This window comes from Hyaena hyaena, unplaced genomic scaffold, assembly GCF_003009895.1.
Source record: "Hyaena hyaena isolate Hyena2069 unplaced genomic scaffold, ASM300989v1 scaffold_497, whole genome shotgun sequence".
Lineage (NCBI taxonomy): Eukaryota > Metazoa > Chordata > Mammalia > Carnivora > Hyaenidae > Hyaena > Hyaena hyaena.
The window spans coordinates 13748-83222 of NW_024081130.1; the positions used below are offsets into that span (position 1 = coordinate 13748).

Consider the following 69475-nt stretch of genomic DNA (forward strand, 5'->3'; position numbering starts at 1 on the left):
TCCCCACCATTCCCCTGGGGGTCCTCTGGATCAGCCTGCCTCCAAGCCCCCTCTGCTGATCCTGTCGCCCACCCCATACCTTGTTTGCATTGGCATTGTCCTTCTTGCCACGGTCACCTATGGCTGCAATGCTGGCAAAGTACTGGATGACACGTTTTGTGTTCACAGTCTTCCCTGCACCGGATTCTCCACTGGAGGCAAGAGGGACCCATCAGAACCCAAGATTCCCCCTGTGCTCCATTGTATCCCTTCAGCATTGTATCCTCAATGCATCCTCCCTCAGAATTCCGGCCCTCTAACCTCCTCCACTGGGGCCCAGGGTCCTGCAGAATTTGTGTATCATTGTAGGTCACTCCAGCACCCCTCTGAAAGCCCAGGTCCCCACACAATTACAACCTTGAAATTTTCCTCCCCTCTACACCCCCAGGAATCAGCCTGGGTCCTCCCCATGTCCCTATGTGGGTAGATAGCATTTGCTTACGTGATGAGGATGGACTGGTTCTCCCGATCTGGAAGAGAAAAGAGGAAAGGCAGCAGAGTCAGGTCCATGGGTATGGGGCTGAGGGAGAGCAGGTCAGGGCTGCTAGACTCACCTGTCAGCATGTACTGATAGGCATTGTCAGAGATGGAGAAGATGTGGGGTGGTGCCTCGCTTCTCTTCTTGCCCCGGTAGGCAGCCACCACCTCCGCATTGTACACAGGCAGCCACTTGTAGGGATTGACGGTGACACAGAAGAGGCCGGAGTAGGTCTGGAGCAGGAGAGAGGTCAGGAATGAGGGGCTCAAGTGGGAAGCCTGGGGCAGATGGCGACAGGTTGGGGAGTCTCTTGGTCATCCCAGATAGTTCCTCTCTTCCTGCAGCTGACCCGGGGTAGGAAAGGGGCAGAGGGGAGCTGGGCCCCTTGGGCAAGTTCTGACCCCTATCCTTGAGAGAGTTGCCCTGGCCTCCTTTGGCCTCCATCCAGGGCTGGCTTCCTGTCACATGCACTCACATAGATCATCCAGGCTGCATAGCGCTCCTTGAGGTTGAAGAGCACAGCGGGCTCATGCAGGAAGGTCAGCATGGCCATGTCCTCGATCTTGTCAAACTTAGGTGGGTTCTGCTGCAATACCTGGTCCTCCTTCACAGTCACTGTCTGGAGAGGGTGCATGAACAGGGATGACCACACTCTATCAGGACCCTTGACAGGCGGTACTCGCCAGCCTCACCCACTTACCTCCTTCCAGGACATGGGCCACAACCTGGCCTCCATCCCCCAGCTGTTCTCTGACCAGTGCCCAAGCCCTAACCCATAGCTCCCCCACAACTCTTTCCCCACATAACTTACTGCTCACTCTCCCTCCCATCCTAGGTACTGTCCTAGAGTCCCTGTGTCTTCCCAGTACCCCAGAGTTTGTGCCCCTGAGCGGCACCTTTCCATCCCTGCTTCAACCATCTAGGGGCAAACTTGGTGGGGCTGGCAGCTCTCCTGTCTGTGCACACACCTTAACCTGACTCCTGGGGGCAGTGCTTGAGGGTGTCAGTTGCTCAGGTAAACCTTGCCCTGCTGGAAAACATCTCACCCACTTTCCCTACACCCCTCATGGGTCACTGTCAGTATGGTTTGATTGGCACCAGTTTGCCTGCCCTAATGTCATTAGATCCTGCAGGTAGGCATTCTAGAATTGTTTTTTTTTGTTTTTGTTTTTGTTTTTTTTACAGTGGAGGAAGCTGTGAATAGAATAATTAAATCATTTCCTGTCAGGGTGGATAGCCAGTGGCAAGGCTGGGATCAGAGTCAAAGTCCCCTGCAATTTGTGGGCTGTCATTGCACACCTCTTTGGGACACAACATTTAGTCGGCATGTCTGAAGGCAAACGGTTCTGAGCTGCTACTGATAACCCGTGGTAATTCTCACAGCTGGCCTGAGGAAGCAAGGACTGTGGACATCTGAGTGCTAGTCACCAGCTCTGGGACTGAGTGTTTAGCTCTAAAGTTCACACTTTTTCAATGAACCATGGGAATCTACCCCCAAAACCAAGAGCACACTGTACATACTGTATGTTAGCCAATTTGACAATAAATTATAGTTAAATAATAAACAAACACAAACAAACATTTTTTTTTTAAAAAAAAGAGTTCCTGCTTTTTGTGTTCATCTGGGCCTAAGAGTTTGCTCTTGGTTTGGGTGAGGTTGTAGTTTGGGGGAGCTGGTCCATGGGGGAAACTAAGGCATAGAGGGGAGGGATACACATTCAAGAGGGAGCTTTACTTGATGCTGTGCTTGTGTCTTCTTTATCTACAGGACCCCTCTAAGGCGGAAATCAGCAGAGGTCTTCCCACCCCCGCCCCAGCATCTTCTCTGGCAAAGAGTGTGCGTCTCTGGGGTGCTGCCCTATTACACCTGCTCAGGCCCATCTGAGAGAGGCCAGATTTCTCACTCAAATGTTGAGCTCCTTTAGGGGGCCTGTCCTACTCCCTTGCTGGCTTTGGCTCTTCTCCAGAGCCCCTCAGCTCCCACTGCAAGTGGCCTCATCCCTCATCCCTCACCCCCAGCCAAACCTTTTCTCCTTTTCCCTGGTACTCTGCCCCACACACCTTGCCATTCTCTGTCTCAGCAGTGACCTTGCCTCCTTCCCGGGACACGATCTTGGCCTTCACAAACTCCTCCTTGTCATCAGGCACGAAGCACTCAGTGCGGATGTCGAAGGGCCGGGTCTGGGCCTCCAGACGCTCCTTCTCTGATTTGCGGAGGTACTGGGCTGCCGCCCCAAAATCAGCCATCTGGGCATCAGTCATTTTGGCTCTCCTCTGTGCCTGAGACCAGAGGGCCTAAGCCTCAGTGGGTGGCACTGCCCTCCGTACCTCCACTCCCTGCCACACCTCCTCATCACCTGGGTCTCTTGCTCTCTGACGTGACGCTAGAGGACAACCTCTAAGGAGTTTGCTAAGGGGAGGTGCTGAGTTGTTGGTGGAAGGACAAGGGGCCCTGGTCTAGCAACTTGGCTCCCAAGAGAAAACTGAGAGGTTCTCACCTGGTTATCTCTTCACGGAGAATCCTGAAGACTCTGAACCATGGGTGGAGCCACAGAGGCACAGCCAGGCAGAGGGAAGACCAGACAAAGAAAATGAAGAATAACAGAGGCAGGCCAACAGGGGGAAGTGAGCCAGGAGGCTCAACCCAAAGAGCCAGAGAGCAGGACAGACCAAAGTGGGGAGTTAAGAAAATAGAATAGGCAGCGAGGCAGGAAAGAAAGGACACAGTGTTAGTGAAAGTGCCATGGGTGGAGGAAGAATCAGAGTTGGAAACAAAGAGAGATAAGGAGATGAGAACACACAGCCAGGAAGGAAAGACAAGGGGGACAGACAAAGAAGGACCATATTGACAAGTATTGACAAAGACCAAGAAACAAAATAAAACGAGACAAAGAGCAGAAAGCCATCCAAAAGGGATCAGGATGGAGACAGAGCACGGAAGACACAGAAAGTAGGAGATAACAGAAACAGGGAAAGAAATGCAGATCAGAGGAGAAAAGAGGTTTTGGGCTTTTCCCTTGGAGCCTCCCCTCTGTCCGTGGGAACTCCCCAGGGTTGGAGGGAGACAGTTCTAGAAGAACCCTTCGGCCTCTGACCAACCTGCACCCCACTCCCCGAGGAGGAGTCGTCCCTCAAAGTGGGGGTTCTGGGGGCTGACCACGAAGTCCCCAAAGAGCCTCTTACCTGGTTCAGAGGAGTGTCTGTCTGTCCTCAGGAGCCATCTCCTTTATATCCCACTGCCCCCACCCCTTGCCTAAATTTGGAGTCTTTCCGGAGGGACCCTCCCTCCCACCTCTCTCGCCTTCCAGCTCCTCCTCTCTTGATCCCTTGGCTCTGGAGGTGACAGGAGGACAGCAGCGCTTCCAGATTTGCCCATGAAAGGTCTGTCGCCCTAGCCCCTCTGGCTCCAGGGCCTTTTTTTAGTCCTTGGACACATTCCTTCCCTCCAAAGACCTGATGGGCAGATAGCAGGAAGACAGGACCTTCTCAACACAACCGCCCCTGCCCGCCAGGCCCTTACCTTGGTTATTTTTAACCTGAAGGGTGAGTTGAGCATACTGGGCAAGAGTCACCTTCTCCTGCAGCCTGGATGCTTGTCCCCTGCCCCCCATCCAGGGGCTCCCCTCCCTCCTACCCATTTCCACCCTGGCTTGTCCTCACACAGCCCCAAGCTGGGAGCATCTCCCCACCCCCTACAACCTGCAGTCCCACAGTGCTAGGGGCTGGGATCTGGAGCCATGATGCCCAAGAAAAGGAATCTCCTACCCAGCTCCATGACTCAGTTTCCTTTTATCAGGAAACAAATGTCTGTGCTGCCCTCTCTCTGCACAAATGCAGTACTTGGTTTCCTTCTGTTCCTCAGGTCTCCAGGCAGGTGTCCTCCTGGGGACTTGAGGCTGTACTGCTTTGGGGACCCATATAGAGCAGCCCGGCCCCTCCCCTGATGCTTCTGATATGGTGGCCACCTTCTATCCTTTCAAAAGAGAAGGAATTCTCCCACACCACCAAAGCAGATTTGCACTCAGGTCTGCAGTCCAGTACTCTCACACATCGACCTGACCACCACATACCCATGTGCATTCTTAGTCACACACATGCAGATTTTTTCACACTTTACACTCTCATGCTTGCAGATTTTCCTACTTGCTGTTACGCACACTAATACACACATTTGCGTGCCCACATTCACACGCTGAAGTTTTACCCTCCACTACCACCCTCTGGTCCTGGTGTGGGGCAGGGAGAGGGTGGGGAGAGGCAGGAGGCATTAATCCCGGGGCCTGAGGGAGGAGGGGTGGGGGTGGGGGGGCTGCTCCCTTCCGCCTCTCTGGGCTGCCAGAGGGTGCAGGTGCTGCTGAGGCTGGCTGGGGCCTGGCAGGCCCAAGGATTTACACCAGCTGGGCCCCAGGCTCTACATTCCAGGGGGTGGGGGTGAGGGGCTCTGCAGTCTGTCCCCCTCTCCCCAGGAAGAACTCTGGCGTCCCCTCCCAACCATCCTGGGGCTCATACTCACAGTGCTCTTCTTTGTGGGTGTCCCAAGTGCCTCAGACCCTCCAGGCCCCCCACCCTGGCCTCCAGTGATGACCCCTCTCAGAGGCAGTAGGTGTCGGGTCTTTAGCAGGCCATGCCTGTTATGATTAAGTGGACATTGTGTTCAGGAAACAAAGCCAGACTTCCTCTACTCTGGCTTTCCCCCACACCCTCACATGCAGGAACACTCTCCTAGCTCCCCCTCCCACCCCATCCACTGTCACCTCTCAATATAGCTCTAGAGTGTGGAGGTGGGTAGGACAGATGAGGGTCAGTTTCTCCGGGTAGGAGAAATTTCCATTAAATATATAACTTCGCCTGCAAGGTCCACAACTCCCTAGGACCCTCCACTGCTCCATTATTAGATTCAGGAATTCACATCCATCTCCATAGGACTTGTACCCTATACCTAGTGTTCTTGGGGGTGACCTGAGTCAACTCCACATCCATATCTCTTGCAGGTACATACACCAAAATGTCACCCCAAAGGATGCAGGCCACTTTTCCCCACCTCTAGGTCACTTGAGGCCTTAGTGTCAAACTGGGGGGTTAGCCCAGTGCGTCACTCCCTGGTTCCCATTACCCAGGGGATGTGATAAGGGACTAAGAACACCAGGTCAGGCTGGGTCAGGTCCAGCTGACAAAGACTAAGCTTTGTCCTCAGGGAACCCCGTGTCCTGAGCAGACCAGACTCAGTAGAGGTGGAGTGGTGGGTGAGGGGTAGGCTAGCAGTGCCTACTGTCTCCAATGGAAGGAGGAAGAGGGAAGGGGTTAAGTTGATTCCAGGGCTCTGCCCCCCTGTCTGGTCCATTTGCCCTCCTTCTTCCTTCCGGATAGGTCCCTACCTAGCCCCAGGCCCTTAAATACATCCCTGTGTTCCACCCTCCCTCGTCTGCCTCCTACAAAGCTCCTCATTGTGCTGGAAGTCCTGGAGTATAAGGACATGGGGTGGAATCTCTCGCCACAGGTGAGGGACACCAGGTCACCTCCCGGTGCCTGGCTCTTTGGATCTCTGACCTCCCTTTCCCCCTGCTTGGTTTCCTATCTCAAAGTTGGGCCTGGCCTCCAATTCTCCCTGGTGCTAGGTTTCTGCCCATCTTGGAGTCTGACGTCCCTACATCTCCAAGAGTCTCTGCTTTCTCTCAGCCCAACCTCCACTCACCCTCTGCCTGTCTCTTCTCTGCCTCCATGTCTCACTCCAGGGTCTTTGTCCACCCCTCTCTAATGTCACTATTTCTGGCCTTGCTGATTTGCCTCACATCTGAAGGTGACACAAATTTCTTCCCTTGCCCGGTGTCATGCCCCTCAGCTCTTGCAGCATCTGTCTTCAAGGCCCACCCTGCCCTTCTGCTCTCCCTCCCATCAGCCCCTTCCTCCTCTTCCTCCTCCTCCTGTTGGCTGCCAGGCTCTCCTGCTGCCCGCTGCATGGTCTCCACTGTGTTCCCAGCCTCTCTTCTTTGGGAGCTTATGTTCTCAGGGTGTCCCTGCATCTCCCTTTTCTCTGCTGATCTCCTCATTGCTCCCCAAGTGGTCCTAGGGCGAGTGAATGGAGGGGGCCACAAAGGAGAAGCGTGGGAACCCATGGAGACCTCCTCGCTACTTGTATTTTTTCTTGGTCCTCCGCCCCCTCAGTTTCTTGAGTTCTTCCCTTCTCTCTGTTGCCACCCTCCTCAGTTCCTTCCTTTTTGCTTCCCTATCCCCTTTCTCCCCACTTCCCTGTCCTCCTATTCTCTGATTCTTCCTGGGGTAGGCCTTCTTTCTGGCTGCTCGGAGTAGGGGTGACCAAGAGCCTGGATGGGGTGGCTGTGTGGTAGGGTGCTGGAGATTCAGTCCAAGGCTAGCCAGGTCTTCTGAGGCTCCCAGTGGGTAGCTGACTGCCCCATTCCTTGCAAGCTGCTGTGGCCCACAGGGCCAGGCTTTCTCTAAGCAGCCCAGGTGTTGCAGTGACTCCAGGTGGCTGGGCTTATTTAGTTGGGGGGAGGACTGCTCCTTTTTCCACTTAGCCCTCCAGCCACCCACCCTCCCCTCCCCAGAGTCCTGCTCACTTGGGACTCTCCTCTCCACAGTTCCTTATCTGACTGCCTCCCTTCTAGATGGCTGGCCATAAATGGGCCAAAGATCCCCCATCTTCCAGCAAGCAAAGTGAAGAGGGTCTTGGGAAAGGAAGTTACAGCAGGAAGAAGTGAAGGAGAAAAAAAAGAGTCCCACGGAGAGAAGGAGATATGAGGAGGGTAAGAGAAGGAGAGGAGAGTGGGCTGAGGATACAGTTCTGGCTGAGGATACAGGAGGGGGGCCTGGCCTTGGGTTGCTTAGAGACAGTGGTGGCTGTGTCTGCAAGGATGATGGGCTACAGAAATGAGTTTTTGTGCCCTCTCAGAGACCTGCTCTAGACTGGAACTTGGGGGTCATTACCCCATACCTCAGAGGGTACCCCTACATACTAAACCTCCTCTTGCTGTCAGTGGTGGTGGGGTAGTGTCCATCAGAGCTGGGATATAGATCCATAGCAGATGGGTTCTGCATGCTCTAGGCAAGACTTAAAGGTTTTCCTTTATTTCCCTTAATGCTGAGGGTCTCTGGTCCAGAGAGAGGGCTAGGAAGAGAGGTGTCACCTGCTGAGGAGGAGGTGAAAGGGAGCGTCTGGGCCAATGCTGCACTGAGGATGCTCAGAGTCTTGCAGCTCTCCAGGAAGGCCTCCTTGGGCTGTCTATGAAGCCGCCCCTCCTCTCCTGGATTCCGCCCCCCCCCCCCCCCCCCCCCGCACTCCAGGTCCCACCCCCTGTTCTTGTCCCCATGGCTGGCAGGCAGTGAAGAAGAGTCTGAAGACAGGATATTGGCTTCAAAGAAAATAGCTTTATTCTGCTTCATCCAAAGGGGCTGCTATATAGGCTCCAGAACTGGGGGCTTCGTCAGCACCCTTGAGACTGGGCAGATCAAGAAGACGTGGAAAAGCTATTCTTCATTCAAGCCCTTGTGAAAGGAAACAAAGTCCAAATTAGCTCTGGGGAGGTGGGGGGTTGAGCAGGGATAGGCATAGAAAACAAAGGGGAGATGGGCACCTGATGGGGTGGGGGACTGCTCTGGGCCTGAGAGAGGCCCCCATGGTGGTGAAGGATGTATCCTAAGGGTTGGTGTGGAGGGGCGAGGGCTGGAGGGCAGGGCTCTGAGGTCAGCCAGAGGGAAGAAGCCTGGGTGAGGACAAGGAGGTCCTCTGGGATATCCATTTTAGGGCTGAGTTACAAGGCTGTAGGCTCAAACTAGGTGGAAAACAAGAGGAGACGAGGGGTTGGGGGCGGAATTGAGACATAGACATAGTGGGTGTATACAAATTGGCGTCTTCCAGGGTTGCTGACCACCTTAGGGCTGGGATTCACAAAATCATTGAAAATTGGAGCTGGAAGAATCTTAGAAATCACAGAGGATGGCATTATCTCACCTCCCTCATGGTTCAGTTGTGGGGGATGAATGAAGAGGAGGCATCCCTGGTGTGAGGGGGCCCTGTCTGGAGGGCACTGATGTTGGCGGGTGTGCTGACATGGGGTAACTAGTGGGGCCCAGAGGAGGGACCCACCTTGGTGCCAATGTCACGGCTCTTGGCCCGCAGCTTGTTGACCTGGGACTCGGCGATGTCTGCCCGTTCCTCTGCCTCATCCAGCTCGTGCTGCACCTTGCGGAACTTGGACAGGTTGGTGTTGGCCTGTTCCTCCTGTGGGAGTTTTGGGGCAGGGGAGGATGAGGTGAGAGGCGGCCAGAGGTTCTTTCAGCTACCCAGCCTGGAGGACCGGCTCCCCAGTGTCCCTCCTCCAGGCCTAGTACCCAGCAGGGCCACTCACCGCCTCCTCGGCCTGGCGCTTGTAGGCCTTGACCTTCAGCTGCAGCTTGTCCACCAAGTCCTGTAGCCGCAGGAGGTTCTTCCTGTCCTCCTCCGTCTGGGGATCGGGATGGTTAGGAGTAAGGACAGCACAGTCATTAGAGGCAGCACACCCCTCCCCCGCTGTGATCTTTACCCGGAATGTAACATCCTTGCCCAATTTTACATTCTGATCCTCAACAAACACTTGCACCCTCCTTATAATTTTTTACTGTATAAATTATTAATATATTTTTAATGGTTTGTACCAGGAAAGAGTCTAGGGAGCTGATGGGACTCCTGAAATTGTTCACAAAATCATGTGTGTGCACTGTTCTGAGGAGCAGGCTGTTAGGGGTCCTGGGGTCCCACGGAAAACAAACCGTCCTGCCCTAGAACCCAGCACGCACTGGCAGTAGCTCTGGGACTGCAGGCATGATGGGATTTCCTGGGCTGTAGGGAAATAACAGACTCGATCCAAGTTAAGGACGTGTATGTATAGAGAGATGGTAACTTTTTGGATTAGAACAGAAACAAAATCTAATGAGGAGTCTGATTCTAGAAAACATGATGGAAAGCTAAAGTCTATATCTCTATAGGGAAACAAAAAGTTCTGAGGTTTGTTCAATGACTTTGGTGTATTTTTGGTGTATTTTGGTGGTCATGGCACCCAACCAGAGCTTGGCAACATATTTGCTTTCTGGTAATCTGTGTTGGGTGAGCTCTTTCTGGAGCTCTGGGTGTTGTCCCCAGGGGACAGGTGGAGGGTGAAGGTTGGAGGTAGAGCTCCTAGGCCAGGGGGCTCAGAGGCTGACCTCTAGCCAGGGGACAGTCTGGGTAGAAGAGGGCCAGGCAGAGTGGAAATGGGGCAGCCAGGGGCTGCACTCCCACTCCTTGTCCTGGAGGAGATTAAGAGAGAACACTTCATTCCTCTTGGTGGTGTCTCCCTATTTTCAGGTCACGGTGCAGAGGGTCCAGCCTCAGAGCAGCCCCATGCCCGCACCTGGTAGGTCAGCTCCTTGATGCGGCGCTCACTCTTCCTCATGCCCTTGACCGACTCCGCGTTGCGCTTCTGCTCTGCCTCCAGCTCATTCTCCAGCTCCCGCACCCGGGCCTCCAGCTTCTGCAGCTGCTTCTTGCCGCCCTTGAGGGCGATCTGCTCGGCTTCGTCCAGCCGGTGCTGCAGGTCCTTGATGGTCTGCTCCATGTTCTTCTTCATGCGCTCCAAGTGGGCGCTGGTGTCCTGCTCCTTCTTCAGCTCTTCTGCCATCATGGCAGCCTGGGGACGGGAGACACGTGTAAAAGAACAGAGGCCCCGGGCCTCTTGTCCCTCAGGATCACCTTTTTCCCATCGTGGCATTTGTTTCCCGGGGCCCTCAGACTCATGCAGCTGCAGGGTCAACTTGCCATGGCCTGGCCTGGACCCCGGGGCCCTGCTCATGTCCTTAGCGGGGGCAGGAAGGAGGGCAGCCACTCACATCTGTGATGGCCTTCTTGGCCTTCTCCTCAGCGTTCCTGCACTCCTGCACGGCCTCCTCCACTTCAGTCTGAAGCTGGGACAGGTCTGCATCCATCTTCTTCTTCTGGTTGATGAGGCTGGTGTTCTAGATACAGGTAGAGAAAACTATCAAATAGATACTTTGTTATTTGATTCTACACCTGAATCCACAAAAAATTAAAACTAGTCATTTAAAAAATGTCTTTTATTTATCCTTTGTTATTGTGTTTCATGTTTTGTGTCTACTTTCCCTTTTCTTATGAAAACAGATATGTTCTTGAGGGTCTATATAAAATTACTCAGTTCTGAAGAAAGACTTCAAGCAGCGAAAGGTCTGCAATTCTTCTCCTGACATATTTAGTAACATGTCTATTCAGGAGCATGAAAATATTGCAGGGAAAATGGGAACAGCTTTCTTACCAGGACAATATCCTGGAAATAGTTATAGTAACAGAAAGAATGTAGTGGAATAAAGAAGAGGGGATGGAGTCAGTGGATGATGTCATTCCCACACATACTACTAGATTACAGAAAAAAAGCCCCACAGGACCCTGCTGTAAATTGGGCATGAAAACCCATTGTTTTAATCAGAGAAGAGCTGATGTCAGTGTGTATGGGACTGCAGAAAAATGGCGTCCCATTGAGAATTTGGCTTGCAAGTAGATGCATTTGTGCTTTGTTAAATGCCCTACATCTCCCCTCTACAGAGCAATCTGGAGGCTATCCTCCAGATCAGGGATGTCAGATGACAGCTCACATTCCACTAATCCCAGATTTATGACTTTGGTGGACCTCACCAACCAATCACGACACCATTAGCTTTTAAGTGTAGGCCCTCTTCTCAAGGTAGTGATTCCGACAGCCATGACTGGCAGATGAGAGATGGCCCAAGAGATGAGGCAATTCACCATCCTGGTTGGACATACTCACTCAGAGCATCTGGTTCAGAAACTTCTATGGTGTCCCGGCCTCTGCCACTTGGCAGGTTTGTCCATGCGGCCCTTGACCTCCTCACCTGGGAGTGCAGCAGCTGCACTCGCTCGCTGGTCTCGATCAGCTCCTGCTCAGCCAGCTTCCGAGACCTCTCTGTCTGCTCCACCACGGCCCGCAGCTCCTCCAGCTCTGCCTGCAGCAGGTTGTTACGCCGCTCCACGATGGCAATGTTCTCCTTCAGGTCGTCATTGGCACGGACCGCGTCGTCCAGCTGGATCTGGGTGTCCTGCCAGGGAAAGCATGTGAGAGACCTGCACCCATCCCATCAAGGCTTCCCATTTGGGGTCTGACGCACCCTATGCCATGTTCAAACCCTCTGTCCAGTGGAGAGCAAAGAGGCACATCCCCTTATCTATTCTCTAGGCCTGGAACCTAGACTGCTCTAGGACATGCTTAAGGTCTGATCAGTTCTCTTTCCTCAAGCCTTCAAGTCCAGGAGGTAGGTGGCTCCCATGTTCTCATATGTGTTAACCCAGGGCCCTCATCATACCTGTGGGCAGCTCCCTTCTGAGCATTCCATCCTCTTTTACCTTCAGATGGGTCTGGGCAATCTTCAGGTGCTTCTGGGACTCTGAGGCTGTCCTGTTAGCCTGGCTTAGCTGGATCTCCATCTCATTGAGGTCGCCCTCCATCTTCTTCTTCACCCGCAGGGCCTCATTGCGGCTGCGTGCCTCTGCATCCAGGGACGTCTGCAGCGAGTCCACCACCCGCAGGTGGTTGCGCTTGGCCTGCTCCATCTCCTCATCCTTCTCTGCCAACTTCCGCTCGATCTCTGCCTTGATCTGGTTGAACTCCAGCTGAGCCCGGAGGATCTTGCCCTCCTCATGCTCCAGGGAGGCCTGGGAGAGGGTGGGGAGAGAGGGTCCGAGGCAGACAGTCAGGGCACAGGGCAAGGTGAGGAAGGAGGCCAAAAGGAGGCAGTATCAGCGAGGACTATGGCCTCTGGAGAGGAAGGCCTGGGAAAAGACTCAGCAGGTGAGACCTGCATCCCAGGACACCAGGGTGCCCTGGCAGAGGAAGTCCAGGATGCTCTGGGTTTCCTCTGTCAAGGAAAGGGTTTAGACCTCACAATTGTCAAGACACTCTAGTATCAACACTGTGTGATCCTGACCCTCTAAACATCATAGAAAATTGGGAGATTTTTATAACCACATATTTCAAACTTTATCTTTGTTTCCTGGGTCCCTTACCCTTTAGTGAAAAAAGTTAGAAACCCCTAACTCAGGGCTATCCCTACATTCTTCAAAATGAACAGTAACTATAGCAAATATATATTAAGTGCTTAAGTTTGTTACCTCATTTAATCTTAAATGCATAAAATCTTATTAGGTATGTACAATTAATTCCATTGTAGATAAGAAAACTAAGGTACAGAGAGGTTAAGAAACTGGCCCAATGACTCAGTGGAGGTTCTGAAGCCAAATTTCACATTCAGATCTGTTTGACTATGAAGCCCATACACCACCTACTGTCTGAGGGGTTATTATGATGACAATGTTTCAACTTTATAAACATGGTAGGAAATACAACCTTATGACTTATAATCAGACTATGATGTTTTCCTTGGTGCAGATCTTGGCTTTGGAGGCAGTTATGGGTACCAGGTAGTAGGTAGACTAAGAAAAAAAAGCTAATAAATTTTGTGTTGGGGTCAGCGCCACCCCCAGGTGAAGGAGAGTGGGGAGTTAGAAATAAGACAGGGTAGGTAGGGGAGGGTATGGAATAGGGGTGTGGGTAGAGCCAGGCTCTCACTTCAGCCTCCTCCAGGGCTGACTGCAGTTCTAGCTTCTCCACTTCTAGCTGCTTGCGGACCTTCTCCAGCTCGTGTGCATTCTTCCCTCCTTCTCCCAGCTGCTCAGTCAGGTCAGAGATCTCCTCTGGGGGTCAGAGGGCCAGAAAGCCCAAAGCCTGAGCTCTCCCTGCCCAGTGTGGCCCTCCTTACCCCCCACCCCTCCCAGGCCTCTCAGGCCCCAGCGTACCCTGAAGGTTCTTGTTCTCCCGCTTGAAGGTCTCCAGATGCTCCAGGGACTCCTCATAGGCATTCTTGAGCTTGAAGAGCTCTGTGCTGAGGGAGCGCGCCTCCTTCTGTGAGGACTCCAGCTCTGACTGCGACTCTTCATACTTCTGCTTCCACTCGGCCAGGATCTGTGGGGACCTGGCTCACTGCATGGCCCCCAGCCCCAGCCCCAGCCCCACTCCAAGGCCTGCCCAGGCCCCTGGGCTGGGCTCAGCCTCCTCCCCTGCCCTTAAGGAGGAGGTCCCAGTCTTCGTGACGCCACTGGCCTTCCTGCTGGGCCCCTGGCTGAGGCCCCCAGCCCAGGCTCACCTTGTCGAAGTTCCTCTGCTTCTTGTCCAGGGCTGCGGCGGCTGCATTGGAGCGCTCCACATCCACCATCAGGTCCTCGATCTCATTCTGCAGCCGGTGCTTGGTCTTCTCCAAGGATGAGCACTTGGCATTGACAGCCTCCACGGCCTCCTCTGCATCCTGCAGCCGCTGGGCCAGCTTCTTCCTGCCCGGGGCAGGTAGTGTGTGTGTGTGACTCTACCTGGGAACAGCGGGACCTTGGAACCACCTCCTCCCTAGACCAGGGGGAGCCAGTTCTCCTCCCCACAGCGCCTTGGGACCCTGGACAGCCTTTTAGGCCCTGGATCCCCAGCCTTGAGCCTGTGAATGCCTGGAACAGAGGGTCCTCCCTCCACGCAGTAGCATCTGGGTGGCAGCCACCACCCCTCCCATACCAGGCTGATCGATGGAAGCTCCTCTGACCAACAAGCTTTTTGCTCGTCTTATACGTGAGCATCAGGTATAACCCGAGCCAAAAGCTCATGTGTCACAGGAAGTGAGTCAGGGCCAGCCAAGTTCACTCAGAACACAGGATCCAGGCTCCGTTTCAAGCACCTCTATTACCACCCCCCCATGCTTTTCCCACCTTCCTCAGATCTCCTTCCCATGCCCACTCTGCCTGTCTTCACCCCATGTCCTCTTGCTCCTTCCTTTCTTAGAATTTGGTGGCAGACTGCGCTGGACTCACTTGGCCTCTTCCAGCTCTTCAGTCCTCTGGATGGCATCTGTCTCGTACTTGGTCCTCCACTGGGCCACCTCTGAGTTGGCCTTGGACAGGACGCGCTGCAACTCAGCCTTGGCCTCCGTCTCCTCCTCGTACTGCTCACGCAGCAGGTCACAGTCGTGCCGGGCTGACTGCAGCGCGTGGGCCAGGGCATTCTTTGCCTGGGGAGGGGCGGGCACTGGGAGGTGGGCTCATCTCCCAGGAAGGTGGGAGGGAATGCCCCCACCACCATCATTCCCTAGATCCTTTTCAAATCCTTGAACTTCAAACAAGCCCAGCCTTATTTAGAGTGAGGGTTAGTGTGGAATCTCAGCATCTTGGAGTAGCCTCCCAGTTTGCCCACCCCAACCCTTTACAAATCAGTAAAGAAGCATTTGATGGTGTTGAGGTGTGGCTTAACTGGAGCATAGAGGAAGCTAGATTGGGGCTCTTTCCATCACAGAGGCTTCTCTCCAGTCTCTAGGCCCATATTCCTGGTCTTGATGTTAATTGTCCAGGGCTACCATCAAGACTATCCCATGGCACCTAGCTGTACCTCACCTTGCCCTCCTCCTCCAGCTGCCTCTTGAGGTCCTCCAGCTGCTGAGTGTAGGAGAGCTTGCCTCGGGTCAGCTGGGAGATCAGTGCCTCCTTCTCATCCAGCTGCCGGGACAGCTCACCTGGAGGTGGGAACAAGAGGGAGTTTGTGGGATATGGAATGGGCAACTGTTACCTGACCCTGGGGCAGGTGCAGGGCTGGTTAGGGGCACCCACCATTTTCAGTCTGCAGCTTGGCTCGCTGGGTGGTGAGGTCATTGAGGGAGCGTTGGGTCTCTTCCAGCTTTGCACGGTATTCATTGGCCTGGTCCTCCAGTGTCCGGGACACCTTCTCCAGGTTTGCCTTCAGGCAGTAAGGGACAGCTTGTCATGGAAAGGGGCTGGGTGGACCAGAGAAAGGATGGGAGGGCCAAGGTGGGGAGAGCACAGAGAACGGGGGGGGAGGGGGGTGGTGAAACAGAGAGGTGCTGAAGGTTACAGTCTAAAAAGGGTGCATGAACTAAAGGAGGGATGTTGAGGAGCCATGGCAGAAAGAAGTAGGGTGAGGGAGAGAGCAGGACAGAGATCAAGGAGTGATGAGGGATGACAACAAGAAGACAGGGCAGAGACAGTGGAAGGAAGGCCACTGAGATGGAGAAAGGGGTAAGGAGGGTGAGTGGGAAGCCCACCTTGGCCTTGATGATCTGCTCCATGTTGGAGGTGACATCATCCAGCTCCAGCTTGAACTCACTCTTCTCCTTCTCCAGCTTCTGCTTCACACGCTGCAGGTTGTCGATCTGCTCGCCCAGCTCGGCCACGCTGTCGGCATGCTTCTTGCGCAGGGCCGCTGCCGTGGCCTCATGCTGCAGCGTGGCCTCCTCCAGGTCCCGCCTCATCTTCTGGAACTCGGCCTCGCGCTTCTTGTTCATCTCGATCTGCACAGACGTGGCCCCGCCAGCCTCTTCCAGCCGCTCACTGATCTCCTCCAGCTCCCGGGACAGGTCTGAGCGCAGCTTCTCCACCTTGGCCCTGGCGGTGCGCTCGGCCTCCAATTCCTCCTCCAGCTCCTCGATGCGAGCCTGGGCCGGGACACAGAGAGCTCAGACCCACTGCCTGCAGCCCTCCAGTGGAGCCTCCATCCCAGGGTTCTAGAATATCCCTGGCCTCTCTGGAACGGCAAGTCAGTTCAGTTCTACCAGCAGAGAAGTGGAAATAAAAGGATTTGGGGAATATGTTTTGGACAGCTGAGCTAGCCCTCCTTCAGGCCCAAACATCATACATTGTCTATTGGAAGGAAAGGGGATTGAAGCTTACTATTTAAGAGGGACAAAGAGACTTATCTTCTAGGGATATTTTAAGCAGTTTAGGGGCAAAACTATTAAAAGGTTAGAATGAGAGAGCTTTGTTTATCTAAAGACCAAAATGGTGTCTGCTCTAAGGTAAGAACAGAAGTCACAGACTACCAGGGCTAAAGGGACCTTAAAAGCCATTGGTAACAGTGGAGACAGGGACTCAGAGATATGGACTGAGTTCCCCACAGTCACCAGCTAAGCCAGAGCTGAGACAGGAATCCAGGATTTCTGTCCCCTACACCTGTGACCTTTTCAAGGTCTCTTCCTATGTCATCCTTGGATCACCCAGCCCCTCCAAGGGGTGCTTCATGGATGTGTTGTGGTAGCTCAGCATCTCCCTTCATGGACATAGTGCCTGTAATGCTGGGGGAGGACATCCTGGAGGAGGGGGTTGAGGGTGCTGACAGCCAGCCCAGGGACTTCAGCTTAGGCATCCCACCACACCTTACCTGAAGCTCTTTGAGCTTCTTCTGCAACTGGCTGCCCAGGGCCTGCTCATCCTCAATCCTCGCATTGAGGGCATTCAGTTCGAAGTCCTTCCTGTGGAGAAGGGGGGAGGGTAAGGTGAGGAAGGTTAATTGGGCACCTGGAGGGCCCACCAGTGGTTGGAAATGGTAATACAAAGAGCAGGATTTCATCAAAAAAATAGCGTCTGGGTTGATGTAGGATCCCTGAAAATGCAACACATGCTGAAGGGCTGATGTCCAGCAAAAAACATAATTGGCAGAGCACCACAGGCGGAGTGACAAGACCTGGACTCTGTGGGACTCCCCTCTGTGATCTCGTAGAATGAGGGTGTTGAATGAGATGGTTTCAAAGGCCCCTTTTCATTCTGATGGACTTTAATTATTACTGTTACTTTAGACACTTTGGTTAATCTTTCTGAGCCTTCAATTTTGCTTTGGTAAAAGCCCTCAAAATACCATCCTTAGACAGTGGTTTGAGTGTCCATGGGATAATATAGTCATTCGTTCATTCAATAAACACTGCGTCTGGGGAAGTGTGAAGATTCCTGGACAGATACAAGCCCAATGAGTATGAAATCATGATAACTCTAGGAGCCTTTCAAAATCCTGACCTTAAAGCACCATAAGATCCTTTATTGTCCAAATATATCCTTCAGCCTCAGTTTCCCAAGTGTGGAAAGTGGATCTATATATTTTAGTAGGACTTGCAATAAGGATTTGATCTGCAAGTTCATAGGATCCTGAACTGCTCAAGTGTGACAGCTGACCTGTTTCTCTGTGGTCCTCCAGATTCTCCACAAAGGACCTGAAAAGCCTTTCCTGAGAGGCTTTTGTGCAGAGCCTTCCTCTGTGTTAAGCAACTGGTCTCCAAAGAGACTTGTGTGAAAAAGGCAGCAAGCTGTTAATTTTCATCCCTTTCCACTGCCCAACAGGAAGAAAAGGCTCGAGGGATCCAAGTTCAAGTTTTTGCCATGGAAGACTGTGAGGGCCCCACTACATGTGTCTGGGGGAGGAGAGTCCTCTTCCTGGAGGCCTCTGCCTCCAGTGACTGATGGAGGCCACATGGGACTGTGGCCTCTGAGGATGGGCATCTTGGGGAGCACGTAATGTCATGAGCAGAACAGGCCACTGAGCTGAGGGGGAGGAAGGGTGCCAGGGAGGGGAGCACGCTACTTTTTCAGTTTTTCATCCAGCTGCTGCTTGTCGTTCTCCAGGTCCATGATGCTCTCCTGGGTCAGCTTCAAGTCGCCCTCCAGCTTCCTCTTTGCACGCTCCAGGTCCATGCGCACCTTCTTCTCCTGCTCCAGGGACCCCTCCAGCTGGTGGAGAGAAGGACCAGTGTGCCCCGTAAGATCAATCATCCTGATTTGGTGATTTGGAGGTTCAGTCACTCCAGGGATGGGCAATCCTAAGAAATGTCCAGGACTTGGAAAAGCTTCCCCAGAGTGGGTCAGAGTTCTGGGAGAGTGCTTGGTATAGAGGGATGCTCAGTAACCATTTGATAGATGATTTAATGAATGGCTGTATGGTGAAACCCCAAAGCTGCCTTCATTCACTCAACATCCTGTAATCTCTTGCAGGCCTGTGCTAGGCACTTTAGACACAACATTGAATAAATCCAAGTTCCACCTAAAGGCAGCTTTTGGTCTTATAGCTGAGACAGAGACTTCAATAATGATACCATGGGGTCATAAATGATCCCAGGGACAAATGCACAAAGAATTATCTGCAGAACAATAATCCTGCCTAAAATATTAGAGGTCCAAAGATCCTTCTTGAGGAGCCTCACAAAATTCCCAAAGAAATGTATCATGTTTTTATGTGATAACTCTCTAAATCCTATGGTTGAAGGCACAGATATAAAAGCTTGAACCTAAATTGAAAAAAGGAAGCCCATCTCTACTGTTGATCATATCAGTCAGATGAGATGCATAACTCATAATTGATCATGCTTCCCCTTTTCAGGGGAGAGAATACTTTCCAATCCCATCCTTCTAAACATACACACACACAAACACACATGGACACAGACATGATATTTCTAGACCCTGTGACAATCTACTTACATCGTCCACCTGCTGTTCCAGCTTGACTTTGGCCTTGGTCAGGGTGTTGACCTTGTCCTCCTCGGCCTGGAGGTCATCTAGGGCCTGCTGGTGGGCCTCTTGCAGAGCCTTCTTCTCCTTGGTCAGCTTGGCGATGATCTCATCTAGCCCAGCCATCTCTTCTGTCAGGTTCTTCACCTGCCGACCAAGACCCCCATCCCATTTAGAGTCAAAGGTCACCAGCCCAGAGACATCTATGAGGATGTCCAATGCCAAGGACCAGGATCACCTTGTGGTCTGGGAATCCTGAGGAGATCTGGGCTGGAGCCAGATCTTGTTCTGGCTCTCACCAGATCTTGCCCTCACCTTGTTCTCTGTTGCATGCTTCTCCTTTTCCACTTTGGCCAGTGTCAGCTCCAGGTCATCAATGTCCCTTTTGAGCTCAGAGCACTCATCTTCTAGTTTTCGCTTCTTGGCAGTGAGCTCTGCATTCATCTCCTCCTCGTCCTCCAGCCTCTCTGTCATCTCCTTCACCTTGGCCTCCAGCTGGATCTTGTTCTTGATCAGCTGGTCGCAGCGCTCCTCTGCATCAGCCAGGTTGTCTTGTTCCTGAGGACAAGGCACAGAGGGGAGGCTGTTTAGTGGGTGGGGTCGTTGTCCTAGCAGGTGCAGGGAGGGAGAGGCTCAACCCTCTCTGTAGGAGGGGAGCTCCAGGATATCCCAGCTGAAAACCTCAGAAGGTTGAGGAAGGGAAGAATTTCAGGACAATATGATGGGAACACTGGGGGATGGAAGTAGAGAGGGAAGTTTCTTTACTTGGCCTTCTTCCTCTGGTCTACTCCACTGAAAGGAAGAAACTGCATTTGCTGATGCACTTAACATATTTACAGCCTAGTGAGATGGGCAGCTTTATCCCCCCTTCCAGAGGTGAGGTCATTGAGACTTAAAGGTAATGTGTAGTTTGCCCAGGGTCACAAAATTATTAAGTTGTGGATCCAGGCTGAACCCAGGTGGAAAGTCTGTGTTTTTAAAAGGTACTTGTTGGTTCAGTATTCACAAATCAATCAATGTGATACATCACATTAACAAAGAAAAGAAAAACCATATGATCCTGTAGATAGATGCAGAAAAAGCATTTGACAAAATACAGCATCCCTTCTTAATAAAGACCCTCAATAAATTCAGGATAGAAGGAACTTACTTAAACATCATAAAAGCCATTTATGAGAAGCCCTCAGCTAACATCATCCTCAATGGGGAAAAACTGAGAGTTTTCCCCCTGAGATCAGGAACACGTCAGGGATGTCCACTCTCACCACTGTGTTTAACATAGTGCTGGAAGTCCTAGCATCAGCCATCAGACAACAAAAGGAAATAAAAAGCATTGGAATTGGTAAAGAAGAAGTCAAACTTTCACTTTTCACAGATGACATGATATTCTACATAGAAAACCCGACAGACTCCACCAGAAGCCTACTAGAACTGATCCATGAATTCAGCAAAGTGGCAGGGTACAAAATCAATGTACAGAAATCGGTTGCATTTTTAGACACCAATAATGAAGCAACAGAAAAAGAAATCAAGAAACTGATCCCATTCACGATTGCACAAAAAACCATAAAATACTTAGGAATAAACCTAACCAAAGTTATAAGAGATCTGTATGATGAAAACTATAGAAAACTTATGAAGGAAATTGAAGAAGACACAAGAAATGGAAAAACATTTCATGCTCATGGATTGGAAGAATAAATATTATTAAAATGTCACTACTACCCAAAGCTACACATTCAATGCAATCCCAATCAAAATTGCACCAGCATTTTTCTCAAAGCTAGAACAAACTATCCTAAAATTTGTATCAAACCACAAAAGACCCCGAATAGCCAAAGTAATATTGAAGAAGAAAACCAAAACGGGAGGCATCACCATCCCAGACTTTAGCCTCTACGACAAAGCTGTCATCATCAAGACAGTATGGTATTGGCACAAAAACAAACACAAAGACCAATGGAATAGAATAGAGAACTCAGAATTAGACCCACACATGTATGACCAACTAATCTTTGACAAAGCGTTAAAGAGTATCCAATGGAAAAAAGACAGCCTCTTTAACAGATAGTGCTGGGAGAACTGGACAGCAATATGCAGAAGAATGAAACTAGATCACTTTCTCACACCATACACAAAAATAAACTCAAAATGGATAAAGGACCTGAACATGAGACAGGAAACCATCAAAACCCTAGAGGAGAAAGCAGGAAACAACCTCCTTGACCGCCACTGCAATTTCTTACTTGACACATCCCCAAAAGCAAAAGAATCAAGAGCAAAAATAAACTGTTGGGATCTCATCAAGATAAAAAGCCTCTGCACATCAAAGGAAACAATCCATAAAACTAATAGGCAACTGACAGAATGGGAAAAGATAGTTGCAAATGACATATTGGATAAAGGGCTAGGATCCAAAACCTATAAGGAACTCACCAAACTCCACACCCGAAAAACAAATAATCCAGTGAAGAAATGGGCAGAAGATATGAACAGACACTTCTCCAAAGAGGACATCCAAATGGCCAACAGACACATGAAATGATGCTCAGTGTCCCTCATCATTAGGGAACTGCAGATCAAAACCACATTGAGGCTGGTCAGAGTGGCTAAAATGAGCAAATCAGAGGACACTAGATGCTGGTGAGGATGTGGAGAAATGGGCACCCTCCTACACTATTGGTGGGAATGTAAACTGGTACAGCCCCTCTAGAAAACAGTGTGCAAATGTCTCAAAAAATTAACAATAGAACTCCCCTATGACCCAGCAATACCACTGCTAGGAATTTACCCAAAGGATACAGGAGTGCTAATGCATAGGGGCACGTGTATCCCAATGTTCATAGCAGCACTCTCAACAATAGCCAAAACATGGAAACAGCCTAAGTGTCCATCAACGGATGAATGGATCAAGAAGATGTGGTTTATCTGTACGATGGAATACTACATGGCAATGAGAAAGAATGAAATCCTGCCATTTGTAGCAACATGGATGGAACTCTAAGGTGTTATGCTGAGCGAAATAAGTCAGGCAGAGAAGGACAGATACCATATGTTTTCACTTATAGATGGATCAGCAGAAACTTATCAGAGGACCATGGGGGAGAAGAAGGGGAAAATAGTGGGGGAGAGGGAGGGAGGCAAACCATGAGAGACTCTTGAATGCTGAGAACAAACTGAGGGCTGATGGCGGTGGGGGAGAGGGGAAGGGGGGTAATGGGCATGGAGGAGGGCACTTGTTGGGATGAGTACTGGGTGTTATATGGTAACCAACTTGACAATAAACTATGAAAGAAAAGAAAACAGGGGCGCCTGGGTGGCTTAGTCGGTTAAACGTCCGACTTTCGCTTAGGTCATGATCTCGCGGTTCCTGGGTTCGAGCCCCGCGTCGGGCTCTGTGCTGACAACTAGCTCAGAGCCTGGAGCCTGTTTCAGATTCTGTGTCTCCCTCTCTCTCTGACCCTCCCCTGCTCACGCTGTCTCTCTCTCTCTCTCCTAGAAATAAATAAAAATATTTAAAAAAAAGAAACAAACAAAAGTAAGTAAATAAATAAATAAATAAAAATAAAAGGTAGCTCTTTCCCCCTTCCTTTTCATTCTCTGGAGGGACCTCCTTGGAGGTCTTTGGAGTATTGATCCCAGATCCTGTGCCTATGAGAGGAGAAGGTGAGCCCTAAGCAAGAAGTTGTAGGGTGTGTGGGAGGTGTTGGCTGAGCAGGGCAGGCAAGCTAGCAGAGGCCCAGGAGCCTCACCGCCTGCACTTGGAGCTGGAGGTCGTTCTTCTCCTGCAGCAGGGACACCATCTTCTCCTCCAGCTCCTTGCGGCGAGCCTCTGACTTTTCCAGTGCCTCTTTGATGCGCGCAAACTCCTCCTTCATGGTGGCCATCTCTTTCTCTGTCTCTGCACTCTTTAGCAGTGGCTTGATCTTGAAGTAGAGCTTCATCCAGGGCCAGTTCTTGACCCCCATGAAGGCCCGAATGTTCCACTGGATTATCAGCAGGGAGTCTCTGCAGGGGCCCAGCAAGAGGGTGGTGAGAGAGTCCCCTCTCTCCTCCCTGTCCTAAGGCCCTGAAGCCTACCCTGGAACCATAGGAGCCCCTCCCACTGGTCTGCTTGTTTTAAGTCTCAGTGAGCTTTCTCCTGCCCCTGCCCCTGAGCTAGCCTGGGCCTTGGATGGCCAGGAGCCTCCTTCTGAAGCTCTCACCTGCGTTCCAGCAGCTTCTTGTACTCCATTCTGGAGAGCACACCCCGGGACTGGGCCTGGATACGGGTGATGATGCGGCTCAGCCTCTCATCACGCATCTCCTCCAGCAGCCCCAGCAGCCCAGCCTTGAAGAACACCTGTGGGCAAGGGGTGGGTGGGCCAGGACGAGAAAGAAGAGAGGATTCTCTTAAGTTGGGTGACACCCTAGGAAAGAACTGGAGGGAAGAGGTCAATGGCAGCTGGAGCTGGGACAGGAGGTGGTGCTGGAGGGTCCAGGGGGAGGGGAACATGCCGTTCAGAGATGGTCCTAACGTAATTGGTCAAAGGGAAGGAGGTACGAGGTGAGGAGCCAAAGGACGAGAGGTCTTTCTGTAACCAGCTTGTCCCCTCCCTTCTCTCACCTTGGTGTGGCCAAACTTGTACTGGTTGTGGTCAATGTCCAGCGAGCCCAGCAGCTTCTCTGCCCCTTTCCTGCTGTCAATGAACTGACCCTCAGGGATGGCCGCTGGATTCAGGATGCGGTACCTGGAGAGGGAGGTGTCCAGAGTCACCTATGTTCTGCGCTAACCTGCTCTGCCCACAGCATTCAGGGCCACCTGTGGACTCCCTCCCCCTCAGGTATGCCCAGGCTCCCCCTGTTCCCTGAGCTCCAGGACACTCTGTACCCACCTCTGCCGGAAGTCCCCGTAGAGGATGCGGTTGGGGAATCCCTTCCTGCAGATGCGGATGCCCTCCAGCACACCGTTACAGCGCAGCTGGTGCATGACCAAGGGGTTGTCTATCACCCCTGCAGCAGGAGATGGGGGAGGAAGGTGTAGGGAGAGTACTGGACTAAGCCAAAAGTTCTGGGATCTGATTCTGGCTCTGCCCCTCACTAGCCCATAACCTTAGCAAGTCACTTAATAATGGAAAAGTGGTTCTTTTTTTTTTTTTCTCATTTTGTTCCTAGCTGTACTCTTTTTTTTTTTTTTAATTAAAAAAATGTTTAGTGTTTTATTTACTTATTTTGCAAGCAGGGGAGATGCAGGGCAGGGGAGATGCGAGGCTCAAACTCACAGACCATGAGATTACGATCTGAGCCGAAGTTGGATGCTTAACCCAACTGAGCCCTCAGGCACCCCTTCCTAGCTATACTCTTAAGAGTAACCAAAATACTTCCACATTCCATATTTTATGTTGTGTTTACTATCATAGATGGTAGCCAGGGCAGATATATCCCATTTTCTAGAGAATAAATTAAGCCCAGAGGAGTTAAGCCCAGAGAGTTTAAGGGACTTCACCAAGGTCACTAAGCTGACCAGAGCAGAGCCAGCCAAGCCTTGAATCCAGGCCCCTGAGCCTCCAACTCCTAGTCAGTCAAAAAAGGATAAGCAATCACTAAATGTCTCACTGGGGGCTGTATGCCATGAGGTGATGCCCATGAAAGTGCCATACATGGCCTCCTAAGTCACACTGCAAATGCAAGGAAATGGGGGTGGGTAAGAGTAGCCTGCTATCTCATGGGGGATGGGAGGAGAGTGTCATTTGGAAACTACCATGGTAGGGGATTAAGAGATGGTTTAGGAGGCCCTGTCCCCGGGGCTGGGGGCATGTGGCCAGCAGTGGCAAGTTCTGGGCCTCACCTGGAGACTTTGTCTCATTGGGGATGATGCAGCGCACGAAGTGGGGATGTGTAGAGCGCAAGTTAGTCATCAGTTTGTTCAGATTTTCCTGTGGCCCAAAGAGCAGGAGGGACAAGTAATGCAAGTGAAGGGGAGGGAAGTAGGGAAGGGAGAGGAGAGGAAGGAAGAGAAAGAAAGATGGAGAAAATGAAGGAATGCTGGGGAGGACGTGGAGGATGGGAGAGCCTGAGGCCAGAGGGAAAGGAGGAGAGTGAGATGGGAGAAGAGGAAGGAAGAGGGCAGCCCATGGAAGGGGAGAGAACGGAGAGAAAGAAAGATAAGGAAGGAAAGGGGTCACGAGGAAAGGAGGAGACAGGGGAGTCGGGGATGGAAAGGCAGGCAAGAGCAGGGCTGGTAGGTGCTGAGGAGCCTAGCTGGGTGGAGGCTGGGCTTACACACTCACCCTGTGCAGAGCTGACACGGTCTGAAAGGATGAGCCTTTCTTGGCTTTGCCTTTGCCTTTCTCAACAGCTGTGGAAGGAGAGTCAAGGAAAGGGGCCAGAGTGAGCATATGGGAGGCCAGAGCAGGGGATGAACAATCACAGACTCTCTTTATGTTTTCACAGGCATTTGGCTACCAGGTGAGGGCCTTCACTATGGGGCCTCAGCTTCACCCCCATTCTATCTCACTGATCCCGTAAACCTTGGGACAAACCTGACACAAAAGTGGTGGAATGTGCAATGAACCACGTGTCTCAAAACAATGCAGAAACCTTGCTCTGTAGTCCCCAGGGTCCCAGTCTCCACTTACGTGCATCAGCCCCCGCATAGTTGGCAAACAGGGTACTGAGCAGCTTGAGAGAGGACTTCTGGTACAAGGCCACAACTGTCTCATTGAGCGGGTCTTTGTTCTTCTGCAGCCAGCCCAGGATGTTGTAGTCCACAGTGCCGGCATAGTGAATCAGGGAGAAGTGGGCTTCTGGCTTCCCCTTGATGTTGCGTGGCTTCTGGAAGTTGTTAGACTTGCCCAGGTGGTTGTCATAGAGTTTGGCCTTGAAGGTCATATCAGTGGCCTTGGGGAACATGCACTCCTCTTCCAGGATGGACATGATGCCCATGGGCTGAGGGTAGAGGGGAAAACATCATTGAGCATGCTTCATGCAGATACAGATGGATCCTACTGTAAGGTCAATATTTGCTTATGGTGATGCCTCTTTTGTGTATTAGGGAATCGGGCTCAACTTTGAGTACAGTTATTTACCAACTTGCACTTGTTCAAGCTTTCCCAAGGTGGAAGACTTTGTATGATTTCAGAGGAACTTCTGTGAAAATCTGGGGAATGTGGATACTAGAGGTGCTTTACACAACACTCCATTGCCCAGACCCCTGAGATGTTGGGGTTGAAAACAGGTACATTGTTTTTCCCTGCCCTGTGCTCAAACCAGGTGAAATCAAGGCTGTTAAACACACTGGTATGGGAGGCTTTCCTGGAGCTGCCTGTCCTCCCTGTGTCCATTCTCAAGCTCCTAGGACCTCGGCTCTCTGTGCCACCCTGTCCTGGGTGGTCAGGACAAGACAGGACTCTGGAAACTAGGGCTTGGGATTGAGATCATGTTCCCCAGCAGAGAGAGGGACTCTCATTTTGTCTGGGGCATTCATGTAGGGTGTGAGTGGGCAGTTCAGGCAGCAGGTGGAGGCGGCACCTTCTCAATGAGGTCGATGCAGGCCTGCAGGTCCATGCCAAAGTCGATGAACTCCCACTCGATGCCTTCCTTCTTGTACTCCTCCTGCTCCAGCACGAACATGTGGTGGTTGAAGAACTGCTGCAGCTTCTCGTTGGTGAAGTTGATGCACAGCTGCTCAAAGCTGTTGAACTGAAAGGGGCAAGGGTGGAGCGGGTCAGGCAGGCAGAGGTTTGAGAGGACACTGGGGTCATCCCAGGCCTGTGCCCCAGTCCAGTTAGGGGTGTGGCCGCACCCCTCCCCTGTCAGGCCAGGGAGAGAGAGCCCCCCTGGAAGACAGGATGATGTGTCTGTCTCCACTGAGCCCCACCACCTTTCCTGCTCCTGGCCATGATGGTCACAGGTGCAGATGAATGAATTACTGTTACCCCATGCCCAGGCTCCCCTAACTCACATCAAAGATCTCGAAGCCAGCGATGTCCAGGACTCCTATGAAGTACTGGCGTGGCTGCTTGGTCTCCAGGGTGGCATTGATTCGTGTCACCATCCAGTTGAACATCTTCTCGTACACTGCCTTGGCCAGTGCCCCGGTGGCATATGCCACCTGGAAGGTAAGGGAGAGACCCAGATGAGTAGAGTTAGTGGGGAGAGTGAATTCCAAAGCCTTCCCCCCCCCACCCTGCAGCATGCCAGTACTGCATTTATCTTCTAAAGATGACCCACCTGCTGGACATTCTGCCCCTTGGTGACATATTCATTGCCCACTTTCACTCGAGGGTGGCACAGACCCTTGAGCAGATCAGCTGAGTTCAGCCCCATGAGGTAGGCAGATTTGTCAGCCTCTGAAGGGAGAGGGCAGGCAGCAAAGTTGGTAAAGGGATGACTCTTCTACAGATGTGGCCCTCAGTGACTCCACAGCTGCCCTTCAGCATCCCAGACTCCTACCTTCAGTGCCGTCTGGCTCAGCTTGCTCCTCTCGCTGCTTCTGTTTGAACTTCATGTTTCCAAAGTGCATGATGGCACCCGTCAGCTTGTACATGGAGTTCTTCTCCTCTGAAGTGAAGCCCAGCACATCAAAGGCATTCTGTAGGCAGATCCCATATTGGTGGACCCCAGAAAAGGAAGTATGGTAGATAAATGAGATCCCTCTTCAGTTGGAGAGAGAACTTCTCTCCTGAATCCTTGTGGCTTCTGATACTCCCATATCCAGTGGAGAACCCCAACACCAAGATGGGTAGTACAGGAGCAAGATGGTGTGCATACTGCCCCAGATCTGGCATCAGTGGTCACAACTGTCCTCTCGAGCTTCCCTGGTTACCCACTCATGATTTCTACTTTTTCCCTCTTCTGGACCCTATACTTGCTTCCCCGCTGGAACCGTTTATTCCTGTCTATCTCTGGTCTTCACCTAACAGCCTGACGCAGACCCATGGTGACTGCATGACCTACTCCTCTTCCCTTGGTGATGCCTAGCTTCTTGTCTTGTTTGCTTCTTTGTCTCATGGTGTTCAGCCCTCTCCGTTTGCTTGAACACCAAATACTGGCCACCCCTGTCTCATCACACCTATTTCTCAACACATAGTGGTCATGAGCCTTGTGCTGGCCCATGGGGAGGGCTAAACCACTTTGAATAACAGATAGACAGTGTCTCAGCTCTCCTCCTGAGCCACTGAACCTGCCTCTTTTACCCCTCACTGCCTGTCCACTCACCTCTCAACCAGGTTCTCACACACTTACATCAGTAGCTAAGAGCTCCTCAGAGTCATCAATGGAGGCCACCGTGGTCTCTCCTTGGGAGATGAATGCATAATCATAGGGGTTGTTGGTGATCAGCAGCATGTCTGGGAGGAAAAGATGTGGTTAGGATGAGGCACAAACCCCTGGCTCTCACTGGGGCTGCCTACCACAGCACAGGGCTCGCAGGAAAGCACATGACAAGGCTTAATGTGGTCCCACATCCCACAGAACTGAATCCAGCAGTGCCATAAACCCAGGGCATGCTAGCAAGCGGCCTCAAGCAGAGGGGACCAGGTTGCCATGGAGATATTTGGTCTCAGTTGGTAGCTCTGACTCACCCAGCAGCTCAGGCTTTTTGTTAGACAAGATTTGGTAGAAAATGTGATAATCTCTCTCTGCTTTCAACTGGAAAATAACTCTGGATTTTTCCAGAAGGTCTGTGAATAGTAATGGGAGAAGAAAGAGAAATGTTGGGATTTAGGTACAAGGAAATAGATGAAAATGATTGACAAGCATAGCAAGAAAAAGGCAGAGGGAAAGGGAGAGACAAAGAGAGAGATTCCCATACAGACATGCAGAGACAGGGGTGGAGAAAGACCAGAGGGAGTCTCAGAGAGAGACAAATATACAGACCTAGAAACACAGAGAGACAGAGACAGAAAAGCAGACAGAGACAAAGAGGGAGAGAGGCTGAAAGGCAGAGACCTAGAGAGAGACAGAGACAGAGAGAGAGGAGAGAGACAGGTTGGGATCATGATGACTTAAGAATGAGGGTGAGCTCAAGCTAAGTCCTAGCACATTCATGGCACTCACAGGTCTCTATGTCTGCAGATGCCAACTTTCCAGTTGCCCCAAAATGGATTCGAATGAATTTCCCCTAGAGAGATGGAGGAGAGTGGTGATGAGCGGAGGCAAGGCTCATGTTTGACACCATACCTTGACCAGCCCGAGTCCAAACTCAAGGTCAGGGACCACTCACAAAGCGGGAGGAGTTGTCATTCCGGACAGTCTTGGCATTGCCGAAGGCCTCCAGGGCGGGGTTGGCCTCGATGATCTGGTCCTCCAGAGTGCCCTGCAGAGGTCAGGAAGGATGGCTGGTGAGAGGTCTCCCCCTCCCTTTTTGCAGTGCAGGCCCATGGAGGACAACAGGCCTACCTTCCCTGGGGTCTGTTCCTTCTTGCTGCGATCCCCAATGGCGGCAATAACAGCAAAGTACTGGATGACCCTCTTGGTGTTGACAGTCTTCCCTGCCCCAGATTCCCCACTGTCGGGAGAAGCAAGGGCCCATTAGGCAGTGAGCAGACACTGCTTTAGATGAAGAAACCTCAAGTCAGGAGAGAATGTCTGGTCCTACTCGACAGTGGGAGCTCTAAAGCAGGAAACTGCCAGGTAATGTGCATCCCAAGCACACAGCTGTACTCTGACACACGTGGTGCCAGGGGGAGTGCCAGGAAGGATGACAGGAAGATGCTGGATTTGCTGGTCTTAGCTAGGCTAGGTCAACATAAGGAGATGGGCCTGGGCCATTTTGGAAAAGAATGGGGGGTGGTGGGGGTGTCAGAATGGGGAAAGATGAAACAAAGTGTGGAGGGGAAGAAGATACAGTGACACTGGGCTATGGGTAAGAGAGCCATGAGTTGGAGGAGAGCGAGTGAAAGGAAGGGGAGAGGAAAGCTACCACAGGGGAGGGAAGCAGAAAGGAAGCAGTGGAGCAAAGGCAAGGGTAAAGGTCACAGGGGAAAGGAGAGCTGGCATGAAGGTGGAGGGAAAAGAGAACTTCAGGTGCTTGATGGGGTCTGGGGTCAGGGAAATTCTGGAAGGGAACAGGGCATGAGGTACACTCACGTGATCAGGATGGACTGGTTTTCTCTGTCTGTTGGGAAAAAGTGGGGAGAAAAAGTCAGGAGCCACACAGGATGCTCTTGCCTGGCATCCACCCTACTGCCCACCTCCCTCCCTCTCTCTAGTTGCCCAAACCAATGTGCCCATTCCCTCCCATGGGGCTCCCCGGAAAACCCTCCAGCCAAGGCCTGTCACCTGTCAGCATGTACTGATAAGCGTTGTCAGAGATGGAGAAGATGTGGGGCGGCGCCTCACTTCTCTTCTTGCCCCGGTAGGCGGCCACCACCTCTGCATTGTACACAGGCAGCCACTTGTAAGGATTGACGGTGACACAGAAGAGGCCCGAGTAGGTCTAGGGTAGAAAAGGAGGACTGAGTTTTTAGTGATGAAGAGGGAAGGGATGGCGGGTTTCAGAGTTAGAGAACCATCCCAGGAGGGGAAGAAGAGAAAGGAAATCTATGAAAGCACTAAATCTGAGAAATCCCAGCCTGGGGGGTATTAGAGCAGAACCAGGGGGGCATAGGCCAGGATAGAGTGTAGTAATGGCTGCACACAAAGAACAGAAACCTGTGGCTCCAGGAAGCCGGCCTGTGAGCACCAGGAAGCTACTAGATTCAGAGGATGTCTTGGGTGGCACACTCACATAGATCATCCAAGAGGCATAGCGCTCCTTAAGGTTGTAGAGCACAGCAGGCTCGTGCAAGAAGGTCAGCATGGCCATGTCCTCGATCTTGTCGAACTTGGGCGGATTCTGCTGCATCACCTGGTCCTCCTTCACGGTCACCGTCTGAAACAGCCCACATGCAGGCCCTATAGTCAGCCCTCCCTCTGCCCAGAAAGGAATCAGTGGTGTTCTAGGACAGTGGTATTCAAGAGAAAAGCACCCTTGATCATATAGAAGACAGACGGGATGTTGGGAATGAAAGGGGCTGTTTGTTAGGTGTGGATCCCTGCCCTAAGGAAGGGGAAATTGGACTGTCCTCAGGTCTGTGTGGGGTGGGTCCTGGGGGCAACCCTTTCTGTGTACCCCAGCTATGGGGGGGGGTCCAGTAGGGCCGCTCACACCAGCCCTGCCACCCACCTTGCCATGCTCGGTCTCAGCAGTGACTTTGCCACCTTCTCGAGACAAAATTTTGGCCTTGACGAACTCCTCTTTGTCATCGGGCACGAAGACATCCTTCTTGAGGTCAAAAGGTCGGGTCTGGGCTTCCAGCCGCTCCTTCTCTGACTTTCGCAGGTAGGGGGCTGCGGCCCCAAACGCGGCCATCTCCGCATCCACCATGGCTGCGCCTGCAGTGGGAGAGAGTTGGAGAAGATGCTGGCTGCCCTCCCGTCCACCCACCCTCCACTCCCTTCCCTGGGCTCTCTCTTTTAGTGGGAGCCCCAGAGCCTAACACCGTACTCACAAGTCGGTGGGGGGGTGTCACTCTGAGTCCCTGGTTCCCTGAGCTTATCCCTCAACCAGAGAATAGTCTAGCAAACCTGTTTGGTAGAAGGGGAAGCTAACTTTTGTTCAGCTTGGGGCTCTCCTCGAGGAGGGAGGAGTGTCCTGAGCTTCTAATGGGAGCAGAAAGCTAACTCCATCCATCTCTGAACCTTGTCCCTCCCTGACACCTCCTCTCTAGTCACAGGCAAGGGGCTTTTGGTTACCAAGACATACTCCCCAAGGCAAGGCAGAAACCAGAGTCCCGTAGCCTGGCTTTGGGGCTGTCGTGGCCAATCTTCCCAGATTCCCCCACACTCCATCTTCTGCTTTCCTTACCTTGGCTTCTCGAATGTGTGTACTAGTTGAAAGGGGCTCAAGCCTGCAGGGGCCTGGAAAGAGGGAAGGCTGTGTCAGGGCCATCTCCCTGCTACTCCCTGGCTCTGCCCCTCGGCACCGGCCCCTCCCCTAAGCTTGAAAACAGGAGGAGGGTGGTGGCCAGCTTCTCTGGTCCTATCCTCTGTCTGGCTTTCCAAACACTGTTGCCCTTTCTCCTGAGCAATAGTTCTGACAGTTTCCTGATATCCACTCATCCTCCTCCCACCTGGAGATGGTCTTACCCTTGCCTATATTCATCTAGTGAAACTTGCCTTCTTTGAACCACCTAGGAAACAACTAATGTTCACATTTGTTCAGTGCTTTACAGTCTACAAAGCACTTTTATGCACACTCTCTTACTCAGTCTTCTCTTCACCCCATTCTACAGATGAGGAAATCAAGGTTAAGGGACTTGCTTGTCCAAGAACACATAACAGTTTGTGGTGGAGCCAGGACCTAAACCCATGGCTCATGACTCTAAAGCTAGTTCCCATCCCATTCTCATTTGATTGTCAGTCCTGGTAGATAGTCTCAGAGAGGAGACCCTTGTGGGCATCCTCTCACAGGCACACCCATCACACCACCAAATGCTCTCCACACGTCCCCTGATGAACACACATGCCTGCTGCTCACGCACAAGCCTCATACAGACACTCTTCCTTCCTCTACCTCAGCACACACATCCCTCCCACTGTGCCATTATGCCTGGGCAACACACACGCATATTAAGTATGTGTGCCGGATAAATAAGCCCACGTCACTGTACGTTCTCAAGTATACAAAGACTTGGATCAGCCACACCACATGCCTGTGAGCTCCTTTTGGAGGGTGTACACGTGCTGTAGCAGTCTTGACTCCTGAATGTGCACACAAGCACCTCCATGTGCATGGACACGGGTAGTCACCCATTTCAGACCCTGCCAAACTAGCTTTGAAGCATATGTATGTCCTAAGTAATTATTCTCTGCCATCCTCTTCTCCCTCCCCTCAAATGGACCAGCTATCCTCAGGCATGATCATAAACATGTCTCCCACTTGATAGTTCTGTATCTGAATTAGGCAGTAAGGTACATACCCTCCCTCACCATGCATTGAGACTGTGCATGCTTGTACACAACACACACACACACACATACACACACATACACACACACACCTCTACTGCATAATGCATTCTGGTCTCATATGCTCAGATATAGACATTCACACATACCCCCAACACATGAGCCTCCCCCCCACACTCCCAGGGCACCTACACTCATGTTTAGACCTGCACATGTGTGCTCAATGATCAGACCTGGTACTCTGCATGAAGCCCTGCATGCAGCTTGCTGTTCCTAGAGGAGCCCCTTCCTAAAGCTGGGGCCGCCTTATCCCAGAGGCAGGCCTCCTGCTTGGCACTCCTACCTGAGAGCAGCAAGGAAAGACAGAGCACAGGGGAGAGCCTTGGAGCTTGACCTGGTCAGGGGCTGTATATATCAGGCAGCAGGGGCCCCCACCCCCACCTGCACCCAGTCCCTAGCCGGATTTAGAAAGGGCTGTTGTCACTAGAAGTATTTCCCCCAGGCTCCCCCCCCTTTCCCCAAAGTGCTCCCCCGCCCCCCCACAGCTAGGAAACAATTGGAAGTGGTCGTCATTGTTATGGCATGGAGTGTACAGGGTCTGAGTTCCAGGGGGCGGGGATGGCTCAAAGTGCAGCCAAAATATCTCCCAGGACAGGCTCCACATTCCATAGCCGGCAGGAGAGGGGACTGGTCAGACCACCATGACCTCAGGCAGGCAGAGCACTGGCCCTCCCCCAGGGCTCTCCTGGCCTCTGACACTGCTGCCCCTCCTGCCCTGCCCTCTGTGCTGGCCCGGCCCCACTTGGATAGTGTACTCTCTGCTTCTAGGCCTGGGTCCTGCATCCAACAATGAGATGGGAGGGGGCTGAGTGTCAACAGCAGAAGGGTATGGCAGAGTTGGGGGCATGGCCCCTGGGAGGGGGCTAGACTGGGGCAGCTGGTAGAAGGTTTCTCAGCCAAGTGGCAAGAACGACCAGAGAGCTTAGAGACGGGGACTCTGGCTTGGGCACTGATTTCCCTGGACCAGCCAGGCAATGTGTTGAGGTCACTGAACCTCAGAGCCAAGCAGGCCATTCGTTAGTCCTTCATTTTATGGAGGGGGAAGTGCCTTCTTTAAGGTCATGCAGCTAGTCAGGGCAGTAAGGGGGTGCCTTACTCAAGGGGGTAGAGGGAACTGAGCAGATGGGGGATGGAGGCCAGCCTGTGGAGGGAGGGCTAGAAGTCCAAGCAGGCATGGGCCCACTGTGCACAGAGGGCAGACCCGGCTGCCGCCTGATGGTCCTCATGGAGCCCCCTGGCTGAATAATTTACCTAGCTCAGCCTTCAGGTACTGCACGCTCCAGCCCAGACTGACACTCTTGAAGCCAGAGATAATCCAGCTTCTTTGAGCTAGGAGACCCCTGCCCAAGACAGCTGCTGCCTGGCCCACCTATCCTCTTGTGGTCTGTGGAGCGGTCTCTCTTCAGAACCGGGGAGATTGGTGTTCGGGCAAGTGGGGCAGAAGAACAGGAAAAATGGCCCCTTTTTCCTGCAGGCCTCAGAAGCAGCCACAAAGTAGGTGAGGAAAACCGGCTGGAGCTCAGCCCACGAGCACAGAACGTAGTTAATGCCACCCTCTTCTAGCCACCTCGTGTGCAAGCTTCACTGGCTCCGTGTCCAGGCAACCACTGAGTGGTTTGCTTTGAAATCCCCCCTCCTGCCCAAGCACAGCTCTTCAGCGCGCATGCGGATTAATCTATCTGATTAGCTGTCAGCCTAAGGAGGAGGGCAGCAGGCCTGGGGGATGGGGGGAGGTGGGCGCGGCAGAACAGGTACATTGAAAAGTAGAGTAGGCACAGCAGGGAAGGGCAAATCCAGGTGCCCCCCCACCCCACCCCGGCACCCCACCGCCCCCGAGGGCTGCTTGGTAACCAAGGCACAGTCTGAGGGCACTGAACAGCCGTGGGGTGGAGGAGGGTGCGAGCAAGCGGAGGTAGATCCCGAACCGCAGAGGCCGCGGTGCTGCTGTGCAGCAGCGCAGTGCCGAGGTCCACAGCTGCTGAGGCAGCCCACGCGGGCTCTGCTCCGAACAGACCTGGCAGCATCAGGCCCTCCCTGGTGCCGAGGAATTAGGCCCACTGCTAGAGACCTCAGGGTTTGGTGACAAAGGGCAAGATCTCTTTTTAACCTCCCCTTCCAACTTCCCAAGCCCAAAGCTGCCGCCCCCACCTGACTTTCCAGGGCAACTGAGATGCACAAAGAATGGCGAGCCGTTTCAAAGTCTATGTCCTTGGCTGTGGAATTGGGAAGCCTTTTCTACATTTAGTAAATCAATCAAACTTTGTTTCCCCCTTTGGGGTGGGGGTGAGGGGCACTGACCTATTGGTGTTACAGCATTGCTGTGTTCTAGCACTCCATTGCAGACTGGAACTTGCCTCCCTGCTGCTAGGCAGTCTCTGCCTCATGTCCCCAAGATCTGGAGGGTCTGATGTCCTTAAAGACCCCACTGACTCCCCAGCCCTCCAGCATCTGGCCTTGGCTCTGTTATGATTCTCTGCCTTCCACTAACTGCTGTCTGAAGACTGAGCAGCAGTTTTGCTGATTCCTTCATTCAGCAAGTGTTTACTGAGCGCCTAATGTGGCGTTGTTCTCATCAATAAGGATCTAATGGTGACCAAAATAAAGACCATTCCTCTTGGCAGCTCTATTCAACTGTTTGTGGAAGTGGAATCTGGGCCTCAGCTCAGAGCCAGCGCCTTTGCTCACATGCACATTCCTGGTGGGGAGAGTGAGGGGCCAGGGCCCCACCATGGCGGGGGGGTGGGGAGGTGGGGATAGTTCAGAGTGTGCTACAGAGTGAGAGCAGACAAGACAAAGGAGAGCAGAGCAAAATGCTATAAATAAAGAGGGGCTAGAGGGAGGGCAGCTTCACCAAGGTAGACCAAATAAGGCCTGGAGAGAAAGGAAGGTGATCTGTCTCCCCTGCCCTGCCCTACCCTCCCCTCCCCGGCATGGTGCCTGCTTTGTCTGAGCTCTGTCACCACCCTGATCAAGTGTCAGGCCCAAAGGAGCCATTTGCTGTGACATGCCAGCCGGAGTTCAGAGGAAAAGTTGCTAAAATTACTCCAGGAATGGGAAGGGGGGGGGGGCGGTGCACTAGGGCAGATTAGAGTGGACCTCAGTATGGAAAGAGGGAAATCAAAAAAGAGCCCCCAACCCCAGAGATGGGGGCAGGAGGGAGGTAGGAAGAGGCAGGGGGCTTGGCTCAGGGAGAGGAATGACGCACGCACCGGATGTTTGAGCACATGGGAGAAGGGACCCACCCCGGAGTGGGGCCGAGTGCTTCTATCTGCCCACCCCTAGCATCTCTGACCTTGGGGGGCCCCCTACCCTGGCTCCACACGAGCCTGGGATTAGGGCCCGAGCTTTGTGCCTGTCTCAGGTTTCCCTTTACAAACAGCTGTTCCTTCTTGTCATTCTTTTGTCTTCTTGCTAGCTCCAAAATCTTTTGTACCGCTCTGCACCCTGCCCCCACTCTCTACTCCAGAGTCTCCTCTTTCTGATAGACAATGGACAGCTGGAAAGAGAAGAAGGGAGAGGCCAGGGGCTGGGGCCGGCCCAGGTTAGTTTGAGGTGTTTAAGAAGTTGGGTCTTGCCTTCAGAGAGTGTTTGTAGCCTCACCAAAGGGAAGGCTTTGTGGTGCATGGCCAGTTTAGATGCAAGGCTGGAGGCCTCAGAGGGCATGCATGGGGCAGCCTGGCGACCTCTGGGGTCAGTCACAAAGATCTACTTTGAAACCCATCCCTGCCATTTTCCAGCTGTGTATTCAATATTAGTCACAGAATATCTCTGAGTCAGTTTTATCATCTGCAACATGGGAAATGTGACCATCTCTTCCAAGAATATTAAGTCCATTAGGGTTTGCACAGGTAAAGGACCTAGCACAGCCTTGACATATAGCGGACCCTCGTGAAGTGGAAGCTTTTACTGCCAAGAACACAGACCTGGATTCCAGGTTGTAGGACTGGTTACCTTGCCATAGGTTCTTTGCCTCACATCTCTCTTAGCCCTACTAAATCAGTTTGGTGTGAGGGATGGTCCAGGCCAAGGTGGATCAAAGGTCCAGCAATCTTGTGGTCTCTTCTACCCAAATTATAGCTGCCACATCATGACCAGAGAGCATCATGACCAGGAGTCCCAAGTGTTCAGGCTGTTCTAGGCTCAGTCCAGGCCTACAGTCCAGCCTTGGGGCCAGGAGAGGCAGCGGTGCCTGGGTGTTGCTCATGAACTTGCCTTCAGGGCAGGCCAACGTGCTGAACTGAGGCCCACCAGGAGTCACCCAGCTAAGTGGTGGTATCCGCCAGGGACACCTGGTGGGAACAGAGGCCCTCAGGTGGAGGCTGCCTGGCCATTCGAGCCAACTGTCCGCTAGATTGTTCTGTGTGTGTTTGGGCTGAGATCTTAGGGATCCCACTGCCTGGTGGAGCTAGGCTGGCTCTAGGATCCGGGAGCTGGGTTGTGGAGGGGAGACAGATTAAACCGAGGCCCTCAGAGATGGGGCTGACCTGGGTTCCTTCAGCAATCCCACTCACCCCTGAGCCGGAGTCAGACTTAGGATAAAGAGGGGCTAGAAACTTATGGAAGGAGAATGGCTGAGGTATTGTGATGTGAAATAATTAGGCAAACCGAGAAACAGCATCCCAGAGTTGCCTGCTGAATGGACACTTTGGTGTCTAGACCTGGAGCCCTACACTGGTCTCTTTATGTTGGGCCCCAGCTGGGGCCCCAGCACAGGCCCCTGCTCCATCCAAGGACCTCTGCTCTGGTCACAGTATCCTGTAGCTGCCAGGCTTAGATCAGCCCAAGATATGGACAGACCATGCAATTTACTAAGAGCAGATGGTAATTGCTCAGTGAGGAGCCAACAGGCTGAGTAATCTGCTGCCCCCTTCCCAAGGGGAGAAGGGGTTCTCTACTTCATTCTTTCTGTCAGAGGCCCTACTTCCCTAAGCAGGCCTCCCTTGGCCCATCATCTATCTTTACACCTCTACCCACCACCGTGTGTGCAGATGAGGGCACACAAGCACACATGTCTGCACATATATACGCATACACACGTGTGTGTGTGTGTGTGTGTGTGTGTGTGCATTCATCAATGCACACACCTATGACAGGGTCTCAGCTACTGTCTATAGCCAGTCTGAAGACAGAGCACTGGATTTATGAAATTTCCAGGAGTGCCTCCCTCCTAGTTTCCAACCTATCTCATCCTTCCTTCCCCCCAGCTGGGTCCCGGTCAGTCACTTAATGCCCAGCTCCGTGGGGACTACAAAAGAAAACGTGGCCTCTGACTTACAGGTGTTCCCGTCAACTCAGGAAGCCACAGGTAACATACTAGAAACCGAAGGAGAATGGTTCAGGGCTACACGGTGTGACCCAGATCTCGAACAACCCAAGGGCAGAGAAGCTCTTGATCAGTGTTAGTTGAAACAGTCAAAGGTTTCTATGTGGGAGCCTGTAGCTGGGGCTTGAAGGAAAAGTAGGGCTTTGAGAAGCATTGGGGGTGGGGATGTGGTGTAGGTGGTGAGAATCACCGTATGACTGAAAGCATGGCAGGCAAATGGCATGGTGAAGTCGTGAAGACTCAAAGGACTTATGCCTGGTCGGACTATGGGAGATGGGTCTTGAGATTCAGGGTGGGGAGGGTCACACTGTACAAGAGAAGAAATGGCTATTCGTGTGTGGAATGCCAACCTATGCCAGGCACGATGCACTGTGTTTTATACATATTATCTTACACTTGCCTGCCAATTAAAATTGCATTTTATGGTTGAACAACAGGGTTCAGAGAGGCCAAGACGTTTGCTGAAGGTCAAGGCCAAGATGTCTGCTGAAGGTCAAGCAGCAAGTGTGGCGCTAGGATTCAAACCCAGGTCTGTCTCGCTCTGAGGTTCTTTCTACTGACACTGCCACGTTTTTCCAAACCAGCAAAATGGACAATATCCTGGAGGATGAAAAAATAATTAAAGCTCTGAACCAGGGGGCGGTCACTGTGACATCATGACAGCAGAATTGGAGGGACCAAGCAGGGTATTATTGGGTGCTTTGATGGAGAAGAGGCTGCAGGCAGGGAGACCCAGAGGACAGAGAAACAGTCAAGGCTTGGAGGAAGGCAAGGCCAGCAGATGTGAAGAGGAAGGGGCAAGGCTGGAAAGGGTTTCTAAGGAAGAAACAAAATGCTTTGCTGGGAGACTGGACACAGGAAACAAGGAAGACTCGTGACCGTACAATGTTGGCAAGGATGGGAGTGGCAGCAATGGGGACAAGCTCTTTGGCAGATGGGAGAAAGGACAAAGTGTTTGGTGTAGGGACGTTGGAAGTGACCACAGGGCAGCTGGTGGAGGACGGAAGACATTTCGCATCCCTGTAAGAAGTTGAAATGATGGGACGGGCTGACAGGGCTGGTACCTGAGATCCTCTGTCTCAGGGGGCCTACGGAAGAAGCCATGAGGTTGCAGGCATGAGGGAAAGCCCCAGGGGATATTTGCAGTGCAAATATGGAGGGAAGAAAGGAAAGAAGGAAGAAGGAAGAAAAGCTCACAGAGAAGGGAGAAGGTGACCCAAGGAGAGCCAAGGAGCTCAGGAAAAGGGAAGTTTCCTAGAAGCCAGAAGATGTGTTTCAAGAGGAGCAGGTGGCCACAGTGTCAGATGCCAAAGAAAGACTGAGTGGCGTAAAACTTGGGTGATATTGGAGCAAGGACCTTCAGTAGGGTTGCAGGGTAGAGCCAGTCTGCAAGGAAGTACCAGGAAAAAGATAAGCAGCCAAGCCATGGAGGCATTGGGTGGCCACCATGCATTTGAGAGCTTGGCAGTGAAGTAAAAGAGATTAGACAGCCACTAGAAGGGAAGAGCGTCAAGTAACGCTGTTTGTTGTATTTTTAGGATCGGGCCATCCTAAACTCATGAAGAGGGGGTGATAAGAGATACCCTTATTTTGTCCCGCATTCCCTTTTGCATTTTCTGGTTCTGTTTTCCTATTCCTGCCTGCCTCTCTCTCTTTCTCTCTCTCTCTCTCTCTCTCTCTCTCTCTGGATGCCTGAGCAGTGGTTTTGGAATACCTTGAGAGTTGGGGTGCCTGCCCCCATAAGCAAAAGGCTCAGCCAGTTCCCCCTCACCTCCAGATATGCTTGTAGGGAGCTCAGAGCAGAGCCTGGGGCAGCCACACTGTCAACCTCTGGCCCTCACCAACTCACCTGAGAAAGGTCTTGGCCTCCAATGGTCCAGGTTATGAGAACAAAGTAGGGCTGGAGGGCAGCAAGTAACCCTCAAGAGTGTTCTGGAAACACAAGTGGCACCTGTGAATTGGCTTCTTCTGCTTGTTAATGCCTCAGCATTTTTATTTTACCTGAAAAGATGATGTTGCTGCTTTGACCGTGCAGGTGCTTCTACGTACCCCAACCCCACAAACCCGCCAGGGGATAGCTGCTGGTCTCTCGGAGAGGGGCTCTTGCTGGGGTTGCAGGAGAATGCTCGGTGGAAGGCTGACCTCCTGTGCAGCATTCCTGCTGTGGAGCCGAGGTTTAATTCCAGTCCTTTGCTGCACATGCCTCAAAGCCCACACAACCATGAGACACTGATTAAGAGGGGTGCCTCAGTCCGTTAGGCATCTGACTTCAGCTCAGGTCATGATCTCACAGTGTGTGGGTTTGAGCCCCATGTCGGGCTCTGAGCGGAGCCTGCTTTGGATTCTCTGTCTCCCTCTCTCTCTGCTCCTCCCCAACTTGCACCCTCTCTCACAAAAATAAATAAACATTTAAAAACATATTAAAAAAAAAAAAAGAATTGATTAAGAACACAAAAAGATACACACTCGTCCCCTTCCAGCCCTGGGGGCGGGTGGTAAGGACCTCCCTGGGTCTGATTTGGAATGGAGGAGGAGCCCAGGGAGCTGGCTGCTGTTTTCTCCCAAGGGAGCTTTTCAGGGGCAGCAGGCAGCCTGACTGTCAGATCACCTCAGAATCACGGACGAGACCAAAGACTGAGAGCTGGTCAGCCTCCTCGACCTTGAAGGGATCAGAGCTGGGGGCTTAGCTCCCCCACCTGCAGCAACGAAGGAAGGGCCTTTATCACAGGCTTTGGATTTACTAGACCAAAAAACAGCCTAAACCATTCTGAGCCAGAAGAGGGGCAGGAAGCAAGATGGTGAAGTGATTGGTTTGTTGGGAATGACGAAGAGCCTGTAAAGGGTCTTTTGGGAGCTGGAGAGAGGGGCAGGTCAGGAGGTACAGTGGAGGAGTAGGGGGTGGGGCTGGCAGAGCCGAGGGTTAGCCGTGGAGTGAATAGGCCAAGGGTGCAGAAAGAGTGGCAGAGACGGTGGCAGAGCTGTGTGGCTGTGTGTCGTGGAGGGAGGTGACCTTGCCCCAAGGGGAGAGCCCCATGGCTCCGAGAAGTCAGGGCAGGGGTCACAGGCTCCAGCCTGGCTTCCCCGTGCCTGGGCCCCCTGTCTCCGAGATTACAGCTTGGCTGCCAAGAGCAATTCCATGGGGGTGGTGTGAAACAGAGCAAAAGGCCTTTTTGTGGTACTGGGTTCCTAAAAATAGCTGTGGCTGGGCTCAAGGAGGTGTCTCCTGCGGCCTACATGTCCCGCGTCTTGTTCTCACAGGTGTCCCAATGCCTGGTGCCCGGTGGAGAATGGAAGCTGTCAGCCCACCTCAATCTCTGTTACCTATACTTGAGGGAGGGAGGGCAGGGCAAAGGGACAGAGGCAAGAGAGAGAGAAACTGGCTCAGATGCGTTGGGAAAGGGAAGACAAAGGCCACCAGCCTGGAAAACAAGCCTGGTGCCTAAAGCTAAAGACAGTGGAGAAACCTGGGAGGCAGAGAGCGGATGTGGCGGTGGGGGACACGGCGGAGAGGGGATGCGGCGGTGGGGGACACGAGGGAGACGGAAGTGGGCAAGGCTTCGTAGGAAGGACTTTGTGGGAAGTGGTGGAGGGAAGCGGATCAAGGCAGAGAAGTCAGGAAAATCAGTGCAGGAGGCAGAAACGGGATGAGGAATGAGGAGGGGCTGGAGAGGCCCGGGGGCTGGGCGGACAAGGTAGGGAGAAGAGCTGGGGGTGGACAGAGAAGAGCAGATGGAAAGAGGAAAGAAAGAAGTGGTGAAAGGCGGTGAGCATTCCTTCAGAGACACGGGGCAGAGGAGGGGGTGGTGCTGCTCTTGGAAGAGCTTGGAAAAAGGCTCTCAAAGGCCATTCCTGTGAGATAACAATGCAGTTCAAATCCCTCCCTAATCTCCCCTCCTATTATTAGCCCTGTGTCCTCTCAAAGAAGAGGCCACAGGTCCCTGGGCTCTGTCCTTTCCCCCATGCCCTTGGCTAGAATTAGACAGCCGTGCCTGCACGATCATCTGTTAACCATGATCCTTCTGGCTTCTGGCAGTGTCACTGGAGAAGAGCATGGAGAGGTGGTGGGAAGGGGACAGGAAGGTCACCGCACAGTCTCTGTGGACCAGGCAACACCTAGACACTGAAAGGGGTCAAGAGACAGGACAGAGGCCTCAATGTGTTCATTGATCTGTGTTCATTCAGATCAGTGAACACATGGCCAACGTGATCACAGGAACGGAGTGAAAGCAGTTGACATATGCAAAATAACTGAAAAATTGAGGACATAAATACAGGAATGAAGAAGTGCCATCCCTGAGGGCAGAGCAGCAGGGCAGAGGGCAATTAGGGCTTCAGTGGAAGGTACGCTCGAGGTGGATCCTGAACAAAGGGTTGGGTCTTGAGCAACCACATCCACAGCTACGGGCCCACGCTGTGGGCGCTCTGGAGGAAAAATGGAGACACATTCTTCTGGGTTTACCTTTCTGGCACAACCTCTAGGGAGCCGGGTTTCATAGCTTAAGCAAGGAGTAGTGGCCTCCTGGGGTTTTTAAGCAGACTGGTACGTGTTGCTATTCAACCTGCTGTTTCTTCCCCTTCTCCCACCTCTTGCCTCTAGTCTCCCTAAATGTAGTTCATTGTTTCAATATTTATAATATTACAATAAAACGTATTTTAGTTATTTTACTTTTTTTAAATTTTTTTTAATGTCTTATTTATTTCTAGGAGAGAGAGAGAGAGACAGCGTGAGCAGGGGAGGGTCAGAGAGAGAGAGGGAGTCACAGACTGAAACAGGCTATCCAGGCTCTGAGCTGGCAGTCAGCACAGAGCCCGACGCGGGGCTCGAACCCACGAACCGCGAGATCATGACCTAAGCGAAAGTCGGACGCTTAACCGACTAAGCCACCCAGGCGCCCCTTATTTATTTTACTTTTAACTTTTATCTATATTTATCTACTTACCTACTCCTTCTTACTTATTTTTAAGGATTAAAAAAAATTTTTTTTAATGTTTTATTTATTTCTGAGAGAGAGAGAGAGAGAGACAGTGTGAGCAGGGGAGGGTCAGAGAGAGAGGGAGACACAGAATCTGAAACAGACTCCAGGCTCTGAGCTGGCTGTCAGCACAGAACCCGACGCGGGGCTCGAACCCACAAACCGTAAGATCATGACCTGAGCCGAAGTCGGACGCTTAACCGACTGAGCCACCCAGGCGCCCCATTTAAGGATTTTTAAAAGTAATTTCTACACCCATTGTAGAAGTGTAGGCTCCAGCTTACAACCCCAAGATCAAGAGTTGTATACTCTACCCACCCTACCAACTGAACAAGCCAAGTGCCCCCTGTTTTGATATTTTAAATGCCCAAAAGTTATTATGCATATTTTTATCTTGAGCTCTTTCAACCCTGACAAATTGAAATAAAATAAACACATGATGAATAATGTACCAAAGAAGGTGGACACCTGCTGTTCTCTGTTCCTATGAGGGCTCCAATTGCTCCTGGAGGATGAGGGACATAGATGAGATTCCCTGGATCTTATTCAGGGAGAGGGAGGAGGGAGCTCCTCTTCCTTCCTTTTCTCATTCTCTGTCTCTCTCTCTTTCCCTTCCTTTCTCTCTGTCTCTCCCCTTCTTTGTATTTTTGCCTTTCTGTATTTTCTCCGCTCTTCCAACTCTCTGTCTCCTTCTTTCCTCCCTCCTTTCCCCTTCCTCCCTCTCTCCTTTGTCCGCAGTTATAAAAATACTGCTCATTATTTTGAACATTCAAACAATGAATCTTCCAAAATGCAAAAGAAGTGAAGCCCCTTCCACAATTTGTGGTCCCATTCCACAAAGGTAACCATGATTAGGAGTTAGAGGGTATCCATTCAGACCCTTTTATGTATATGTATATGTATATGTATATGTATATGTATATGTACATGTACATGTATAAAATATACATTGAGATTTTCTTCTAACTGGGATACTTAAAGTTAAATGTTTTTGGAGGCTTTTCAGGCCATGAATGATTCTAGGGGTCTCTCCTCAAGTTATTTGCGTTTGGATGATGACCAGAGTCTCCAGGGGCTAATCAGTAATCAGCTCTCAAAAATGAATCAAAACGAAATTTAAAATAACTCAAGGAGGCCAAAAAAAAAAGGGTATCTCAAAGGAGAGGCAACTGGCTGGCTCAGTTGGTGGAGCATGTGACTCTTGTTCTCAGGGCTGTGAGTTCGAGCCCCATGCTGGGTGTAGCGATTACTTAAAAATAAAATGTTAAAAAAAAAAAAAAAAGGATATCTAAGAGGATCCTGACAAACATCCTCTTTCTGCCTTCACTCTTCTTTGTTCCTTGAACATCGTCCTCTTGGGAGAAGGGGTCACTTGGACAGAGAGACCCTGCTTGTGGGCAGAAGTGACAGTAGGCACATGGTGGGTTCTCAGGTCATGGGAAACTGTCCTAGTATAGCAGAGGCTATAATATCTGTACCTGCGTAAAAGACTTTTTTCACAACACTGACATTGACATGATAATGTCTGAGCATTTCCTTGGCAAAGCCAATTCTGATCTGTTTCATTTTTCATGCTCAAAAATTGATCTGGTCATTTTTTTCTGTTTGGGGCTCTGTAAGTAATCCTTTAGATCACATTTGTACCTGTCCTTTGTTGTGGATGGCCTTTAGCCAAAAGTCAATCAAAAGTTCTGTCCAGGATCCTAATATAGCTGATGACTCTGATGCAGCTCTTGAACTGACAGCTGGTGCAGGGTGGATGGCTGCTTTCCTGATACAAAAGCATAAGCCCAGAGGCATCTGAAATACCCTGCTCTCTGTTCTCACCATGCTCTGTGCTGCTCCCATGGGCCTCCAATGCCCCAATGCAGACCCCAAACTGAGTCAATACTAGTGCCTCTGTTTTCTGCCATTTCCCAGACACCCACCCTATGCCCTGGCCGACCAAAGGGAGCAGGTCAGGTTGGAAAAAAAAGGAAAGAAAAAGCAAAGACAGTTATGGGTCCCAACAGAGCAAGGTCAATAGGATAAGGGCCTGAAACATGGAACCATCCTGTCATGCAAACAGGGAGTATGCACATGGAGGGCTGAAGTGGGAGAAAGGTTTGAAATCAAGACAATGGAGGGTGAGCAATGAGAGTGCAGGGAATGGATTCTATAGCCCCCAAGGATACAGGTGAGCCCTAGGAAGGCCTAGTCTCTCTGGGGAGTGCCAAGGATCCTGGGGAGGAAGGTATGAAGGGTAGCCTGGCTCCCATCCCTCTCTCCATTTTCTCCTCTGCTATGCCTCATCGCACATGCAGGGCAGTCCTGTCCCCAATTAGGTCCCACGCAGGAGGGATAAACAGAGCTCTGGCCTAACTTGGAGTCTCAGCATCCAGTTATCCTTGCCCCTGTGCAGTAGTTCCAGAAACTTAGCTTCTGTCTTGTTCCTAAGACTTGGGCCCCACCCTGTGCCCCAGTCTGGTAACTGAGCCCTGTTAGTGCGTGTTACCTCTGTCAGAAGCCCTGTTTTGGTAACGCTTTTAGTTTATCTGGCTCCCATCTACTCAAGGATTAGATTTTTCCCTCAAGCCCCAGACTGGAAGTTGGTGGCCCTGTCTCCTGCTAGTAAGGGGAGCTAACATATCTTTTTAAAAACTTTTAATTTAGTTATTTTGAGAGAGAGGGAGAGGGAGAGAGAGAGAGAGAGAGGGAGAGAGAGAGTGCAAACATGGGGGAAGAGCAGAGAAAGAGGGAGAGAGGGAATCCCAAGCAGTCTCTGAGCTGTCAGTGTGGAGCCAGATGGGGGGCTCCAACTCACAAACTGTGAGATCATGACTTGAGCTAAAGTAAGTGTCAGATGCTCAATTGACTGAGCCACGAGGGTGCCCCAGGAGAGATAACATATCTTAATATCTAAGAGCATAGGTTTTGTAGTCAAATAGACCTGTGTTCAAAAACCCTGGCTCTGCTAAGGACCAGCTGTGTGACTTGGGTGATTTACTTAACCTCTCTGAGGAAAAAAGGATCATTCAAAGTCTTGTGACTCAAAGTGTCATCCATGCACTGATGCATTTGCATCAGTGGGAGCTTCTTGGAACTGCAGAATCTCAGGCCCCAACCTTGGTATATTGAAACACGATCTGCATTTTAACAAGACCCCTTCAGGTGATTTAATGCACATTAAAGTTTGACAAGCACTAATCTCAAGAGCACAGGCTTTGGAACCAAAAGATCTGGCTTTGAATCCCAGCATTAAACCTCAGCTTTATCTGTAAAATCTGGATGGTAGGGGTGCCTGGATGGTTCAGTTGGTTGAGCATCCAACTCTTGATTTTGGCTCAGGTCACGATCTCCCAGTTTGTGAGATCGAGCCCTAGGTTGGCCTCTGTGCTAACAGCAGAGTCTGCTTGGGATTCTCTCTCTTCCTCTCTCTCTGCTCCTCCCCCTGCTTGCTCGTGTGTTCTCTTTCTCTCTTAAATAAATAAGTAAATAAATAAATATTTTAAAAAATTATCTCTCTTCCTCTGCCCCTCTCCCTCACTCAAGTTCTCTCTAAAATAAATAAATAAATAAATAAATAAATAAATAAAATTATTTTTTAAAATCATGTGTGGTTATATCTACCCCATTCGCTTGGCTTAAGGATTATGTGTATGGAGTTATTTAAAAAATTGGTTACAGCCATTATGGGAAATAGTATGGAGGTTCCTCAAAAAATTAAAATAGAACTATCACATGACCCAGCATTCCCACTTTTGAGTATATATCGAAAGGGAATGAAATCACCATCTCAAAGAGATATCTGCATCCCCATGCTCGCTGTGGTGTTATTTACAATAGTCAATCCATGGGAAAAAAACTAAGTGTCTGTCAACGGTTGAATGGGTAAAGAAAATCTGATTACACATACAAGGAATATTATTCAGTCTTTAAAAAGAAGGAAATCTTGTTATTGTGATGACCTGGATGAAACTGGAGGACACTGTGATAAGTGAAATAAGTCACAAAAAGACAAAAACTGTATGATTTCACTTGTATGTGAAAAATAAAAGGCCATACTCTTAGAAACAGGGAGTAGAATGGTGGTTACCAACAGGTAGGGGAAATTTTCAGAGGACAAAATTTAAGGTATGCAAGATGAGTAGTTTCTGGTGATCCGATGTACCTCACAGTGTCTATAGTTAACAGTACCGTGTTGTGTACTGGAAATTCACTAAGAATACATCTTAATTGTTCTCACCACCAGACCCACCCCCCCAAAAAAAATAAAAAGGAAAGAAAAAGGGAACTATATGAGGTAGTAGATTTGTTAATTAGCTTGATTGTGGTAATCATTTCACAATGTATACGTACATTAAAACATCACATAGTACATCTTAAATATATACAATTTTTATTTGTCAACTACACCTGAAGAAAGCTGGGGGGGGGGGGAAGAAGTTATAAGCACATCTCCCAACAAATAGCGAATGCGCAGTGAGTGTTATCTATTGTTACCACTAGCCTGCTTGGCTTTCCAAACCTGTTCTAGTACCCTTTTGTTAGAACGTCTTCCTGACTCTGACTGTTTAATGGACAAACCCCTTTTATCAGCTGCCAGGCTGGTCTAGACTTCCTTCCAGCATCTGCAATGACAACGTTCTCCAAAACCTGCCCCATCTCAGCAGGCCCAATCTAGTGATTCTCAGCTTCTTACAGTCTACCTGTTCAGCTATGCCCCTTTTCATACCTGATAATTGCAACAGCACCTTGACTAGTCTTCCAGCTTCTCATTTCACCAAATGACTGAATTTCAATTTTCTAAAGTATCATTTCTTATATCTGTCATTCATAGAAGCTTCCAGGGCTCCATGTCGTCTCTGAGATAAAGTCCAGGCCCCCCTGGCTGACATCTAGAAACACCTCGTAAACTGGCCACAGCTTATACCATCTTATTGCTTCACAGCCTCCCATCTCCAGGTCTGACGGGCCTACCAACAGCTCCCTCACCCCAGGCTGGGCTTTCCCACCTTCCTGGCTTGACTGGGACTCTCCCTGTCTGCCCTTAGCCAAATACGGCTATTGAGGACTTGAAATGTGTTAAGAACAACTGAGAAACTGAATTTTAATTTAATTAAACTTTACATTACATCCTTGCAAATGGAAAGATTTCATTCTTTTTTATGGCTGAGTAATAATCCAGTGTGTGTGTACCACATCTTCTTTATCCATTCATCATCTTCTTTGATGGACACTTGAGCTATTTCCATAATTTGGAACTAATCTTTAGGGCACCTGGGTGGCTTAGTCGGTTGAACATCTCACTCTTGATTTTGGCTCAGGTCATGATCTTGCTGTTTGTGGGATGGAGCCCCATGTTGGGTTCTGTGCTGATAGCACAGAGCTTGTTTGGGATTCTCTCTTTCCCTCTCTCTGCCCCTTCCCCACTTGTACTCTCTCTCTCTGTCTCTCTCTCAAAATAAATAAATAAACTTAAAAAACTAAAAAAGAAAACATTGAGCAGGATGAATTCCAAAAAACCCCCAAAAACCTAAAACAAAAAACCCAAAAAACCCAAAAAACCCCTACACGTACATAGGCATAATGTGTTCAAACTTCAAAAACCAAAGGGAAAAATCCTGAAAGAAGTCAGAGAGAAAAAAACTTATATCTAGAAGAATGGACAGGAGTTACAGTACATGCAAATATTATTAATGACTAACAGTTCATGGAATTGTTGAAATAGAAAACAATAAATTAATGATCTTGTGTTTTCTGCCAATACTTGCTGGTTGAGTCCTGGAAGAGTTTTACAAAGACTTAGTGTACTGTTAACTCCAAAATTTTCTTGTAAGAAAAAAAAAAAAAAAGAATGATTAGCAAGTATTTAATAATCAAAACCAAAACAAAGTAGTATAATTTGTTTCTTTGTTGACACCATAATGCATGTGAACAGATTAATTTCAAGTTCCAAGGAAAGGAAAAGCTTACTTGTAACCTAACAAGACAAGTATGAGAATTTATGTTGAAACGGAAACTTCTCATACTGACAAACAGAACAGAAATTATTGGTTAGGGATCCCTGGATGGCTCAGTCAGTTGAGCCTCCAACTTTGGCTGGTGTCATGATCTCATGAGTTCCAGCCCCACTTGGGGCTCTGTACTAACAGGTGGATGTGTTCCATACTGACAGTTCGGAACACATCCGAACACACACACTGCTTCGGATTGTGTGTGTGTGTGTGTGTGTGTGTGTGTGTGTCTCAAATAAATAAACATTAAAAAAGTTTTTTAAAATTATTGGTTAATTGTGCTCTTATCTCTCTCTAAAATAAACATTAAAAAGGTTTTTTTAAAAATTATTGGTTGATTGAATGAATAAGCTGTCAAGGTACCCTGAGCTTCCAAGGTGGGCCTGAAGCTGCAAACCAATGTTAAGAGGCAATGTGACTGGCTATAACCCCTACCTATTCCTCCTGGGTCCAGCAAAAGATTTAGAAACCAGGATTTTCCCACCCCGGCTGCAGAGGTATTGGGGTTTTTCTCTCCTTACTTCCAGAAGTTCCAAGTCAGTTCTGATTTCTAGTTCTAGGCCAGCTTGGCCTTGCTGGACAAATTCAAGACTATTAGAAACCTTTGGCAGTGCTTGTTTCTTAAAGCAGGTGATGGAAGCAATTAATACCCACCCAATTCACTTTATAAGCTTGTGAGAAGCAGCAGCTGATAGAATTTAAAGTATTGAGAAAAGACGCAGCGGATAATAAATACCGACTGGGTTTGGACCAAATTCGGCTGCGAAACTGTGACGGGGCAAGTCACATGAATCTTAACTGGCTCCCTCATGTGTAAAATGTGCTCCCTTTTAAGTCTCCAAATTGGTAGGGATGAGGAGTGTTGACGCAGCATCTGGGGGCGGTGGGGGGGTGGGGGAAGGGGGGGTTCTTTCCGCAGTGTTCCCGGTGCACGCGATGAGGGAAATGAACGCTAGAGTCCAGGGTGTCGGTTTCAAAACGCTGGCTCTGGGCTTCTCTGGCTCAACTGTCTTATTTACAGACGAAAAAGTTCAGAGACCGTGGGACTTCTCCAGAGGCACACAAGAGTACTATCACAAAGTCGATGCAAGAGCCTTGTGGCCTTGGGGAATCTCGCGTGGCTCGCGTTGGAAGCAGCCGGCTATGGCGGATCCGCAACACTGTCGCCTCAGAGCGAAGCGAAGGACTGCCACCTAGCGGCGGATCGTGGCCACGCAAGGGCAGCATAGTGAAAAAGACTCGGTCCTCCGGACCCTGGGAAGCCAATACGCTATCAGTTTGCTCAGCAAACTCCTTTTTTCCATTGGGCCTCTCTAACTGTCGATCAATCGCTTGCCCCGTTTTTATTGGTTTAGCTGCCATTATTCTCCTCAATATGCTAATCACGCGCCGCTTTCCACAAGTAATTTTCATCATTAGATCTCCCCTAAGTCTGACGAATTTAGTCAGTTCTTCCATTCCATTGGCTGGACGTGGCTCCTCCTCTCCACATCCTGTTCGGGCGGAAGTGAGAGACCCTTATGCCTATTGGCTTAGATTTGCAAACGGCGGTTGTCTATCAAGTCTATCAGATAACATTGGTTCTCAGAAAGTGCCGCCCCGGAAGAGGCTGGGTATTTGAAGATGGCGGCGGCGGGGAATCTCGTGAGTCCGCTTCCTTGCGTTCAGTATTGTAGGCAGTTCTTTTCCTCTCCGCGGTTCTGGGCAAATTATTGGGTCGAGGGAAGAGAGGGGATGAAAGTAGGTTCAGGGAAGCAACCTCCCTGATACAGCAGGGTAAAAGCAACAGGAGGGTGACGGGGCCGAAGTTCCCGCTCCTCCTAGACACCTGGAGGGGCTGGCCTGTAGGCTGCGAAAGTCGGAAGTCTGGGGTGTCTGAAGGAGACGAGGGTTTCCTCCCTATACGTCCTGTCTTCTCATAATCTTGAGGAAAGAAGGGCTTTTCTTTAATTCTCTCTCTGCTTCTCATAGGAGGGGCTGGAGTCAGACCTGCCAAGTGCCGTGACACTTCTGAAAAACCTTCAGGAACAGGTGAATCATGTCACCCCTTTGGGATGGGTTACTGACGGATTGGCTTTGGTTTCGTGTGCTTCACCTCCAAACTTTGGTCGTTTGGGGGACATATATTTGAATGTTACCAAATACTGTAAGAGCCGAGTGGCTTAATGAAAACCTTTTCAGTTTAAAATTTAAAGTAATATGTTTCTGCGTTCAAAGCAATACAGAAAACTCCAAAAGGAAGTCATTTGAATGGATTTCCTTTATTCTTATAGCTAAAGAAACCAATGCTGGGAAAGGTGATAGAATTTGCACTTTGGGTAGCCAGCTGTACTGATTGATTCAGCCAGTACAGATAAGGGTACAGTCTCCCCACATCACCACTGACACAGTTCCCATCTCCTCCCCATGGTTTGATAAGATGATTTCTTCACCTTAGGAAGAGGTGGAGGGGCCCGAGTGGTTCAGTCGATTAAGCATCTGACTTTGGCTCAGGTCATGATCTCACAGCTTATGAGTTCGAGCCCAGCATCAGACTCTGTGCTGACAGCTCAGAGCCTGGAGCCTGCTTCAGATTCTGTGTCCCTCTCTCGCTCTGCCCCTCACCCACTCATGCTGTCTCTCTCTCTTTCTCTTAATAAATAAAACTTCTTTTTTTCAATTTTAAAAAAAGAAGAGGTGGAAACTTTTTTGTACTTTATGAAGAAGTATCAGAAACCATCTTTCCTATAGTTTTTGAGAAGAAAGGCAGAACTATATTTTAGGCAGTGTTTCAGGTATTTGTTTAGTTTTTGCCCTTCTATGCTCACAGATAACTAGGTGTATTCTCATCAGCTGTTTTATTTGAACTAATTTCAGGTGATGGCTGTAACTGCACAAGTACAAGCTCTGACAAAAAAAGTTCAAGCTAGAGCCTACCCTACAGAGAAGGTAAGACATACTTAAAGAGTCAGCATCCCCTGACTTATTCTCAACGTGTCTTTCCTCATAAATGTATTGTGTGGTACCAGAACTTCAAAGATGAGGGGTGCCTGGGTGGCTCAGTCGGTTAAATTTCAGACTTCAGCCCAGGTCATGATCTCACGGTTCCTGGGTTTGAGCTCTGCGTTGGGCTCTGTGCTGACAGCTGAGAGTCTGGAGCCTGCTTTGGATTCTGTGTCTCCCTCTTTCTCCCTACCCCTCCCCCACTTGCGCACTCGCTCGCTCTCTCTCTCTCTCTCTCTCTCTCAAACAAAAAAACATTAAAAAAAAAAAACTTCAAAGATGAATAAGATCCACTTTCTGTGCTGAAGTCTAGGGGAGGAGACAACAGATCAAAGCAGTAGGTATAAGCAACAGCAAAGTTGTTGATGAGTCATAAGTACTGTGCAAGCCCAGGAGAGAGATTAAATAATTGCCAGAGGAACAAAGGAAGTCATGGAAGCCTTCTCAGAGGAGGTAACACGATTGTGCCGAATAAAGAGGACTCCAGGGGACAGAAAGAAACAGCATGTACAAAAGGACAGAGACCTGAAAGCATGGTGATATACTGGGAAAGGAGGTCATTTAGTGTGGTTGGATGTACTTGGGGGGGGGGGATGGGAGGGAGAGGAGTAGGAAGTAAGATTAGGAAAGTCACTCTGTGAAGAGCCTTGTAGGCCAACTGATGAGTTACTATTGGTATTTCATCTAATCTAATGCTGTTCATTTGGGACGTACCACTTAATTTTGTATTAAAAATGCCTGTTAATGTATGACATAACATTAAAGTACCATTGATTAAAAGATACATCCTGACCTTAGAGATGTTAAAATATGAAAACAATGTGAATGTGAAAATTGAAATATGGTGGTTTTTAAATTAAGGTTTTGTAGAACCTCTTTAGGGATTATTGAATATGGAACAGTATAGAAGGAGGGCTTTGGATCCTTCTTATCTGCTTGAACTGGAAAACTCCTGTTTTATGTATTGACTTTTTGTCCTACGATGTTACTTAAAGTACTCCATAGGTCAACAAAAGTGTGAAAATCGTTGGTAGCAGCTTAATAAGAGTCACTGAAAGATTTTTAAATATGGGATTTACAGAAGGTTTGTGCTTTAGAAAGATAGCTAATAGAATTTTTTTTGTAATGATTTTATTTTGGGGTCACCTGGCTACCTGGCTGGCTCAGTTGGTTGAGCATGCGGCTTATGATCTTTGGGTCATGAGTTCAAGCCCCATGTTGGGTGTGGAGTCTACAGTGTAAAAAAAAAAAAAAAAAAAAAAAAAAAAGATTTTATTTTTTAAGTAATCTCTACACATAGTGTGAAGCTCGAACTTAAAACCCAAAACCCAGAGAGTCACATGCTCCAATGACTGAGCCAGCCAGGTGCCCCTGTAGCTAATAGAATTTCTAATATGTTCTCTCTTTGCCTTTCCTTTCTCATTATTCAGTTTGTTCTTATTTTGATTTTTTTCTGATTTTTTTTATCTTTGTGTTTTCTTCTTTTTGATTTTTTTTCTCAGATGCTTATAACTGTTTGAATTTGCCAGTGTCCAAGCTAGCCAGAAGAACCTACTTCTCAAATTCTTGGCTGGTTCTGGGCTGCCAGCGTGTATATTAGATCACTATATATTTATTCATTGAACAGAATTTAGTAATTTATCTTTCAGGACCGAAAACTTACTAGGTGCTGTACAGACTACAGAGTTCTTTCATGTTCTTTTTTTTAAGCCTCAAAATTACTCTTTGGGGCAGGAAGGAAATACTGTGTATGTTACAGATGAGGAGACTGAGGTCATAAGATTAGGTGATTTACCCATTATTTGACTACCAAATGCCTAATTCAGAACTTAAACTCAGTTGGTCTGTCTTTAAATTCTTTGCTTCTCCTCTGGTTATCACACTAGTGCAGATCTCAGCAGCTTTTCATGTTGGTTTAAAGATGCTTTGGTGTTGGAGTCATACTGAGTTTGAGTCCCAGCCGTACTCCTAATACGTGTGTAATCTTAGGCAGAGTATTTAACTTGTCTGAAATAAAATAGGTCTTCCCAGGGCTGTGGACTTTTTTAGTTTCACTTTATGTAGTCACAAAGGCTCTTTTTTTTTTCTTTAATGTTTGTTTATTTTAGAAAAAGAGAACATGAGAAGGGGAGGGGAGGAGAGAGAGGGAGATACAGAATATGAAGCAGGCTGAAGGCTCCAGATGTCAGCACAGAGCCTGTAGCATGGGGCTCGAACCTATGAACTGGGAGATCATGACCTGAGCTGAAGTTGGATTACTTAACCCACTGAGCTACCCAGGCGCCCCAACTTTTTTTTTTTTTTAACAACTATAACTTAAGTCTGCTCCTGTGTCACTCATATAATTGCGTGATTTTCTGACTGTAAATATAATGTGCTATATCACATAATTGTGTGGAGATTAAAAATCAGTAATTTTTTAAAAATTAAGATTCAGTAACATATGGAGACATTTTGATTGTCAAATTTGGAAGGACCTTAAAGGGTAGAAGCCAAGGATACTGTTCAGCATCCTCCAGTTCCCAGATAGCCTTCACAACAAAGAATTATCCATTCCCAAATGTCAAGGGCTCTGAGGTTGAGAAACCCTACTGTGGTCATTTTGGGGGACATTTTACTGATTTTTTCTGTTCTTACTGTCTTACGGTAGTTCTCAGAGCTTTGCTTCTCTCATGTTAGCATACTTTTCTTAATGGCCATTTTAGGTACAATCACTTCCTGGAGACTACTCCAGATACCTTATATGAACTGATTAGGGAAAACTTGAACTTGGAAAGAGTGATCCCGTTTACCTTAGGCTGTCCTGTTTCTTTGGTTAAAACTGAATTTGCATTTCTTACTCTTTTCTTCTCAGGGTCTCAGCCTCTTGGAAGTAAAAGACCAGCTACTGCTCATGTACCTTATGGATTTGACCCATCTCATCCTGGACAAAGCCTCAGGAGGGTCTCTTCAGGGACATGCTGCAGTTCTGAGACTGATAGAGATTCGCACGGTATGAAGCATTTCACATCTTAGCATTCTAGGTTTCCACAGCCTGAACCCTAAACTGCCACACAATAGCTCTCATTTAAGTGGGTGTTCTCATGATTAAGTGAGGAAACCAAATGAAAAATATATATTTTTCACTTGCTCTACTTTGTTTATACTTTAGGTGCTTTATCTGGCAGCTTAATATAGAGACTCTGACATGTTTGTTTAATTTGGGGAAGGGAATGTAATCTGATTTAACCACATTATAGGTTTTGGAAAAGCTTCGTCCCTTGGACCAAAAACTGAAGTATCAGATTGACAAGCTAGTCAAGACTGCAGTGACAGGCAGCCTCAGTAAGTGGGAGAAGCTATAAGATTTTATGGGGGCCACCATAAATTTCCAAATCTTGTAAAATCTCTTGGGTTTTGTTTGTTTCAGATGAGAATGACCCACTCCGTTTTAAGCCTCATCCCAGCAATATGATGAGCAAGGTAAGGGGTTGCATTCTTCTGATTTTCCTGAGCACTCTTAAGCCTGAATGAGCCTCGTGCTGATCCTGGATCTCCTGGGATTCTCTTATTCCTGTTGATTCCTGTCTTGTGCCTTAGAATGTAGAGTATGAGATTTTCCTTTCTCCTTTTTGTTTGTATTTCCACCTCCCCTGGGTACTCTAACTTTGGTTTTACTTAGAGTCTGACTAATACTTTCTGAGTTTATGGATATTGTGTCCCTTTTGTAGTTGAGCTCTGAGGATGAGGAGGAAGGTGAAGGAGAAGAAGGCCAGTCTGAAGCTTCAGGGAAGAAATCTGTAAAAGGAACAGTTAAGAAATATGTTCCACCACGCTTGGTTCCAGTACATTATGGTATGAACTGTGGCTGCTGCCTCCTCAGCACAAATTGTGTCTCTCTCAACCTTTTCTCTGGGATAACCCTTGCTGATTTTTATCACATAGATGAAACTGAAGCTGAGCGGGAAAAGAAGCGCCTAGAACGGGCCAGAAAACGGGCATTGAGCAGTTCTGTCATTCGTGAACTTAAGGAGCAGTACTCAGATGCTCCAGAGGAAATCCGTGATGCTCGGCATCCTCACGTTACTCGCCAGAGTCAGGAGGATCAACACAGGTCTGAGTCCTTGCAATTGGAAATTGTTTTCTACCCCATGGAAACCTGTCCTTAAGGTTTGGATGAATATGATTAAGTCTGGTACCAGGAGAATTCACGTTATATAGAGAAAGTAGAGTGGAAAATGGGCTGAAAGTTTCTAAGAATTAGGAGTGGTAAGTAAAGAATGGGAACTCAGAAAAAACGTCTTCCCAAGTGTTTTGGCTGAGCAAATGCTATACGAAGAGGAATATGTGCAATTCCGCCTAATGGGGCTTGAAAAATTCCATATTTCACTGATACAACTCTCACTTCTGTGCAGAAGGCAATAAAGTCAAGTTTTTATCAAGAATGCTGGATAAGTTCAGGGAAGAAAAGCAGAAAAGTGACTGTAACATGAATACAGACTCATCAACTTTGCCTGGGTGGCATCTCTGCCATTGATAGATTTGAGTGAAGGGGCTCATGTAGGGAATCCTGTTCCTGAAGAGTTTCCTGGTATAATAGTGTAAACGTTCTTATGGATGGGCTATAAGTCCATCTCTAGGAAGGAGGGAATTTCTAGCATAGAGAACATTTCATTGAGGAAGCTCAATATTGTGCATTGTTTGTTTTTAAATACTATATTGCCTTGCTGTGAAATTTCTTTATAACTAACTAAGGGGCAAAGATTCTTAGCTGCAGCTTTCTGTATGTGTAGACTGAGCATGTCGTAAACTGTGTTTCTGTGGCAGGATTAACTATGAGGAAAGCATGATGGTGCGTTTAAGTGTCAGTAAACGCGAGAAAGGACGACGAAAACGAGCAAATGTCATGAGCTCACAACTTCATTCCCTCACACACTTTAGTGACATCAGTGCTTTGACAGGAGGAACACCCCACCTTGATGAGGTAAGGTTGTGCCACGGCGGTGGGAACGCAGCCTCCTTGATTTCAGCCAGATGCATGTGGGGCTCATTATCATGAGGACCAGAGAAAGGAGTGCTAACACCTGGAAGCACCTTGCCATTCCTTCACTTTTCCATCTGTCTCTAGGACCAGAATCCTATTAAGAAGCGTAAGAAGATATCTAAGAAAGGTCGGAAGAAAAAAGGTCAGTGAATGGCTAGAAAGAACTTGGATGGTTAAGTGCAGAGTGGGGAGTATGAATTGGGATGTCAGATGTCTGGATTTGTCATCTTAGGTTTCACACTAACCCTTGTAGTTGTCTCTTCCGGACTGAGCATTGATCTTTTTAGAAGATCTTTCTCTTTGCCAAGCTGAGAATCAGCATCGTTCACAAAAAAAGATTTCTGGGTTCTGTCTCAGGTCCCACAGTTCATGTGCAGTCTTCCTTAAGTAGGACTGTGAAAATGTCAGTTGAAGGAACTGTTTTCCTAGTTTAGTTTCATTCCTACTTCTAGTCCTTTGTCCTGGGAGGATGTAGAGTACTGCCTAGGGGACCCACCCTTCTTGAGCCCTTTTCTCTAGGTGTTCTTTTTTTCTGTCCCCTCAGCTTTTCCAACTGTCCTTTGCCTTATTCTTGGTTTCCCTTCCTTTCAGGTTTTCGGAGGCGGCGGTGATTATGGGTATACATATTTATATATTGTCATCCTGGGACACTTCTAATTTCACTGTATGTAGGTTTTTTTTTTTTTCTTGAAATTCAATAATTCTTTGCTCTGGATATGTGGAAAGACCTTTATTAATAAAATTGATTTTACTTAAGAAATGAAACTGCTTTTGCATATGTATTGTATGACTGGAATCACTGGGTGTGGAGTTTTTCTGATGAGAGGGTAATAAATGGATAAAGGGAAAGGAAGTTTTGCAGGGGGAGCGAGAGAAAGTTGGCTTTATAGTTTCCTTTGATAGTCTACTTTTCTCAGAAACTATAAGTTGGTTACTTAGCAAAAAATATTGGGAGATTAGAACAGTGTAATCAACTCTTCTGGACCATGTGGCAGTTAGTTCGTGTATGATGTGTTGTAATAGAGGCAAGTTATCTATCTTAAACATACGGGTTTTGTTTTGTTAATGTAACTTGCTGGCCACCAGGTGGTGTCAGTGGTTCAGGAAACCTTTGGTGCATGACTAGCAAAAGCTGTATTGTAGTACCTTTTCTCATTGATAAGTTACTCTTCACTTCTGAATGTTTTTCTTTTCTTCCTAAGATAAAATAAACATAGGGCTGATCTTTGATCAGTTATAGAAAGAGAGTTTATCCAGAGAGAATAGCAGAGTGTATGAGAAGACTAGAGTATGAGGAATCAGTGTAGTCTTGTTTTTTAAAGCCTCTTTGACCCTCCTTCAACTAAGGCCTTAGTTTACCAGTCAGGTAAAGGGCGGCAGTCCTTTTATAAATAGCTTGCAAAGGAGGGCAAAAAAACCCAGGCAGACCAAATTCCTAGCTTGAAGATCAAAAGAATGAAAATCTCACTGAGATACCTGCCCAAGAGACTGGTAGGAGTTATGTATCTGAGAGCTTGTATTCTTTCCAGAGAATGACCTCTGTTGATGAGAGAGCCTTCAGGCTTGGGATAATACAGAAAGTGTGAAAAGGGGAACCAGAAGGGACAGAAGTTGAAGAATCCGTTGAATACATTTACTGAATTATTTTTTTTTTACAGGGTTTAGGATTTCATGAAGACCTAATTTTGTGTCTGCATTCCTGGGTGGTGTTACAGAGAGAGAGATATTGGGTTATTGCATCACTAAATCCTTGATTCTGAGTCCTATGAATTTGGATTTATACTGGCCTGCCTGATGGGGTGGGGTGTGTTTTTAGTTGGCTATAGCCTGGTAGAAAGTAGGAGTCAACCTCATACTGTACTGTCCCCTGTTAACTCTGTGACTGATCACTTAACATCCCTGCCTTTGATTTTCCTTAGCTGAAAAATGAATGTGTTAGACTGAATCTCTGAGATTTCTTTCAGGATGGGCTTATTTCTAGGACCTTGAAGTTTTAGTCCTTCATAGATCTGAGGGAGCCTGACCTGCCTAGGGCCCTCCTACTTCTGTTTCCTCAAGTGAATCTTAGCAAAGAGCCACAAGAACAGGTTTAGAGATTCTTTTCCCTTTCTCACTGAACTAAGTGGACAGAAGGTTGAGTTCAAAAATGCTTTAGTTAGGACCACCTGATTTGCTTCTTAAGACTAATTATTGCATTTGCTTCTAGTTTATTAAGATTTTTGGGGTATAGGAACTGCCAAGGAAAAGGAAGTAGTGGTGTTTTTTTCCCCCTAAGATCTTACTTTGTGTTACATGCTAAGCTAAGAGCTTTATATATAATCCTTACAAATTATAGATCATCTCTATTTTACCAGTAAGGAAACTGAGACACTTAGACAGTCTGCCCAAGATTACGTCACTAATAAATGAAGAGAACCAGTGCTTAAAAAACACAAGAGTTTGAAGGCTCTTGAGTATCCTGGGGTTCATGAAGGTCTTCAGGGGTTTTTTTTGTTCTTTTTTTAAAATACTGATAGATAGTTTATTACAGAGTTTAGCTCCTTCTTCCCTACTGCCCTACTCCTATTCAAGATCTTGCCTTCAAAGAAACCACAAATTCCAGATTATGTTCTGCCTTCTTGGTGTTATACCAGTGAACTGAACAAACAAAAACCCATACCTTTGTGGATCTCTTACTCAGTCCAGTCTTAATCCCAGGATATCTTGTTATTCCAGGTTTCTAGATGATAGGCACTATTTGAAAAAGGTTTTCAACAAAACGTTGAATAATTTCTGAGAATACTTGCCCCAGAGTCCGCAAATACCATTTGGAGTACACTGTTGACAAAGTTTTATTTGGATTTTAATACAGGAAACAGGCAGAGGTGAAGTTACTTTAGTTAAAGTGAGGATGAAGGATCCTGGAGCTGTATGTTCACATAGCCTGCTTTCCCCAAGATTTCTGAGCAGCTCCAAGCAGAAATTTGGAGGTTTTAATCCATAGAATGGGATGCCTTGGTGACTTAGTCATTAAGCATCTGACTGTTCATGAGTCTGAGTCCCACTTCAGGTGAGTTCAAGCCTTGCTTCAGATGAGCACAAGCCCCACTTGTCTTTCTCTGTCTGCCCCTTGCTCACTTGTGCCCCCTCTCTCAAAAAAAACAAAAACAAAAAACCCACATAGAATGTAATTTGATAACCACTGTTACACTAGTAGAGCAAGGGAACTAGTAGAGCAAGCAAATCTCAGGATTTCTTTCTGGCTGTTGTTTACTTCTCCTCTATCCTGTATTCCTACTTACAGATTCACTTTTATGATTGTTCAGACCACACAAATGTCAGATTTCCTCCCAGTGCAGTGCTAACAGCAGATCATTTCCAATGTTCACTAAGTGATGTCTGTCATTAGTTCACATGAGCATCTATCTTGTGACAGTAAAGAAAGTTTTGGCCTTGTTCTAGTGAAGTAATTTAGTGTTTCTGCCTTAGTTTTTTTCATCTGAGGAGGGGGAAGAGGGTTTGCTCAAGACCTGTTTTTGCTTATAAGCTTTGTTTTGTTATGATTTTATGAAGATTTGGGGAGATGTCTGTCAGGAGTTCACAGCAGTCCTCATGGATAAATTTTTTTCATTAAAAGAATATATTTTGATTATCAGGAAGGGACGACCTGATGATGTTCATTTTCAGTACCATGGAGAGTTCAAGCTTTCCTATCTCATTCCTTGCCTTGGCTTGGTGGAAGGTACATAGCTAAACCAATCCATATAGCTACATGGTAGATCTGCAGCTTTGCAGAGCCCAGTTTATCTATCCAGTCTCCATTTCTGATTGGTAGCAGATTGAATGAGAGTCACCAACAGTCCTGAGTATCCCCATCCTCCCTGGTATCTATTGTATGTGTAAAGCTCATGTTTAGACTTATCCAGACATGGAGGCATGTGAGTGAACTCCTACCTTCTGCTCTGTTAGTAAAATCATTCATATTGTGATGCACAAGATTTTTAACAACCCTTGGGAGAAACTCTGTCCCCTATTCTTCTTTGCTTACAGACCCTTGAGGAGACTTAAACTTGCTCCTTCGTTTCTTGGCCTCAGCTTCTCTTTCTGCCTCTGCATGGAGAAAGGCATCACTGCTCTGGCTCTCTGCCCAGTCTCGCTTTTGTATTTCTTTGATCTCATTGTTGAGAGGGTCTCAGAGAAGCCCCAAGAGCCGTGCCTTCGCATGTTTAAGCTATTGATGCTCTTGAAATAACAGAGCGTCACTGTGTAAGAAGTATATTAAAGGTCTGTCCTGAACAAATTTGGGTCAATAGGTGGCAGTAGTCACCTAGTCCCGAGGCCCTGACACCCCCTGAACACAAGCACATTTGATGGCCATTATGTTTAAGGTTGTGAGAAAGGAGGTCACATTGAAATAAAAATGGGGGGAAACATCCCTTTTAGGTGAGATCCAGGAAATGCTGCAATGTATTGGATTAGTTCTGTGGGGGTGTTGTACAGGGGAGACTGCCGTCAGGTTGAAGAGCCCTGGTAGGAAAGAGCAGGGCCTCAGGATTGGGGGAGGACTCTGGGTACTAAGGTTTTTGAGAGCTGGAGGAAGATGTGTTAAATGAGGACCAGTGCTGAAAAGAGAGTCTAGGGTTGGGGCGGAAGGGGGTAGGGAGGGGGTGCTAGTAGACAGAGAGTGGTAGAGGAGGGAGGAGCAGGCTGTGTGAAGGGACCAGGGAAAGGGTGGGCTGTGATGGGGAGGACTGCGGTTAGAGGGGGAGGGGGAGGCTGCTGCAATACTGAGCACATCTAATGGGGGAGGGGGGAGAAGGGGAGGGGGAATATTGGTCTATGCTGCAGCTGCATTGGCTCCCCTCCCCCACACTTCCCAAGGAGCTGGAGCAGTGCTGGCAAATCTGTCTTCATGTATTTATTATTATTAAAAATGTGACGGATCCTTCCTCCCTGGAAGTACAACAAATACCACTGATCACATTTCTCTCTCTCCTCCCTCTGCAGAGCTTTTGCATTCTCTCTTTCATTCTTTCCAACTATATCCCCCTCCCAGGTCTGTTTGACTGGTGGGGGTGGACCCTTCCTTTTCCTTTTCTGAGCTTGGTGGCTCCCTGGGGGTTTCTAATGATGGTTGGGAGTTTCAGGGCATTGCTGGGAGGAAGCAGCTGAGTGATGGGCATCCATGGCCCCAGGGAGGGAGCTGTACTCCAGCATCCAGTGGGGAAAGGAAACCACTTGGAAATAAAGATAAAATCCTTTCCCCAGCTAATGAAAGAAGAAGCAGGCACACTCATCCCTTAAGTAACCTGGCATTCCTTCCTTTTCATATCCTTTTCTACTACCTGAATTCTGAGGGGAAACCCCCTTGGAATGGAAAAAGCCAGGAGTTATGTGGCCTCCCTCCCTTACCTTGTTAAGTCCCTCTTTTCCCAGGAGAGCCATATGGAATTTATTCTTCCGGCCTGCATGTTGGCTACTGAGAGGTTTGAAGGGCAGAAGCCATGGCTTTCTCCCTCCAACCTGCACCCCAGACTCCCATGCCCAGGTGGGGGGCCTCTTTTGTTGCTGTCTGTAACCCTTCGTCATGCCCATAGGTGGTGCTGCTGTTGCTCTGCATGCTGGGCTCTCCTCCCCAACACTATTCCTCCCACCCCCTGGCGCCCTCCCCCTTTCCCCAGCCCTCTACTGCCTGATTGTTATTCCACCGACGTCTCCTCTACTGTTCCCTTCCTCAAATTAATTTTGTGGCGCTCTTTCTTCCGCAGTGCCATCTTCCCCTCCCCCCAGCTCCAGCTCTCTTGCTTTCTGTATTTCTCTCTCTCTACTGCTCTCTGTCTGCAGGGTTTCTGTCTCCCACCCCTATCTAAAATCTACACTCTTCTTACTCCCTTTCTTTTTCTTTATCTCTTCTACTGTTGGCATCTTACAGATGACTCTCCTAACGAAAAGGGGCTACGAATGAGTGGGTGAGAAGAGAGCAGGGGAACCAAGGGGTCAGTGTCGAGGGCTAGGTCAGGAGGGAAGTGAATGGAGGTGCAAAGTAAAGGTATCCTTTGCTGTCCAAATCTGTTCAGTTCCTGGATTTGGATAATTAGAACTCAGTTGGCAAGGAAATACTGTGCCTTCTGAATTTACCGAATTTGATTCCATGTGCTGGGAAAATGGGAGACTGGGGGTCACAAGAATTCAGATAATAAGGGCTTCATCCAAAAACTTCTGGTTTAGATTGCTAAGGACTGCTGTGGTTTTGTTACCCTGTTTTTGAAGACTCTGGAAGAAAACCGTGCCGTAAAACCTGTTCTGTGCTCTCTCAGGAGATGTCCTGTTATTGATCTTTTGCGTCCTGAGAAGGTCCTTGCCAAGATAGCTGTGATGCCTACTTGAGGGGCATCCTGGCTGTCTGCTGAACAGACAGTAGGGCCTCAGTTTGCTCTTGTAGCCTGCTTCCTCCTCCTGTTGTTCCATGTCTCCTACGTCAGCCAAGTTGACATGGTTGCCTTACTCAACCATAGCTGCCTTTATTCTTTAGTCTTTCCAGAATATAACCCAAATTCATCAGACCACTATCCTAGCTCTTGCTCCACCTTGCTTCTTAACTTTGTCTGGAGACTGCTCATTGTGTGACCAGTACAGTCCCTCAGCTAACTCAGCAATGTTGTTGATTATAAGGTTATCCAATTTCTAGGATGGCTAATTTTCCTCTTATTGAATTATTTTTATGGATTAATAGCATCCTAGCAACTCTCTGGACAATAGTGCTGAGTCTTTGCCTTGTGTCTGCCCTAGAAATTGTGGATGGACATCTGGCCTCCTTCCTTCATTTCCTGGTGGGAGGAGATCTTCCTTAGCATATGTGGCAGCTCCAGAGTGACTAGCTCTCACTTCCCTAGCATGTGTGGATCAAGGCTGCCTCCTAGCCTATGGAGAGAGACAGAGTTGCCTGCCCAGCAGAGTGCAGGAAAGAGCCTCGGTGAAAACGGGAACTAGAACACCACGTCCTTCACCTTATCTGAACCTTGCAGGTGCCTGTGAAAATCTCTTATGCCTGCCTCCCACCTTCCTAAGGAGTGTATGTTGATGGAGGTGGATAGGCCAGTGGACTCTTTGTTTTGACAGCTGTGTTTTCTACTCCCCTTTTTTCAGAATTCTAGTTGGAGTCCTGTACTCATGTTAATATAGACAGTGATCCTGTGAAGGTCCCTCTTAAAAGCAAAGTTCAATAAATATTTGTTGCACTGAATGGTAGGAACTTTTCGGCTTTAGTACTCTTCTAGAAGAGTTATAAATTAAGTTTTAACTATGTCTGGGGTCCCTGGGTGGCTTAGTTGGTTAAGTCCGACTGCGGCTCAGGTCATGATCTCACCGTTCGTGAGTTCAAGCCCTGCATCAGGCACTGTGCCAACGTCTCAGAGCCTGGAATCACTTCAGATACTGTGTCTCCCTTTCTCTGCCCCAAACCCACTCACACTCTGTGCCCCCCCCCTCAAAAATAAATATAAACATTTTTTTTTAAGTTTCAACTATTTCTTCCCTTGGTGCTATAGCTAAAATTTGTTGATTTTTATTTTCTTTCACTCAGGCCTTAGAGAGGGAAGTGATTTGTCTAAAGCTGTGTAAATAAATCATTGACAGAGCTGGCATTAGAGCCTATATCCTCTCCGACAGCTAGGTCTGACTTTGTTGACTATCTCTTGGAAACCAGTGTTCCAGTTTCATCCCCAGAGTGACAGACAGCCTGAAGCCAGCAGCATGGCCAGCCTTGGTTGCCCTGCTGAGGGAGAGCGTCAGCAGTGGAAGAGCTGGGGTATGTGGGCTGGCTGAGGGAGCTGGCCAGCACTCTCCTCGGGCATTCCATAGTCCAGCCTAGCAGAGGGGCCTCAGCAGTGCCAAAGTTGGGGATTTCCAAAGCCCTGGCTTCTATTTCCCTTTCCAGACTTAATTTGACCTTACTGCTAACTAACATGCCCCTTCCCCTAAGATTTCTCCCCCTCAAAAATATCTTGGAACTCGATAGCTCCAGCTCTTGGTGGTGGATGCTGGAAACTGATCTCTGTTTTTCCTTGCTGCTCATTTGCAACTAACTCTTCAGTTCCAGGATCACTACAACAACAGAAAATTCTACAGACCACTTACTTTCTCATACTAGTGCCTATGATCCTAAATCTAGTGTAAAACCATCATTGTGGCTATATTAATACATATCCTTATAGTTATTGTTAATTAAAACCTAGGCTAGAAAATAGGCTCAGAAAGCATTCATGTGTTTCCATTCTGACTGAGCCTGTAGCAACTTACTCTGAGAACTGCTTTGTCTCATCTGCCAGCCTTGGGTTTAGCCCCACGGGTGAACTCTGAAGAATAAAGAGCCCCTGAGTTTTTACTTCCTCTCTCCCAATTGTGATTCACTCACTGCTAGCTCTTGCAGGAAGCCCTAGGTGGTAAAGAGATCAAATCAGAATTCCTAGCCAGGAAAACCCTGTCTCTTAGCTACAATGACCCCTGTCTGCCATTGCATTCAGCTCTATGGCAGTTAACACCAGAAAAGCTTCATCTGGCTTCACACCCTCCTTCTGTTTCTTTCAGTCAAGCCTTATGTAATCTATCACTGATGGCAGACTTCCTTCTTGCCCTCCTTTATTCCCTCCAAGGCTTTAAGCTCCAAAGCTTCCTAGATGCCTCCCACCAAAGGGGTGCTTTCTGAAGCCCAGCCTTTCCTGTCTTTATCATCCCTCAAATCAACCCCCTAATGGATGTATTTCCCTCAGTATCAGATGACACCCTTAGAGAGCCAGCTGGGTGATGCTAAAAAGCCCATTCCTCACCCATCTCCCCGCTGGAGCTCCTGGAATCGGGTTCTGCAGCCTCCTGTCATTCTAGCCTCCTTTTCTGTTCATTTGGAAGCTTTTCTCCATTGCTTTTGATAAATTCCTGGTTTGGCAGCAATATCCAGTATTTAGGAAGGTCCTGCAGGATGAGTTCCCTGTCTCCGGCATCTTAGTTGACCCTCAGAAGGATCTGTTCCTGCCCCTCCCTGCCTCGATGCCATCCCCCTCTGCCTGGCCTAGACTGGATGGGATCAGTATGTGGAAGTCCTCTGCTCAGATACTCCATCCCTCTTTATCCATCGTGACAGACAAAGCATGGCTTTGCCCCTGACTTCCTCCTCCAATATTTATTTCTTCTCCTTTGTCTTCTCCTACTTCTCCCTTCCCTCCTCATATACACTCTTCATTCCTCTTCCTTTAAATCTTCTTGTTCACTTACTCCCCGCTGCCCATCTGTGCCTACTACCTCCACCCTTCTCCCTCCTCCCCCCCGCCACCATCTTTCATTTTCATCTATCTTCCTCATTGCCTGTACATGCTGAGGAAACAGCTTGGTATGGGAAGAAGGGCTGCAGAGTGGGTCCCTGGTTGTCAGAGTAAGCTGTCCCTTTTTCTCCAGAGAATTAGTGGCTATCTTTTCCCATCTTGTCCTCAGTGGTCCTTAGGAGCCAAGGAACCCCAAGATGCTGGCTCTGAACAATCTCTCCTCTTTGCTTCATCCATTGTTGAAGAGGACAGGAGTCATTGGATCCGATGCCCTCTTCTTTTGCTCTTTCCGAGTACGGGTCTGACCGTGTTTCTCCCTGCTTTTCTTGTTTTCTCCCTCTTTCTGTTTCTCCCCAGCACAAAGCAGCGGCAGGACTGAATGAGTCTGTCTAGAGGCTCTGCCAGTCTGTGCCCCTCACTCTTGCCCCTCCCCCCTTGCTGTGCGTGCTATGGCGGGGGGGGGGGGGTTGGAGGGCGGTGGCATGGTGCCAGCCAACCCAGAACCATCTCCGGTGCCTTCTGCACTGAGGCAGGCTCTGTCTCTCCCGCCCTCCTCCTCTCCCACTCTTCCTCTCCCATTTTTAATTAGCTACTGAATTAATTAAATCCCACATGCTAATTAACATTCCTACAGGGAAGAATGCCAGGTCAGAAAAGCAGGGGGTGGTAAAGGAAGACTTGTGCCCATCTAGGATAGGAGATTTGCGGGTGGGAGGTAGGGGGGAAAGGGGATAAAGGGTAGATGAGGAAAGAATCTAAGAGTAGAAAGAAACCCGAGAGAGATATGAAGAGACAGAGAAAGGAAATCATGGAGAGTGGAACCTATTAAAAAGGAAAATAATTAGAATAATTAACATAGGGGAAATGAAAGTGTCTTGAAGCCTCTGAAGGTTAGAAGGTAGAGCTGAGGGTCTCAAACATTAGTATGCATGAATAACCTGAGAAATAATGATACAGCGGATGCTAATTTGCTGCCTTGAATGTCTTCCAAAGAAATAAATCTCAATTTTAATAGGAGTACTTTAGGTTAGAAGTGAAGGAGAACTTCCTCCTTGCAAGGCAGTGGCATACTCTATGGAAGAAACTCTTTATGGGATAAATGATCTGTCTAGAATGGTTAAAGTTTGCCCAAAGCCAGAGGAGATGATGAACTTCAAAGGTTTTCTCTAGATACATGGATGTTAATCCCTAAGCATGTATCTGTTCTGGAGAACCAAGAAAATCCAGGATGGGAATATTCAGTATTCATTCTCAGTTTCCTTTCCTTGTTGCAGTCCAGGTGAACTTTTGAGTTTGCTCTCTCTGGTCCTAACAACTTTTTAGGGGCGAGCCTTCTCTTCAGATCAGATGATGGCTTCACTGGGAGATTTAGAGCACTAATTCCTAGTGAGGACTTCAGAAAGATGAGTGCCTTATGGCTAGCATGGCTTTGGTCCTTTACCAAGGGTAGAGAGGAGAATGGTGGAGTTACATAGAGGGCAGAAAAGGAAGGTTGGTGTGGATTGACAAGGGTATGTCTGGCACTAGGGATTTCACTAAGGTCACTACTGTGGCCTAACCTGAAAAAATTAGGGACAGCTTGCTTGTCATTGCTTTTCTTCCCTGAAGAGTAAAGAAAACTGTATTCAGTACAGATCTAAACTCCCCCCTGTTTAGCCCTCACCAAGAACTGAAGTCTGGGAGGAGTCTAGCAGGGTAGAATATTTCGCAACCATTTTGAGTCTGAAATATGCTGGACCAAGTGCTGTGTTGTCTACACCCCTAACCATGGTTCACTTAGATGGCATTCCTCACCATTATGCTGCAGTAATTAATTCATTCAAAAACATTTGCATTTGAGCTGTGCAGGGCATAGTGTCATTAATTTTAAAAACATTTATTAAGCACCTACTAGACATACTAGGCATTAGGTTTAGACAAAACTATTACATCTAAGGAGTTTATATTTTGGTCTAGGGAAAAAGATATACTATAGTAAAGTATAGTAACTCACTCTGTGTATATGTGTCAAATGTGTGTGTGTTCCTATAGCACATGCTGCCTGTGCTGCTTTTGTGTCCTCTTATATGGTTACTTATTCCTTCTTATATTTGTGTCTTATATGTCTGCAGAGATGGTAGCTCCTTGAGAAACCAGGTCTGTAGGGTGGGGTACACACAGCACTAGCCTAAAGCCTTACGTGTTTGCAGCTCTTCAGCACATGTGTTAACATACAGCCTCGTATCGAGATTTAACAGTTGCTTTAGAGTGTGTGACATTCCTAATTGTGCCAAATATTTTCCTCTGAAGGGGCCTCTTATTTATTTATTTTTAATTATTTTTTTAATGTTTGTTTATTTTTGAGAGACAGACAGAGCACAAGCTGGGGAGGGGCAGATAGAGAGGGAGACAGAATCTGAAGCAGGCTCCAGGCTCCGAGCTGTCAGCACAGAGCCCGACACAAGGCTCGAACTCACGAACCACGAGATTGTGACCGGAGCTGAAGTCACACGCTTAACCGACTGAGCCACCTAGGCGTCCCAGGACCTCTTATTTTTTAAAATTACAAAAAGTGTGATGGTGAGTAAGATAATTATGTGACGAGTAAGGTAAGAGACTTGACAGGGTAAAAGTGTTTATGCTTCTCAATGAGATTTGAAGCCAGTTCCTAAAAGGGGCTGGCCTGAGGAGAGGCAATGGAGTGTGGAGAACAGGGCACAGGCTTGGGGGTTTTTTTTGGTGGAGTGGTGGGGGTGGAGGACAGGGCATAGGGTTGTTTTCTATGTACTATATTTCCTTTTACTTTTTGTAGACATTTCCCATCATCTTCCCACTTCACAATTATGATTAAGCCATTTGTGCACATTGACATCCTGTTTTGTCCGCTTAACGTTGTGTCATATTCTCCTGTGCTATTAAAAAAACAGGTGAAAAGGGGCGCCTGGGTGGCTTAGTCGGTTAAGCGTCCGACTTTTGCTTAGGTCATGATCTCGCGTTCGTGGGTTCGAGCCCCGCGTCGGGCTCTGT

The 69475-nt window shown here is 48.8% G+C and overlaps 3 protein-coding genes across 3 annotated transcripts in view; 1 reads left to right on the forward strand and 2 right to left on the reverse strand.

Annotated features, from left to right (window-relative positions):
* Nucleotides 1-2779, reverse strand: part of LOC120247013 (myosin-6) — a 14173-nt gene extending 11394 nt beyond the window's left edge. Inside the window, exons 1-5 of the mRNA XM_039254701.1 lie at nt 2579-2779; nt 993-1136; nt 594-750; nt 482-509; nt 80-191 (exon numbers count right to left, since the gene is read on the reverse strand). Coding sequence (XP_039110632.1) covers nt 80-191; nt 482-509; nt 594-750; nt 993-1136; nt 2579-2779 — 642 coding nt within the window. The remainder of the gene's footprint in view (nt 1-79; nt 192-481; nt 510-593; nt 751-992; nt 1137-2578) is intronic.
* Nucleotides 2780-7880: 5101 nt separating this feature from the next.
* On the reverse strand, nt 7881-31251 carry LOC120247001 (myosin-7). Its single transcript, XM_039254680.1, has 38 exons — nt 31036-31251; nt 30598-30741; nt 30150-30306; nt 29958-29985; nt 29268-29376; nt 29092-29184; nt 28926-28989; nt 28451-28549; nt 28113-28216; nt 27321-27459; nt 27099-27217; nt 26830-26979; nt 26397-26567; nt 25505-25814; nt 25157-25224; nt 24715-24802; nt 23762-23879; nt 23494-23617; nt 23093-23229; nt 22640-22895; nt 19203-19445; nt 18858-19034; nt 17965-18110; nt 16774-16864; nt 15662-16051; nt 15210-15336; nt 14997-15115; nt 14421-14617; nt 13715-13898; nt 13368-13533; nt 13141-13265; nt 11919-12227; nt 11411-11614; nt 10376-10501; nt 9901-10176; nt 8881-8976; nt 8619-8753; nt 7881-8017 (listed from the first exon to the last, which is right to left on the reverse strand). The coding sequence occupies exons 1-38, from the start codon at nt 31234-31236 to the stop codon at nt 8000-8002; spliced, it is 5808 nt and encodes a 1935-aa protein (XP_039110611.1). The 5' UTR covers nt 31237-31251; the 3' UTR covers nt 7881-7999.
* Nucleotides 31252-50775: 19524 nt separating this feature from the next.
* On the forward strand, nt 50776-57901 carry NGDN (neuroguidin). The gene is made up of 11 exons (XM_039254656.1): nt 50776-50815; nt 51143-51202; nt 52028-52099; nt 55008-55145; nt 55393-55477; nt 55563-55615; nt 55864-55987; nt 56078-56246; nt 56960-57116; nt 57261-57318; nt 57768-57901. The coding sequence occupies exons 1-11, from the start codon at nt 50795-50797 to the stop codon at nt 57785-57787; spliced, it is 957 nt and encodes a 318-aa protein (XP_039110587.1). The 5' UTR covers nt 50776-50794; the 3' UTR covers nt 57788-57901.
* The last annotated feature ends 11574 nt before the right edge of the window (nt 57902-69475 follow it).

What these genes read in the sequence shown, in the direction of transcription:
- LOC120247001 (XM_039254680.1), bottom strand. Translation starts at nt 31,236, where the DNA reads ATGGTGGATGCGGAGATGGCCGCGTTTGGGGCCGCAGCCCCCTACCTG. An exon ending in TGGAACAGCAGGTGGACGAT is followed by an intron (nt 18,111 to 18,857) that starts GTAAGTAGATTG and finishes TCTCTCCACCAG; the next exon opens with CTGGAGGGGTCCCTGGAGCA. An exon ending in AGCAGAGGAACTTCGACAAG is followed by an intron (nt 13,534 to 13,714) that starts GTGAGCCTGGGC and finishes AGGTCCCCACAG; the next exon opens with ATCCTGGCCGAGTGGAAGCA.
- NGDN (XM_039254656.1), top strand. Translation starts at nt 50,795, where the DNA reads ATGGCGGCGGCGGGGAATCTC. An exon ending in GAGCCTACCCTACAGAGAAG is followed by an intron (nt 52,100 to 55,007) that starts GTAAGACATACT and finishes TTTTCTTCTCAG; the next exon opens with GGTCTCAGCCTCTTGGAAGT. An exon ending in GACTGATAGAGATTCGCACG is followed by an intron (nt 55,146 to 55,392) that starts GTATGAAGCATT and finishes ACCACATTATAG; the next exon opens with GTTTTGGAAAAGCTTCGTCC.